General features: G+C 38.1%; 1 protein-coding gene across 1 annotated transcript; it reads left to right on the top strand.

Moving 5' to 3' along the window:
• Positions 1-5,909: 5,909 nt before the first annotated feature.
• On the top strand, positions 5,910-42,669 carry PRRC1 (proline rich coiled-coil 1). Its single transcript, XM_036734849.1, has 10 exons — positions 5,910-6,274; positions 6,709-6,792; positions 15,983-16,101; positions 19,775-20,191; positions 21,967-22,127; positions 25,150-25,252; positions 32,978-33,141; positions 35,748-35,851; positions 37,834-37,936; positions 41,184-42,669. The coding sequence occupies exons 3-10, from the start codon at positions 16,002-16,004 to the stop codon at positions 41,391-41,393; spliced, it is 1,362 nt and encodes a 453-aa protein (XP_036590744.1). The 5' UTR covers positions 5,910-6,274; positions 6,709-6,792; positions 15,983-16,001; the 3' UTR covers positions 41,394-42,669.
• The last annotated feature ends 18,279 nt before the right edge of the window (positions 42,670-60,948 follow it).

Genomic DNA, 60,948 nt, shown 5'->3' with positions numbered 1-60,948 from the left:
GTAATGGTTTTACATCTAGCAAGTTTCTTGAGTGCAAGAAACAGAAAGATAATACAGAACAAAGAACACACAAAATACGAAACTTGTCTCTGTATATTTCTCAATTTAGAGAACAAAGGTGCTGCACTGCAATTTTATCAGCCCTCCCACTTCTTCCTTTCTGAAGTTTCCAAATTGGTGAACTAACTCATTTGATACATGCTATCATTCTTGGAGACAGGGATCTAAGAAGGCTGAGCTAATCAGCCACTTTCACCAAAATTGTTGCTTTTATTTTCTTATAGGGTCCCACTGCCAATAACCAACACAGAATACAAACAGACAGGATAGTAGCAATTTATTTATTTGCTCGGAGTAAGATACACTTTATCTGTAAATGATGGATATGTGTGCCTGATAATTCAGAAGATGACATATATTCTCCCTTCTAAAGCTACGTAAGCCAGAGAGATAACAAAAGAGATGTGGTTCTTACAGAGAAGATTGGTAAGAGCGGGTAGATCAACCCAGGCAGGAAAATGTAATTATTACAGCAAAACAAAGGCTTTATCATTTGTTATAGAGTAAAGAATGTATCCTTGTTATGCTTACATAGCCATTTACCCTAGACCAAAGTAAACAGTACGCTTTTTATCAGTCAGTCAATGTGGTTGTTGTTCAGTCTCTTGCAGTTGTGTCTGATTCTTTGTGACAACATTTGAAGTTTTCTTGGCAAAGATACTGGAGTGGTTGGTCATTTCCTTCTCTAACCCATTTTACAGATGAGGAAACTGAGGCAAAGAGGGATAAGTGACACAGTGTCTGAGGCCAGATTTAAACCCAGGAAGATGAGTCTCCCTGACTCTAAGCAGGGTACTCTATTGACTGCACCCCCTAGCTGTCAGTCAATAAGTATTTGTTGTGTTTTACTATGTGTTTGCTTTATCAGATAGGATAAAGAAGAGGGGACAACTTCCCTGAACTATCAAAGGAGGAAGAGAGGGAGGTATGAAAGGGGATAGCTTTCTTCCTATTGTTTTGTTTAATATTTAACAAAAAGGTAAATTAAGGCAGTCTTCAAGTAAAGTAATGATCTATTTGCAGGAGAACTACCCACTAATAAAGCAGATCTCTTGACCCTTCCAATAGTCAAAAGACCCCAAATTGAGGGTGCAATACATTTTTATAAGCCTAGAACAAAGATCAGAATAGAAACAATCTAATTGGTCAGCATCACAGAGATGAAAGATCACTGTTGGCTGCATCAAAGAAAGTGGCCATAACCCACATATGCCATGAGCACCACTTCTCATTATGTCTAAGGATAAAATAGACATTTTTGAATATAAAAAAATTAAAAAGTTTTTGCAATCAATGCAACATTAAAATTAGAAGTGCAATAGTTAAATGGAAAATTTCTTGCAGCATTTCTCCGATAAAAGTCTGATATCCAAGATAGATTAGTGAACTACGTATATAAGAACAAGAGCCATTATTTGCCAATGGTTATCTATCAAAGGATATGAGCAGGCAATCTCAAAAGAAGAACTTGCTATCACTAAACATACTTTTTAAAAAGCTCCAAATCACTAATAATAATAATAATAATAATACTTTACATTTATCAGATTATCCAAGATGACAAAAAAAGGAAAAATGACAATTGTTGGGAGCTGTGGATAATGATAGACACACTAATATACTGTTAGAGTTATCAAGCACTCCAACCATTCTGGAATTCAATTTGGAACTATATACACATAATGAGTTTCTGGCATACACACAACATGTATTAGTATTAGACAGTATCTTTCCAAGTAGAAGAGCTTAAGATCCTGATTCTGGAAGAGCTGTGATGATGTGTAAAGGAAGTACCTGGGAGAGACTGTGGTATGTGCATAAACATTCTGTAACTGGCTCTGGTCTGTTAACCACATGGTGAAAGAGAGGTTGAAGTATTCAAAAGGTCCTAGTCATCTTCTGTCATCTCTCTTTTTCCCTAGTCCTTTTAGTTGATCGGTTCATAGTTGAACTCCTTTGCTTATTTCAACAGATGAGAGACCATGTTATAAGGGAAAAAAGGTCTTAGAACCTTCTCTGGATGGTTACATCTCCAGGGGCAGATCTAACAGCCTGGCTCTCAGAGAGAGGGCTAGAATGTATAAGCTACACATAAAAAGTCACTAAAGTATGCATACTTTTTGACCCAGTGATACCACTACAAAACATGTATTCCAAAGAGATTTTTTGAAAAAGAGAGAAAGGCCCCATACATACCAAAATATTAATAGTAGCACCTTTGGTTGCAGTAAGGAGCTGGTAACAAAGTGTGTGCATATGTCATCTGAGGATTGTTTGAGCAAATTGAAGGATATAAATATAATGGAATATTATTGTGCCATAAGAAATTATGTAAGGCACAGATTCAGACAAACCTAGGAATACTTGTTTGAACTGATGCATAGTGAGGTGAACAGAATCCAAAGAACTATTTATATCATTACAATACTGTAAAGGAAAACAACTTTTAAAGACTTATGAACTCTTATCATTGCAATGTGCATGCTTGGCATCTATTGACAGAGAAATGATGGACTACAGGTACAGAATGTTTTCAGACATGGCCAACAAGTAAATTTGTTTTTCTTGAATATGCTACCTTGTTTTAAGGAAGGAGGGTTCTTTAAGGGTAGGGTTCTGTGGAGAATTGGGTGTGAGATAGCATCAATCAAGCATTTAAAGAAAAGTCACAGAAAAGATCCATAGGTTAAGAAGACAACACAGTTAAGGGAGGCAGATTAGGAGGTTGTGATCTACACAGTGTAGATACATACTTTTACATACTTAAAACAAGCTGAATGCAATGACTTTACATAAAATTGTCTTTTTCTGTTTTTCTTTGCACAATCCTGCTTTTAACACAAATGATCAATCAGTGCTAGAGTGTTTAAACAGTTCTTTCACTATATCTTATTTTACTAATCACATTCTAATACCTTTGTTTTAGACTTTTTTTTTCACAGGGGCAAGGCAGAGCAATTGGGGTTAAGTGACTTGCCCAAGGTCACACAGCTAATAAGTGTGTCAAGTGTCTGAGGCTGGATTTGAACTCAGGTCCTCCTGACTCCAGGGCCAGTGCTATACTCACTGCGCCACCTAGCTGCCCCCTCTAATACCTTTAATAGAAGCAATTATCAAGGCAGTTTAAGAGCAGTCAAGAAGTTAAAAAATAAATAAAAGCATGAAAATTATTTGAGGTCTTAGGAGCGGCCCCAGCAAAATCTCAGAAAGAACCTTTATATTTATCTAGACCAAAGGGCTGACAGCTGGGTCCCAGATCAATCTTCCTGGTGGCAAAGTTAACCTTAACTGCCCTACTATAACTTCCTTGCTTGCAATAATACTGCAGGTGTATATATGGAAAACTGGAGGGTATGTATTAATTCACATCTTATGCTTTTAAATAATGTATTATTGAATTAGTGGAGTATCTGGGAATTGTTCACATCTATTTTATACCTTTGATTCTGTCATTCAGTCTAAGAGGCTAATCACCCAACAAAAGAATTGCTGCCTGTAGCATATATAGCTTATAGTTACATTAGTTGAAGTTGGCAGGTGTAAAACACCCCTTTTGTGGGCCTGCAGAGGAGGTTGGGTCAAACAACCTACTCAATTTGGAAGGCATGAAATGCTCCTAGTAACTGGATGAAATCTGGTGACAAAATATATTGGAATTGTTTGAAAGAATTAGACATTTCCCTGGGACTAATTAGAAAAAGAGATTGCAGCAACTACTTTGACATTTAAGTTGTTGGAGTGCTTTGAGGTACCAGACCCTTGCCTGTTACCCCACTGCCGCCTGGGGTTGGGGAAGATAGCACACAGAGTGCCACCATACTCTTCTCAGCACCCTTCTCTCCATGGACCATGTCACTGGAAATACTACATCAATAACAAACAATATGTTCAGCTGGGAAATGAGAGAAGATAAACATAGTACTCTGAGGAAAGGCAGCTTCAGAGAACTTTCTTCCATGCAGAGAGAAATGAAACCTCAGGACTCCATGAAGACTTTCATGGCCCAGCAGAGAATTTCATAAAGACTCCAGGAATGGCAAAAAAGACTTTCATTAGACCAAGAGCTGTGAGTCGCCTCTTTGCTGCTCTTTGCTCTCTAAGTTTGAGCCCACCTTTCCCCAAACTTTGTATGTACTTGTGGTACTGGAGTGGGCCCCACAGAACAGGAAAGAGGGGCCCCTAGGCCTAGCCGAACCACTCGGGCTTTTCTTAGAACAGATCGCAACAGAACAGTTCTCAGAACAGCTGACGACCCCAACCACAGCTCTCACCCCAACCAATTCCCTCAGAACTCCAGAGGTCAAGGATCATAAACAGCTTTCTGCCCCCCAACCTCTCCAAGAAGCTTGTGGTTAAGGGATTCTCCCCAGTGTAGCGCAAACGCAGTAACAGCACCACCTGCCCAGTAGTTACCTATGTGAGGGCAGGACGTTCATTAACATCTTATGAGTATTTTAGAAAGGGATTCTCAAGAGCACCAGTCAGGTCTTTGTCTGATATCCTTTCGGCTGTATCCCTCTGGGCACTCGCTAGCTGAAAACTCAGATACCTTCCTTATCCCCTCCTAGAGGTGTAGGCCTACCCAGTCACTTCCCTTTCTAATGACAATATATAAGCCCTCTGTGCTCTCTCACACCTATAACCCCTGTTGTGCTTGCGGATTGCTTTCTGCGACAATAAAGCTGTCTTTCAAATCTGAGTCCTGCTAAATACTTTACCTGATACTGGAACCCTAAGAGCTCTCCCACTGTAGTACTGTATCCCAGACTTTTATTTTTACCCTACATATTAGTAAATACTCCTTTTAAAAAGCTGATTGACTCATTCATAGCAACTGATAATAGATATTGGGGTAAAGTAATTAATTGCCCTTTAGGTTCTGAATCTGCCAAAGAGGGAGCTGAAAAGGGATGGAAAGAAATTAGTGCCTACATTTGTATATGGAAGTATTTATGTTTGTTGGTGTTTGTTTCAGAATTACAAAAATTCTTTGTTAATTAAAATCTGGACTGATGGATATCCTATGGTTAGGGAGAAGTGTGAAACGTTGAAATGAAGGCAATGTCACATAGGACACTCCACCTCTTCACTCCAAGCATTTTCACTGGCTCTCCTTAATGCCTGAAACACTCTCCCTCCTCAGCTCTGACTTAGCTTTCTTGAAGTCCACTTTCAAGAAGCTTTTGCCAGTCCTTAATCTTAGTGCTTTTTTTCTGAGATGACTCCCAGTGTATCCTGTATCTTCATGTACATAGTTATTTGCCTGTTGTCTCACCAGTTAGACTATATCCCTAGTCCCTGGCACGTACTAGGTGCTTAAATGCTAATTGACTGACGGTTTTAGATAGTCAAATGGATACGGTCCCTGAAGTCAAGAGGTAGCTAGGTGGCAGAGAATAGAGAGTTAGGACAAACCGAGTTCAGATCCTGCCTCAGACACTTGCTAGCAGTGTGACCCTGGGCAAGTCACTTGCCCCTGTTTGCCTCAATTTCCTTATCTGTAAAATGGATTGGAGAAGGAAATGGCAAACCAATCCAGTATCTGCCAAGAAAACCCAAAATGGGGTCACAACGGGTCAGACAAAACTGAACAGCCACAACCCGGAGTCAAAAGAACTCGAATACCGGTGGCGTCAGATCTGTAACAGGAGGGGATTCTTTATAGCTCGTATTTGCGATCCAAATTCAAGTTGCTTCTGAGGGAGACTGGGGAAGAAGGTGCCTTTTGTGGGGATCTCTGGCCGGGCTGCATTCACAGATGCACTGTGGTCTGAATACGTGGCTTTAGGCTGGATAAATGAATCAAAGGCCTTTTCCTGCTCACAGCCATTCGCTTGCAGCTCTTGGTGCCCCCGGTCTCCTTCACGCTGGCGGGGCGACGCTGCCGCAGCTCAGGGGACCCGGCTCCGTCGGGGGCGGAGCGGAAGCGGCTCAGCCCCGGCCGTGCCACGTCCCGCCGCCCAGAGCTCGGCTGCCCCGGCTGCTTGGAGCCACCCGGCCCGGGGGAGGCGCGGGCTGGAGTAGGACGGAGGAAGGGCCGGGAGGCTGACGTGGCAGGCCGCGCGTCACTGCCGCCGGCCATTTTGGACGCGGAGGAGGCTGCTCTGGGCGCCAACTCCGGACGGGGGCAGCCTGGGCGATCGGCTGGGCCCGCGGCTCTGCCCACCGACCCTCCTCCCGTCCCCTCCCCCGGCCCGCGCCACCTCGACCTCAGGTGAGCCCCGTGGGGCTGACGGCACCCCAACTCCCCCAGGCCCCCCGGGCGGGGCGGGTCTGGGGACCCCGGGCTCGGGGGGCTCATCCCGGGGGTGACCGGCCCGGGGTGGGGGCATCACTGCGGGGCCCGGAGCGGGGGAGCTTGGGAAGGGTTCGCAGGTGCAGCCTCGGTGGACCCGAAGTTAATTAATGAGTGACTTGGGGGAGGCAGGGAGGCCGGGAGCCGGCCTGGAGACGTGGCAGGGCGGGCAGGTGGGCGGCCCCGAGCCCCGGCCACCTGGCTCTGGGGAGCGAAGCTATGGGGCTGGTTCGGTGAGACCCGAAGAAGGGTCATTAGAGCGGCGCCCCCCGCCCCAACCCCTCGGACTCCGACCTGCGGGAGGTCCACCTTCCTCCTGCGGGTGCCCACCTCCTTCCTCCTCCCCCCTGCAGGTGACCCCCTTGCTGCCCCTCACGCCTTCTGGAGGAGACCAGATCGAAGCCGACCTAAGTGACCTGACCCACGTCACTGAGCTTGTGAGTACCAGAGCGGGGACAGGGATCAATGAGCAGCATTTATGTAGTATTTCCTCCTAGGTATTCGAGTACAATCCATCTAATTAGAAGAGATCATTGATGTCTCAGGTCACCCTCAAGACTTAGGTTTTATGTGTTCTGGCATGATATTGCTACACTTTGGGTAACCCTGGGTCTTCCAGGATTTGAGGTCAGTTTTCTATCCCACATGCCCCATAGCTTTTTCTTTACTCTTTTTTTCAATTCACCCTAAGAAATTAAAGGACAGGCCATTTTTATCCTATTGGAGATAAGGATTAATAGGTCCTGGAGCATTCTTGGATATGAGACCTTTAAGATTTAAAAAAAAAAACTTTTTGTATAGGCCTTCTTAGTTTATTGAATCAATAATAAATTGATAAATAAGCTTTAATTAAGAGGTTCTGTGAGTCGGGCACTATTCAAAGTAAGAATACAAAAGCAAAAATGAAATAATAGTCCTTGCCATACAAAACAAAAGAAAAGTTGTGATTGGAGAGGGAGTACTAGCAGCAGAAGTAATAGGGAAAGGGTTTATGTAGAACACTGGTGCTGAAATACTGAATCTCATTGAGTAGGGGTCAGTCACCTTTGCAGCTGAAGAGACTATGTCAGTAGTTCAGGCCTGTGTGCATGAGGGCTTGAACTAGAGTGGTAGCTGTGTGAATGGACAGAAAGGGAGGTATTTGAGAGATGTGAAGGTAGAAATGACAAGATTTCACAATGGATTGGTTATGTGTAGTGAGAGTGAGGAGTGGAGATGCTGCCAAGATGACCTTGGTAACTGGGAGGGTGGGGCACTTTACTAATAAAGAAGTTAAGAAATGAGGGTTTGGGTAGAAAAGTGAATTTGAGAATCATATGGGGCACTGAGGCTGAGATATCCAAAAGGCAATTGGTGATGAAGAACTGTAGTTTGGGAGAGAAAACTGGACTAGATACATAGATATGGAATGATCTACATAGAGATTAAAGTTGAACTTATGGGACCTGCTAAGATTTTTCAAAAAATTTATTTTAGTTTACAACATTTAGTTCCACAAGCTTTTGAGTTCCAAATTTTCTCCCCCTCCTTTCCTTCCCCACACGTGGTAAGATTAACGAGCAAGATATAGGGAGAAAAAAGAAGAGGTTTGGGGGATACTCGTGATCAATGGGCATGACACAAATGAAGAAACCAAAGGAGACTAAGGATGAGCAGTGAGAGTAAGCAGTGTCATGGAAGCAGAGAAAGGAGAGAGTGCCCAGGAGATGATGAAAAAGGATGCAGAGAGGTCCTGAAGAATGAATGCTGAGAAAAGGTGATTAGATTTTGAAATTGAGGTCATTGGTAACTTTTTGGAGATGGCAGTTTTAGTTGAATGATGCCCAAAAGAGAAGAGATCGTAATAGATGCTGTCTCTGAGAATATAGGAAGGGATTGGCCACATCATCGTTAGTGAGGGGAGTAAAGGTGGAAGGAATGGGAGATGATATAAAGAGGTTTTGAGATAACAAAGTTGAAGAGGGAGGTCAGAGGTGAATGGTTTTTATTTTCTCAGTAAAGGATGAGGCTTAGCTGAGAGAGTGACGAGAGGAGGTTGGAGGAGAGAAGTTTTGGAACTGAATGGGATGGAGAAGCAATTAAGCAGTAGTGAAGTGACCGCCTTCTTGCCACGAGGGTACAGTTGAGATTAGGTCACATAAATTTATAGTGGACCCAGCAGCATCGTTGCTGCTTTCCTCTAGGTTTGTTTCAGCAACATGTGAGTAGGGGAGGCACGTGGTGGAAGTAATTCATTGTTGGAGTTTAACAAGGATTGAGCAACACTAGGACCAGGGCAGGGGATCAAGAATAGAGGATAGTGTGGAGTAGATACTGTTAACTAAAAGGTCTAGACTGGAAAGAGAAGAGAACGAAGCCAGAGCAGGGTAGGTGTAGGAACATGCTGAGGGATGGACTGTTGTCAAAGTGAGGATGAAAAATAGGTTTAGATGGAAGAAACATAAGGAAAAGAAAGAATGATCTGGATTTGGGGTCAGAAGACTTTGATGTTAGGCCTAACTCAACTTAGCAGGTCTGTCACCTTGCACTCCCTGAACCCTAGTTTCATTATCTATATTAGAAGAGTAATAATACTTAGGCCACCTGTCTCAAATTGTTGCTGTAAGGATCAAATGAGATAATTATATATAAAGTGTTTTGTGACCCTGGAAGTGCTATATAGTGTAAACTGCTACTCTTATTCAGTACCTTACAGAAATCCATGATTTTACCCCCATGCATGCATAATTCACCAATGCAAATTATAGACCCTTTGCTCTCTATTAGATGATAGGCTTCACTATTTACTTTGGCTAAAGTTCACTGGTGACCAGTCTTGTGATGAGCTTGCCTGGTCTTAGTATATTCCTTGGCTGATGCATAGTGGTGTTAATGAGATTAAAGATCTTCCCCTACCATTCAATAGGGCTTTTACTTACATCCTTTACTTACTTGGTGTGAAGCCCCAGGCCCACACCCTTTCACTAACTAGGCTGAGGCCCCAGGCCCACACCCTTTTGCTAGTTAGGTCTCTAGAGGTACGAAGCTCTCAGGGCCCTAAGGAGAGGTGCTAAGACCAGAGCCAATTGTATGTGTACTGAGTTCCAGCCAATCAGATGTGCTTGAATTCAGCCAGTCAGAGACCTGAGTTCTAGCCAATCAGATGCTGGCTAGAACTGTGTATATAAGGAGAGCCCAGAGTGTGAGAAAATCAGAATGGAGAAGCAGACATTGGGAGAGCAGACACTGAGAGACATCAAGAGAGACTGCAGGGTGGAGAGTGCAGACCAGAGAATTGTGGAGCTCAAAGAGCTGAGAATTTACAGCATCAAGAGATTAGAAAACTGAGAATCCAAAGAATCCAGGAGACCGCAAGGACTCCGAGAACTCCAAGGGCTTTCAGAACTTGGGAAGAGGGTGCAGGCAAGCAGAGAATTAGGATTCATGAGTGACTGTTTATGAGAAGGCCCTAGCAGGGGGGAAGATTACAGGATGACTTGGTTCCTTGCTGTAATACTGTGTTATAATTTCCTTGTTGCTACATTGAGGTGGGCTTACTGGTTCTGGAATGTAATTACTGCTATATCGAATTGGAGTTGTTGGTCTTAGGATTTGATACTCTGGTGTCTAAATAAATATTATATTTCCTCTGCCTTCTGCTTAGAGAGTTTTTCATACTTTGCGATTCCAAACCGTACAGGCATGTTCATGGTCATCTGGAGGTCATGAGTATCACCTTACTGATACATGCACATGCCGTCAAGATAGTTTGTACCTAAAGCCTTTGTAGCTTGGTCTAGGATCTACCCAGATTTTTTGAACTATTGCTGTGTCCTTTTAGAACCTAGGTTCACCCTCACCCTGAGATCATTCAAAGAGGTAAAAACTTAGCAGAGCACTGTGGTTTAATCCTGTTGAAGTGCCCCTAAATATCCTTAGGGATATAAGGAAGAAGATTAAGTATGCATTTAATTAATTGAAATTGGCTTATAAACAAAAAAAGAACTTAAGTATTTCAATGAGTATTGTCTTTCAAAGTAGTTAATGTCAAAGGCATTGTAGTTATTTTGGTAATAACATTCTTGTTCAAGACTTTTTTGTAGCTGTTGTTTTGAAATTGCTTTCAGTGTCAGTTTATGATCCATGGGAGAAAATGAACCTCATTACTTTGTAGTTCCATTTTGATTTTGACTCCAAATAATACCATGCAGGTTGAGCATCCGCCTTATTTACCAGACTGAACTCTAAGGAGTTTTTGGTTGTTTTCAGGAAACATCTGATCAGTCAATAAGCATTTGTTCAGTGCTTGCCACCAGCTAAACACTGAAGCACAAAAGTAAAATCATTTCCGTCTTCAAGGAACTTACATTCTATTCGGGGGAGTTACTGTTTGCACTTATAAATATATATTTATTTATATATTTATGTATGCATCTTTATATATACAAACATAAGGTGTTTTTTAGGAGATTAACCAACTAGTAGCTAGGGGGAACAGGAAAGTCAGGATGTAGAATGGTATTTGAGAAGGAAAACTGGGACTTTCTGGGGAACAGGAATACATTCCAAGTAAAGGGCCCAGCCTGAGCAAGAGACAGGCGGTTGGGATATCATGTGTGAGGAACAGAGGGCCAGTTTGACTGGAATGTAGAATGCATGAAGGGGAGTGATATGTAATAAAGTTCAAAAGTAGGTTATAGCCAGGTTGTGGAGGCCTTTAAATGTCAAAAAGGAGGCATTTGTGTTTGATTCTAGAAGTCATAGGAAGCCATTGTGCTTTTATTGAGGATGGGGGAATAAACATGGTCAGACCCTTGTGCTTTAGAAGTACCACTTTGGCAGCTTTGTAAAAGATGGCTTGGAAGGAGGAGAGATTCAATTAGAAAGCTGTTGATATAGTTCAAATGAAAAACGCTGAGGACATGATGACCCTGTTTATGTAGAGGAGGGGAGGGAATGAGAAAGATGTAGAGAGCCAATTGACAAAACATTAAAATTGATTTGGATTTGTAAGCTAAGGGACAGCGAGATGTTAAAGATAAGCTTGAGAACTTTGATGATGGAAGGGTAGTGTTATCCTTAACAGGAATAAGGAAGTTCAGGAAAAAGGATGTTTTAGAGGAAAATAATCTTAAGAGGCAGAGATGAGAAAGCTCAATAGATATAAAAATCCAAATAAGAAGAATTTATTAAGCACCTAATATGTGCCAAGCACTATGGTCAGTGCTGAGGATACAAACTTTTAGGAGTGGCCATGACTGTGGCTGTTTTTCTGGTAGTTTGTTTGATGTTGGAATGAATGCCTCATAGGTCATTCAGCAGTTAAGGAAGGGAGGTTTACTTAGCCTTATCATAGAAAGACTATTCCACAAGGATACTTCAGCACTTAGCTTGGGTAGACCCAGCCTCCTTTGCCTCCCTATGGAAACTGGTCACTTGTCTGGGTGGTGAGCCTGGGTGTGTTGACTAGCTTGGTCTGAATAAGTCTGCAAAGGTGCGTAGGCCTTTCTATTTCTTAGGTGACCAGAAAGCCACCTCATTGGGTAATATAAAGAGTTTGGACTTTTAGGTTTATTGCAGATTCATCAATGATACCGTGAATAAAATAGGGTCTCATCCCTAGAGTAATTGTTTGGCATAAAAATCATCTTAACAGTCACTGTACAGCTGCACTTCAGACTTAGCATTATTTTCTGAAAAGCTTGGTGTTTTATAGAGCTTGTAATGCTGATGAAGGGCCGGGCGGGGCCTGGGCGGGGCAGGGGTGGGGTGGTGAAATTTACTTATAACTCATTTTACAACACCTCAAGTGAGGCAGGTGATGTAAATGTTATCATCCCCATTTTACAGATGAGGAACAGGCCCGAGGAGCAGAATGATTTTGCCTGAGGTTACAGAAGTAGGGTGGCAGATTTGGTATATGAATCCATGTGTTCTGACTCCAAGTCTAGGTTTTTGTATTGAATCATGTTTTCAGTATCACTGATGAAAAGGCAAGAGAATTATTTTAATAGCTCATGGAGGTAACACAAATAGTGTTACATTTGTTTAATAATAATAATAGCATATATGTAACACTTCAAAGTTTGCAGAACACTTTACATATGGTAACTCATTTGAACCTAACAACCCTTTTTTCATATCTTATTTCGTTTTATCCTGATATCTCTGAAAGAGGAAGGCACCCCTATTTTATATACTAGGAATCTAAAACATACACAGTAAGTTAGGAGAATTGGACTAGAACTAAGGTCTCCAAATTCTTTTGCTGCACTGCGTCATCTCCATTTCCACACATTGTTGAATATTATGTTATAAAGACTGATAGTTAAGCACTATTTTCTTCCAGCTCTTATATTTTACTGTTCTGTTATGATTACCTTCTGTTAATGCATAATAAAAAGTTATGACTATTTTAATCTCTTAAGAATCATTTATACATCAGATCTCAGATTATTAAATTTCTAAATTAGCAATTAAAATTTTGAATTAGTAAGCAGCTTCATTTTATGGTTTATACTCATTGGTAGCAATTTTACAGTGTTTTATATTAGCAGGGTCTTTATTTTAAAAAGTAATTGTACTTTTATCTTTGTTGCCCCCTTTTCTTTTAAATATTTTATTGATTCTCTTTTTCTTTTTTAACATCAATTTAATTTCCCACTGATTTTCTCCCTACCTCCTTAACTCTTCCTTGTAACAAGTGATAAGCAAAACAGATCAACACGTTGGTCATATGTGAACATGTATGCCTTATTTTTCACCGCTAGTCCACCATCTATTGCCAAAGGCCCAGGGCATGCTTTACTATTAGTCTTCTGAGCTCCTTATGAGTCACTGCATCCATCAATGTTTGAAGACTTTCAGTTTTCCTTTAGTTACTGTGATATTGTAGATTATAGAGAGTACTCAATTTAAGTAAATTCTCATTGTGCAAATTCAGGGGCAGGGGTAGAGGGCCGCACACCGGGGGTCCTACACTTCAGGTGCTGAAGCCATTCTGGCTTGGGGCAGGGGAGAGGACCTGGAGAGGCTCTAGCTTGTGGGCACATGGGGGCGAATTTCCAGGCCTTGAAGGTGCTCAGTGAGTGGAGGGGTAAGCTCTGCTGACCTGTCTACAGTCTACTTACGTTAAGCAAGAACTGGCTGTATTTCCTCAGTTCTCCTTAATTCACTGTGCCAGTCCATATATCTTTCCAACTTTCCTTGAATTCTCCATATTCTTAATTTCTTAAAATTAATAATATTCCATTACATTCATATAACACAGATTGTTTAGCTATTCCTCAGTTGATAAGCATCCCTTTATTTTCTAGTTCTTTGATAAAATAAAAGATACTGCTATAAATATTTTTGTCATGGACATGCTACGTACCCTCTGACCCCTCTGAATGCCTCGGTTACCTCAAGTCACCTCAATGAGGATAATATTAGAACCTACCTCATAGGGTCGTTGTTAGGATCAAATGAGATGATATTTGTAAAGTATACTTAGCATAGTACCTGGCATATAGTAGGCACTTAATAATGCTTGTTCCCTTCTCTCTCCCCTCAAATAATAATTTCCTCCAGTAACTGAAGTCTTTGGGTTTCTTAAGCACAATGCTACTGTATGTGCTTCTGTATGTTTTATACCTAATCTCTTCTACAGATTGACCTCTCCTTTTTTTTAACCAGTACCAAATCATTTCAATTTTTTCAATTTTTCATACTTTGTAGGAAATTTTGTAATCGGGTACTGATAGATTCCTTTTTTCTCATCACTACCCTTGAGATTGTTGAACTTTTATTTTTTCATATGAACGTCATCTTTATTTCTGGCTTTATAAAATATTCCTTGGGGAGTTTGGTATAGCACCAATTGTATAAATTAGGAAGTATAGTCAGTTTGATTATGTTAGTTCAGCCTACTCATGAGCCTTTACTTCTACAAAGAGTGGAAGTAAAAAGTAAAGGAAAGGGTTCTTTAAAAAGGATATAGTAAAAGAAAGTTACTAAAATAAGATGTGGAAGGTAGGTAAGGTTTTTAACTACTCTTTTTTTTTTTAAATAGTATTTTTAGGTAGGATATTTTAAAGATTTTTTTGACTACTCCTTTTTTTTTGTAAACAGTATTTTATTTTTTCCAATTACATGTAAAGATAGTTTTCAATATTCATTTTTTAATAAGATTTTGAGTTCCAAATTTTTCTCCCCCTTTCCCTCTCTCCCTTTTCCCCAAGATGGCAAGCAGCCTGATATAGGAGGTTATATACGTGCAATCATGTTAAACATATTTTCACATTAGTCATTTAACTACTCTCTTACATGAGGACAGAAAAAGGAGGAGCAAAAGGGGAAAGAAATAGATATTTTCTCCATTTTATTTATTTAGTTAACATTTCAAGAAAATATAAAGAACTGAGATGATTGGATGGGCAAAGGGAAATGGGGAGGTAGAAGGGAAAGAGCCTGTGGAAATATATGCTCAGTAAAGTAGGGTATGTATGTATATACATATATGAAATAGAAGAAGGAAAACCTAAGCCTAATCATTTTATTTTTAAAGCTTTTATTGATATTTTGCTTAGAAATAAAGCTAATGTAAAAACAAAGTATATGAAAAATAAATAAAATCATTTTAATAGCTCAGCAGGTTGGCCTAATATGGAATTGTAAGGGGAATACGTATAAATTACTTTTTTCCCCTTAGACTTGCAATTTTGTGCTAATTTCTTTTTTAAAGTTTGTACAGATTTTGTTGCTTATCAGTTAAGATTACAACCTTACTTTGTACGTTCCTGTTGTACACCATAATAGAGTGTGTCGTTTTTGAAGTTAGGTACTGGTTTGGTTTGCTTTTTCCTTGGTATCTATATGCTTAGCACATATGTGCTTATAAATATTGAATTAAATTGAATTGATTATATTATCTCTGATATACTTTCTTACAAACAATGATGCAGAGCCATTGATTGATCTATTTTAGAAAGTCTGTGCTTGTCATGTTTGTTTTGGAAAAGAGTTAATAAACATCCTGTTTTTTTGCTATATAAATGGTCTGTCGGGGTTTTAGAAAAAGTGTTTTCAAAAAACACTGCAATTTTTCCTAACAAATATTTAATTATCTTCATCGGTCTAACTATTGGTATTGAACAGATTAAAAAGGCAATTCTAGCAATTTGAATATGCTTGCTCAGTAAGAAAGTATATCATTTAGTTATTTTTAAGTTATTGCTATATAATATTAAACTGTATTTTTTAAAAAGAAGATTCTTATTCTCCTTCAACTTCCATCATACTTCTGATTTTGTAAGTGTGACCTATGAGGTAAATGGGTTGCTGACTACAATTTGTAGTGTAGAGTATTGTGAGATTGAGTGACTTGATCCTGGTCACCTTAACTGTCAGAAGTTGGACTTGAATCCAGGTCTTCCTGGTTCCCAGATCAACTGTCTACATAAACACTACCTCTCATATTCATTGATAACAGAGCAATATGAGTGCTGTGAAGACCATGCTTTTCACATTAAAAGTCTTTGGGACTTTCTACCTTAAATTTTTTTTTAACACTTTTTCAAAAGAGTTGTAAAAATTTAAAATAAGTATTGTTCTTTAGTTGACTATGCTAACTGTGATTTAAAAATAGCACTTTTTCCATGTTTACAGTATATGACCTCCAAGCAAAATGATGGAAGAGAGTGGAATAGAGACAACGCCCCCTGGAACTCCTCCCCCAGCTGCTGCTGGAGCAGTAATCACAACATCGACCACACCTTCCCCTCTAGGTATATGTGGTTGCTCAGCAACTAATTTATTGAGGATTTTTTTGAATCTTAGCAAATGAAAATAATGTTGGATTTTTTCAAATTAGTAAAAATGAATGTTTCAAAAGCTACTTTTCTAAAATTTTGATATTTGTGAGAGAAGGAAGAATTTAAAATAATTAAGTGTCTTTTTGTTCAGTTGACTGTGCTAACTCTAATTTGAAATAGTGCTGGCAAGTTTTCTTTTCCATTTAATTCCAAAGAAAGAAAATGTAACTTGTGAATAGAATTGTAGGTTGGGCCAAGGGCGTATAACTCACCAATTTTGTCAGTAGGTATTTATATTGCTTAAAATGAGGGAGAAATTATCCCTATGCTTAAAACTGAAAATTAAATAGGAAAACCATAGAAAATACAAATAGGATATAAAATCCTATTATAAAGCACTTCATTCACTCATATATTCTATTGATTTTGTTTTTGATATTGTTTGTCAATTTGTATTTGGTATCGCATATCAATCTATGGTACTTGTATGCGAAGCAATTACATTTTGTCTTTTTGTAACAATAACAAAACACATTTATTGAATGACTTCTATATTTTAGACACTGCGCTAAGTACTGGTCATGCAAAGAAAGGCAAAACTCTCAAGTAGCTCACAATATAATGCAGAAGACAACATGCAAACAAGATACATGAGATACATTGGAGAAAATTGCAGCACAGAGGCAGCAGCATTAAAGGGAATCAGAAAAGACTTCTTGTAGATGTTGGGCTTTTAGTTAGAACTTGAAGGAAGCTGGGAGGCAGACACAGGAGAGAGAGAGAATTCCAGGCTTGAGAAATAACCAGTGAAAATGCATAGTCAGGCTGTGGAAGATCTTTTTCAGTCAGTCAGCTAGCATTTTTTAAGTGCCTCCTATATTCCAGGCACTATGCTAAATTGTGAGGATATAGAGAAAGGCAAAAAACAGTCCTGGCATTCAAGCAAGTCATAGTCTGATGGGGCTGACAATATAGAAACAACTATGTACAAATTTTCAGGATAAATTGGAAATCATTAACAAAAAGAAGATACCAGCATCAAGGGAGACAGAGAAAGGCTTCCCATAGAAGGTGTTATCTGAGACTTGAAAAAAGGCAGGGAAGGTAGGAGGAAGTAATGAAACAGGAAAGCATTCTAGGCATGGAGGACAGTCAGTGAAAATGTTTGGAATAGAGAAATGAAGTATCTTGTTCAGAGAATGGTAAAGAAGCTGGTGTCACTGGATCACAGAGTATGTATAGGGACACAAGGTAACAAAACTAGACATATAGGAACAAGCCAGGTTCTGAAGGGCTTTCAAACCCAAGCAGAGGATGTTACATTTGATCCAGAAGATAATAAGGGAACACTGGAATTTATTGACTAGGGAGGTAATATGGTCAGACCTGCATTTTAGGAAGATCATTTTGACAGGTGAGTAGAGAATGAACTGTAGTGGAGAGAGACTTGAAGTAGGCAGGCACTTATCATAATTTAGGCATGAGGAAATGAGTTCCTGCACCAGATTGATTGCAGTGTCAGAAGAGAGAAGGGAGTTTATCTGAGAGATGCTGTAAAGGTAGGATCTCTAGAACTTGACTGATTCAATATAGGATGTGAGAGAGTGAGGAATTGAAGATGATACTTAGATTGTGATTCTAGGTAACAAGGAGGATAGTGGTATCCTTTATAGTAATAGGGAAGTTCAGAAGAAGGGAGAGTTTGTGGAGAATAAAATGAATCCAGTTTGGGACATACTGAGTTTAAGATGTATATGAGACATCCATTTTGAAGTGCCTCATAGGCAGCTGGAGATGCAAGATGGGCAGGCAAGAGAGAGTTTTTGTTGTTCAGTCATTTCAGTAGTATGCAACTCTTTGTGACCCTATTTGGGGTTTTCTTGGCAAAGATACTGGAGTGGTTTGTATTTTCCTTCTCCAGCTCATTTTACAGATGATGAACTGAGGCAAACAGGGTTAAGTGATTTGCCCACAGTCACACAACTAGTAAATGCCTGAGGCTGGCTGTGCCTGACTCCAGGTCTGGTGTTCTAGCAGCTGTACCACCTAGCTGCCCTAAGAGAGAGTTAGAGCTGGATAAATAAATGAGAGTCATCTGCATAGAAATGATAATTGAACTTATGGGATTTAATGAGATCATCAAGTGAAATAGTACATAGTAGAGGAGAAGAGGACCCAGGACAGATCCTTGTGGAAAATTTGTGGTTAGTGGGTGTGATTTGGTTAAGGATCCAGCAAAGGGCAGAAAAAGTGAAGGAGCAGTCAGACAAATAGGAAGGAACCAGGACAGAGCAATTTTTTGAAAATATAGATAGAAGAATATGTCAAGGAGAAAAGGATGATTGATAGTGTCAAAACCTGCAGAGAAGTAAAAAAGAATGAAGATTGAGAGATGGCCATTAAGTTTAGCAATTAAGATATTAGTTGTTTTGGAAAGAGCAGTTTCAGAAACCAGACTGTAGATGAATAAGAGAGTGAGAGGAAAGGAAGTGGATGCATCAGTTATAGATGGGCTTCTCAAAGAACTTAGCCACGAAAGGGAGGAGAAATATAGGAGGATGGTAGGATGGATGAAGCAAATGAGGGGTTTTTGTTTGTTTTTTGAGGATGTGGGAGACATGAGTGTGTTTATAGGGAGCAGGGAAGCAGCCAGTAAGACAGATTGAAAATTAATGAGAGGGTGGGAATGATAGAAGAAAGGATTAAATAGGATCACCTAAGGGTTATTGTTTTATGTGAGATAGGAGTGAGAGAAAAGATAGTGGGGGAAAGCATCTGAGTTGTGAGATGAGGCAGAGGGGAAAAAGGGAGTTCCTGAGTGGCCTCAATTTTTTCAGTGAAATTTGAGGTAAGGTTCTCAATTGAGAGGACGAAAGATGTAGTTTGAGGAGGGATGAAAAGGTTTGGGAAAGGCACTGTGATAAGTTGAATGGTGAATTGATTAAGGGGTCATAAAAGGATAAACTTATTGCAATGAGTGCCCAATTGAGATTATATAACAAATTTGTACCCAATCAGTACTCCATCATGGTTTTCTCCAGCTCAGTTCAGTGGGTAAATAGGATTGCACACAATGGCTGGTGGAATTAATCCAACATTGAGACAAGGGGGCAAGGGTCTTGAAAAAAAGACAGTAGAATTGAACTAATTTACCAAGGGGTCCAGGTGGGGCAGGAAGGAGAATGTAGCTAGAGTAATAACCTAGAAGGAAGTGAGCAGTGGAGAGATGGAAGTCATCTGTATCCAAGTGTATTAATAGTGTTCTAAATATTTTCTGGCAGTCTTCTGATTAGAGTTTTTGAATTGAGAACAGTCAGGAAAAAATGAGAAGAACTGAAAAAATAGCATAAAACCATTAAAACAAACACCTCTCCAACTCACAATCACCATGGAAACCCCTTTTTATTAACTAATATGGTTCAATTTACTTTCTGTTATTGGATTTTTTTTGTTGTTGTTTAAAGTGATTGTTGAAACTCATTTGAGCCAAATTTCACTTAGTTTAATAAACATACTAGGGATTTTTCACTAATGATTGTTTGAGGAATATTTTGATAAACTTGACCATTAAAAGAAAAGAACTATAAAATGGTAAGGAAGTTTTTATGAGAGATTGTCAGTAATATTTTGATTTTTTTTCTTCCAGCTTCTTCCAGGTCATTTTCTTCAACTAATACACCCTCAATGCAATCCTTACCACCACAAACATTCTCTACACCTCTGCCATCACTTGCTCCCATGAAGAGTTCAGCTTCTTTGCCTTTTGCATCGTCTTCTCCGGTTTCTGCTATCTCATCTTCTGTTTCTGTTGCCCCACTTCCTGTTTCTTCTGTCCCACTTCCTGTTTCCCCATCAGCTGCTACAGCCTTCACTAGTAATGCTCCTCCCCCTTTTCCATATTTCCCATCAAGCACTGCTCCAAGCACTGTTATTTCCCCTCCTCCTACGGGTCCTCCTATATCAGGATTTTCTGTTGATTCGGTCTATGACATCACGAGGGGTCATGCAGGAAGAACTCCCCAGACGCCTTTGATGCCATCATTTTCTGCACCTGCTGTTACAGGTAACTCTTTTCAGCAAGAATTTTCCTAAAGTATATTCCTCAGTACTTTGGTTCCAGTAGCACATGCCCTTATGTGCAGTTGCTGATGAAGTTAAATGAAAGTCTTAGTCATGAAATATACTTTTGAATTGCATTTTGAAAACTTATAGTAGCCTTAAAAATTTGGCTCAGAATTTTAAAATACACTTCTATTCTTGGCATCGTAGGAAAACTTATATGGATAAATTGAAGAAGTTTCTAAAAGTTCAGCTGAATAACTAACTACAGGGCCTATCAAGTTTTGTGGTTCAAAGGAGTAGATGTTTAACCGGCTCTCTAAAAAGGAAAGATTTTGCATGCCAGTAGTGCTTTCCCTGCTTCAAATTTACTTGCTCTCCTGGAGAATGGTTTGGGGAACAAATAAAACTCTATTATTCTTGGACAGTCAGCGTTTTCAACTTCCTGCTGCTTACCATTTCCATTGGGAAGAACTAGCTATGTATATTGATGTGATTTGTATTTTCTTATCTCTATTTTAGCAGGCTCTAGCTAGCATGTTTTTCTTGCAATAGTTTATCATAAGGCATAAATATTATAGTTGCACCTATCTAAATATAAATCTTAAATTTGAACTAGATGGTATATCTCTGCTAAAGTCCTCCTTTAGTATCTCATTTTGGCACTGAGTTAACCTTGGGCTCTTAAAGACAGTTCAGCAGAGTCCTAGCCCAGATTAGACTTCAGTAAAGGCCTTGCTATGGACTCTATATTGTTTTTTTGAGAGTCAGCTTGTTTTCCAAGGACCAGATAAATTCAGAGACCACCTTTATTTATTACTAGACTGGTCATAGGGTAATGACCTTCTTTGATACAATAAGTCTTGAAGAGCATTTACTGAAATATAGAAGAGTTGAACTCCGCATCAGTGGAGGGAGTGCTCACATTGATTGAAGCAAGTATCATTACACAGTACTTATATTCATTCTTATATATTGTGTTATGTGTATATACATTATTTTTATATGTGTAAGGGACTAGTGCTCAGGATTTCAATAGTATACGTAAATAAGCTATATATAAATATAAGCTATATAATATAGAAACTATATATAAATAAGTATAGATGATCAAGCTCAGTTTAAAGCTATTTAGATGAGTTGCATATACAGATACTGTCCATGCATTGCAGATGAGTAATAAAAGAAGAAGGCTTCCCTTTAGAGTTTAGGTTGTAATTAAATAAAAAGTAAAGTGAATTGTTGTTCACAAGAACAAACTCCCAAATCTGAAATTTGGCAGAGAAAGAGTGGAAAAAAGGGGGTAATTTCCTCTCCAAATCTTTGTGAGGTTACATTATTTGGAATTCAGACAAGAGCTTAAGGACATTTACCTGATTAGCCTTGTGTAGGCAGTAGGTAGTCTCCAAGAGAAGGGCAATTTGAGGTGTATATCAGCAGTTAAGTATCTAATTTAGGAAATGTAAAACAAAAGCTTTGGATGAACCTGAAACAAGAATTGTGTGGGATCTGAGTATTCCTTACAACTTTTTGGCTTCCCTAGGACCTCTCTGCGGTCAGCCTGACCTCTACAGTAAGGTTTTGGTTTAGATAATTTTCTAGTCATATAAGGCTAGGTTCAGATAATATCCCACAGAATATTACCAAAATTTTTGTTTGGGTACCTAGAATTTAAAACTGAGACTATTAATGTTATTAAAGATGTATAATAGCTGAATTACTAATCTCAGATCTCACAGAAAAAGCAAATGTATGTAAATTTAAAATGTATTTGTTTAGGTATATTGCCACCTCCTATTTCTCAACAAGCCAATTTGACACCTGTGCCACAGGGAACTGGAAGTGGCTCAGCTATCACTTTCCCAGAGGAGCATGAAGACCCTAGACTGGCAAGGGTTCAGAATGAATCATCTGCTGGTGGTATCTGGGGGTTTATCAAGGTAAAGTTTGTGTTTTTGTCTTCCATGAAGGGGAGAACAAAGCAAGGAAGAAGGGCTTTTGTTTCACTGAAATAGAATTAGGATAGATGAAAAAAATTTTTTTTAAATAAGCTCAAACTTTAAAAATTCAAATTGAATAAAAATTCATTAAAATGCTTATTATTGACAATCTGAATATATTTTACATTTAAGATATATTTAGGTTTAGTGATCACTACAGAAAAATTATAATATCTTTTAAGAGTATTTTATTAATGGGCAAGTGGATTGTGGATTAATCTATTGTTTCCAATTTATTGAAGTTTCCTGAGGATCTGCTATGGATTTGTAAACAAAGAAGTAATAATCCCTCTCCCCAGGTGGAATCAGTACTAAGCCAATCTAAAAGAGATTTTTATTAAAGAGTAAAAAAAAAAATTATTGCTTTCAGATCTTTGATTTGTTTATATGGAAATGTGTTAGCAAGTGTACGTGACACATGACACAAAATCGGTCCCTCTATAGTACATTGTTTTAAGATGTTAAAAGATGATTTCTCTAAAGTTCTATAATCCTACTAGTGAATGAATATGGGTAGGGCAGAATAAACATAAAGAGACCACAAATGAAAGAGAAACTTTTGAAGCAGGGTGTTTTAGGAGAAACATAAGGTAATAGCAGACAATATTGTGTAATAGAGGCAGTATTAGTAGATAGAAGACTGACAGGAAAACCTGAGTTTCAGTCCTGCCTCTTCCGCAGACTGACTTTGTGACCGTTGATGAGTCGGTGTCCCATGTGGCTCTCTAAGACGGTAAGTTACGGGTGAGTTGGTCATTTGCTTTGGTGCAGTATTGGGAGTTTTTACACAGGAGCTCCTTATGCCAATAAAAACCATTGATCCAGACTTTAGAAAAGAATGTAAAGAAACTAGTTCTGTGATACATCTTTTTATCATATAGCCACATGTGCCAATTCCTCCCTCTGGATGCTGAATTATTAAGGAAATGCAGGCACAGGATAATGCTAGGCTCTACTCGTGTATTCAGTACCAGCTCATAGGATGAATATTAATCTCTTTGTCTGGAGCTGTCATCATATGACCAGAGACTGTGGATGCTATTTTGTGTGGATCTAAATCAAACGGTATACCAACACCAGCAAGAAGTTTGAGGCCATGTTCAGCGAAGGAAATAACGTTCTTATTGTCAGATGCACACACATTAACATTAATGATGATGAGATAGGTGCTATTATTATTTCCAATTTTTTTCAAGTACATATAAAATATTTTTAGCATTTTAAAAAATTTTTGAGTTCCAAATTCCCTCCTCTCTCTCCACTACCCCCCTCCCCAGCCCCCACTGAGAAGGCAAGCAGTTTGATATAGGACATACATATGTAGTCATGCAGAACTTATTTCCATATTACTCATGTTGTGAAAGAAAACAGACCCAAAAAAACCCCAAGAAAAAGAAAGTAAAAAAAAAGTATTCTTCGTTCTGCATTCAGCCTCCGTTGGCTTTTTTTTTGGAGCTTGATAGTGTTTTTGATCATGAGGCCTTTGCTGAGAATAGCTAATCCGTTCACAGTGGATCATCTTACTGTATTGGTAGATGCTATTTTACAAAAGAGGAAACTAAGACTGACAGGATTAAGTGACTTGCCTGGGGTCACATAGCTGAGGCTGAATTCGAACTCAGATCTTCTTGACTTCAAGTTTAGCAATCTATCTGCTGTGTAACCTAAATGCCTGTATATGTGTATATGGCTGATATATATGTGGCATATATCTGAGAGAGAATACATGGCATATTTTTAAAATTCTGACAAATTTAACAAAGACCAAATAACATTAGTATTTCCATGTGAATAATAGAAAAGACAATAGTACATGAAACTGAGAATCTCCATAGGTTTATTTTCTTTTTACCTATAAAATGAATTTTACATGGAATTCTCACATCTGTCTTTCTCGTCTATGATTTTTTTCATGTCTTCCCCCTCTTCTGTGCATTAAAAATGTTTCAGTGACCTTCTCTCTCTTTTTTGGGGGGAGGGGAATACTGTATCCCTAAATTCCCTCTGTCCCCCAAATTGAAAAAATTAAAGAAGAAAAACAAAACCCTCATGACAAACATGTAGGCAGGCAAAACAAAATACTACTTTACGTCTGAAAATGTACGTCTTATCCTGCATCTTGAATCCATTACCTTTTTAGAAGATGGATAGTGTGCTTCTTCATTCCTCTGGAATCGTGGTTGGTCATTGCATTATACACAATTCTTAAGTCTTTCAAAACTGTTCAAGTTCTTTTGTTATATATAATTTTTTTTCTGGTTCTGTACACTTTATTCTGCATAAATTCATAAAAATCTTTCCAAGTTTTGCTGAAACTCTAGCTTTCATCATTTCTTACAGTACAATAATATTCCATTACATTCTTATTCCATAATTTGGTCAACTGTTTTGCCTTACTTTACAGTTCTTTGCTATGACTAAAAGAACTTTTATGGGCCCCTTTTCTCTTCTTTGATTTCTTTAGGGTTATAGTTGGCCTGGTTTTTAATTGGAGAATGTACTTCCTTGTGAAAAAGGGCAATTTCTGAACCTAGTTTAAAGTATAATTTTTATATTTAGATGTAAACTCAGAATGGATAAGAAAATAAAACAGACTTAACAATATCTGCATAATTTCTCTCATATAAAAGCTGTCAGTCTGAAAGTAGGTTCTCTTATCTGAAGTACAAAAGTATTTCAATATTCATGAAAAATCCTATCTTTAATTTTAAAGATATTGTTTTTGCAAAGGTAAGTTTGACTTTAACCTACTTTCATGGGTATGGAATCTTGAAGGTTTTTGCAGTAAATAAAAAAGTGTAACAAGAAGGTGGTGCTCACCTTAAGGACTGAAAGGGTGGTTCAGATTTATTATTGGAATGACCGTTTGTACGTTAACTCCTGTGACAAGAAAACCTTTGTAAAAGATCATATATTTAATGTAAATGTAACTTGCATTTCCTTGTTTATTTCTGTGATGCAGGGTGTGGCTGGAAATCCTATGGTGAAATCCGTGCTTGATAAAACTAAACACTCAGTAGAAAGCATGATTACTACACTGGACCCAGGCATGGCTCCGTATATCAGTACGTACCTGAATCAAACTGCGAACTGCTAGCTTTGATGCCTTGTAAAATTTAAATGGATCACATACTATCTTGTAATCAAATAATTGTGTGGAAGTGTATACCTGCAGTGAGAGTTAAACCATTAGTTAAAGTTTTTATTGTAAAATAGACATTTATTATAAAAAATATTTTAATTGCATATTTTACTGTGAAATTACTTTTATTCAATATATATTTTTGAAGTAAGGGTTTTATAGAGTGTATTTTATTTGGAGAGGCATCATGGTAAAGTTAATTGGATTTGGAATTGGAAAAATTTGTGTTCAAATACTGCCTCTCATACTAGCTCTTTCACATTAGGCAAAGAACTTGGCCTCTTAGTCAACTAACTGGGCTTATTGGAAGAAAGAAGTCCAAGTTTCAGGTGTTTAGTCATCAGACTAAATCTACATTTCAAAATGTAGAATTAGAAAAATATTTAGATAACTCTTTCAAAAATGATTGTCAGACAGAAACAAGTTTAATATGAGGTGCTGGGTCTAATATACCCTTGTTGAAAGGAAATCCTCAAAGGAAATCCTAGAAAGTGGTAGAATTACCTCATGGTATAGTGTTTTACATTAACCTATAACTTGGAATAGATTGATCACAGTTACATAACATAATGTTAAGTTGTAACTGTATGGGATGGGGTAAAATTATTGCAACAAGATTCATACAGTAGTCATTTTGTGAGAATAAGTTAAATGCAATCTTATGTTAAAAAATTTTAGTATCTTCTGATATCTAATGTCATATGCTAGAATTTTCACGTAGGCTGTTTTGTTTTGGTTATCCCATAACATAGGAATAATATGGCAGCAGTTTTTTTTTTCCTTTCTTGGAAATTGCACTCTTATTTCTGTTGTTACTTGTTAAAAGTTGAGAAAGATTTGTTACAGGAGAGTACCCTTTATGGCATTATCGTGATTAGTTTGAGGGCAATTGAGGATAAGCATAAATGGTGTTAATGCTTGTAGTGACTTTGGTAGCAGTTATTTAAAATAGAGGGAAAATCCTTTGGCAACAGAATGAGACCTGGTTATAGTATAATACATTAATTGTGGTCTATTGGAACTGACTTTCTGCAGACAATACAGAAGAATCCAGTATGTTTAGAGTCAGACAGATGAGGGACTTACGTGACATTCTTCTTTCATGAGGTTGGATATTACCAGTCTTTAAACTTTTTTTCTATCCTCTCAGTCAGAGTAATTTAAACATGCATTGAGTCTTTGTTCCATGTGAATTCTTATGGTAAAGCAAAAGCACATAACTCCACAGTTGTACAAGAAATAGGTATTACATACTTAGGAGCATGAGAATGTTCAAAAACAAGCTCAGAAGGGCTCGAAGCAGGTCATTTGATAAAGTTCAGTCTCAATAAAAATTTTAGCTATTTGTAATAGTTCCATTCTTTTTTCTTGCCTCTGCAGTCTCTGTGTAATATGGAGAGTGAAAATACTATTGGATCTTCAGAGCTTTGTAAATTTTCTTTACAATGTGTCATATGAAATGAATGCCTCTGTCACTATTAATTGGCAGAGTCATATCAAAAAAGGAATAAATTCCTTTAAAAGTATTTTAGCAACTGGGACATCATTCACTTTCTTATAGTGGTATGCTTAATTCTATCCTATATATAAAGAATTTGAAATATATATTCAAAATAGTATGATTTTGGTATTTAACTAATGTGTATATTTACACAAGGTTCCCACGATGGGATGAACTGCTTGCTTTACCCTTTCAGGGTTCTGAAAGTATTATGTGTCTGACAAATAGCATAGCTTAAGCAGAACTATTGAGCTACAGAAAGAAATTTGTATTAACTAATGTCTTCTAAATCTTTAAAAAATGTCTTCCAACTCTTTTCAGTCATTCCCCCTTTTGTGCTTTTCCATAGTTCAAATAAATAAAATGTGGCTCTGAGGGGAAGATAGGGCAAAAGTTTTGAAATCAATGTAAATCCTTGGAGTTATATAAACCTGTTTATTGACTAAAATTTATTGACCATTTTTTGATGGTTTGATTGCCTTACTTTGGCTTTGATGAGCACAAGGATTAAGTTTTGATACATGCTGTGATTAAGAAAAGTCTGATTTTTTTTTTAACAAGAAAATTATTCCATCCCATTATTCTCATCACTGGATTTGTAATGCAATTGAACATTATAATCCTTTGAAAGAGAAATACACCAGAAAAAAAAAACATTGTTTTATTAGGTCTAAAAGTTTGTTTTATGGGTCTAAAAGTTATATATGTATATATCAACTTGTGCATTGAAATTTCGGGTCATTTAAGAGATAAAATAGCAATTCAAACATCCACCTAGAACTGCCTTAAAATTTGCTCAGTATTCTAGCTGAGGAGTGCTAATATACTCATATTTTATAAGTTTAATAAATTTATCAGCGTAAACCTTTTTTTCAGAAATAAATGATAGGCAATAGATTAATATTTATAATTGGAAGAGATTTCACTTCACACAGCAAATTCTAAAGCAAAGTTAAGTATCCTTCAAGTTAAAATTAATGCAAGTATGGAAATTTTTTTATATTTGTAGCATAGCATATGATTGAACGTCCATCTTTATTTTCCATGAAGTTTATACAAAAGTCTTCCTAAAGCTTTGAGCTAAATTTCTCTTTCTTACTAAATTTCTAACTCCTTTCTCTCAAATATACTATAGCCTCTTTTGTTACACATTAAACTGAAAAATAATTATTACAAATGAACAATTTTTAAATTGCATCGTGGGGTTTTGCACAGAAAATGATGGGGAAGTTAATTTTTTTAACAGGCTATAACATCTAAGGATATACCAAATTTGTCATAATTCACATTTTAAATTATAAATGATGCTAGCAGAGATTATATCTAGTTGCTGATATGGAATCTTAACATAGACCCTTTATGGGTTGCTTATAAAATGGTGTAGGTCAGGCTAAAAAACTTTAAAAATATTATCTCCAATTGCTATTGATTTTTCTTGGTATAATAGTAATAATTAGGGATACAGTGAAGTTACTGTTCATACATAAAATTATCAGTATTTTACTTTAAGACTTTTGATTGATCTTTAATTGACCTGGGTATTATTTAAAACTTCAAAATTTAGCCTCTCTTAGAAATTTCCTCATGTTTATGTCAGTCACAAGTTTTGGAACCTTGGAACTCAAGTGGGCTTTTCAAAGGAGTAATTTTATCAAAACCAAAGCTACTTTGTATTGGTCACTGTTTAAAAAGATCATCCTACATGAGATAATTCCATTCTCCCTAAACTGCTTTACTTCATTAGGTAGGCATGTATACTAGGTTGGGGTGCTTTTTCTAGGACCAATACCTTAGAAACTCTGGCCCCCATCATAATTCTCAATTCACATAGATTTACAGAAGGGTTAGGGAGTTACTTATATTGCTTCAGGCAACCTGACAAAGAAGGTCGCAGTGTTCAGTGCCCAGAAAGAAAAGTGAAGCAGAGGCAGCCAGGTTGCACAGAAGATAGAGGACTCCTGATCTGGAGTCAGGAAGACCTGAGTTCAAATCTGGCCTTAGATCCTATTAGCTATGTGACCCTGGTGAAGTCACCTAACTGCTGTCTGCCTCAGTTTCCTCATGTGCAAAATAGAGATAATAATAGCACCTACCTCTCAGGGTTGTTGTGAAGATGAAATGTGATACCTGTAAAGCATTTGGCAAACCTTCAATCACTGTATTATTATCATCGTTATCATCTTCATCTTTAACCTAGAAATACTTAGTTTTAGATCGGGGTGGGGAACCTACAGCCTTGAGTCCACACATGGCCCTCTAGGTCCTCAGGTGCAGCCCTATCCAGATTTGTTCTGTAAAACTTGGACTCAGTCAGAAGGCTCCACCTTAGGACCTAGAAGGCCACATGTGGTCTTGAGGCTGCAGGTTCCCCACCTCTGTTCCAGACTCTCATAAAATTTAAGAGAATTGGGAGAAGAAAAAAATTTTCCCAATACTTCCTTGCGTTCTACATTCAGATTAGTCATAAGCTCTATTAAAAACAATGGTTTATTGGAAAATACAAAATTAAAAACAAATTCAGACAGCTGTTTAGAGGACAGGTGTCCAGCAGAGATTGTACTTAATGACCAAGTATCCCAGTCTTAAGGAGTCTGGGTCTTTATAAAACTTTTGTTGAAATCCTCATCAGTCCTAGAAATTAATTTGCACTGTATAGTTTTACATTAAAGTGCAACTTAGGAGCAGTGTTTTTCAAACAGAGAAAGAGAGTATATCAAAGTTATGTTTTGTGATGTTAAATCATAATAGTCCATATCATAAAGCTTCAAAGAATTCTAGGATAAGACAGAGATATTGCAATGTATAATTCAAACAATAATAGTTTTATGAAAATGCTAAATGCTATTGATAGACATTTTTCCTGAAATCTTAATAGTGCATGCCAGACAGAAGACATAAAGTACTATATAAATGCCAGATATTGTTTGGATCAGAACTGTGATTTCATTGCTATAGGGAAATTCCATATAGAGGAAACTCCCTCTATGGATGCAGATTGACACCTACTCTGCAACTTACAGCCTTAGTTACTTGGAGCACTGAGAAGTTAACTTACTTGCTCCATGTCACCACCCAATGAGACGTGTGTGAAAGGTAGGACTTGAACCCTGACTTCAAGACTATCTACTACACTATGCTAATAAGAGTAGATGCTACATGCAAAAGTTAACATGAACCCAAAATGATTTAAAAATTGTATATTGACTCATTTACCTTTGGATATTGATGTTAGCTCAATTTAACCAACTATTGACAAATATCATTAGTACAATTTTGATAGCCTAGGCTTTCCTTCAAAAAGTGCTCTACCAGCCATTTTTAAACTCACGTCCTCGCATATTTATACACAGTAACGTTATTTGCCAAGAGAGCTACTGAGGCATTCTTGTTTTAGTCATAGTACTAGCAAATTTATAGAGCTGGTCCTGTTAAGGTGAAAGTGCTCTAAAATTGAATGTAGCTTGGAGATGTCTAACAAACTGGATTTTTACATGACCATAAAGAAATACTGTTTTCTTGAGGTATTGGGTATTATGTTATTCCAGGATCTCTCAGGGCAAGGCTAAGGACCTGCAAATTTTCAGTTCTCCCATGGTGGTCTGATCCAGGCTGAAATCTAATTGCTGAGCTCTACAATTGTCTGAGCTCTACAAGTTCCTGACATGGTTTGGGTCTGAACAAGAGCATACTGCTTCTGTACTCCCCCAAATGGCAGGCTGGAAGGCAGATTCCCCTTTGGTCTGGGGTTCCTTCCCTGATTAATCCTCTGAAAGCTGGGCTAAATGCTCGACATGAAACCCTGCTTAGCATTTGGAGTCTGAGCCATGCTACTGCTGTTGCTGTTGGCTTCTAAATTTCCTCCTTTCTTGGAGCACTGCCCAGGGTCTCCTTACTTGGATAGCCACAACCATTCATGGCGCCTTCTCAGTCTGTCCTGGATCTATGACTGGGAGTGGATAGTAGGTGACAAAGCTGCCAGTTGGCAACTTTGCAGTGCCCCAGAATGAGACTTGAAATCTAATGGGGGAAGACAACGTACAAAAGACAACATACAGGAAAGAGGAGAGGAGAAGTTACAGAGCTGGAAACATAATGGAGAGACATGCAGCTGAATAGGACATGAAGAGGTGGCTGATCCCTCCTTAAATGGTAGTCATCAGAGGAGAGGTCTCTGTCCTCCGGTCTGAGGGAGAGAGGGGCCCTAGGGACTGATGAGTTGTGAACTTCAGGGCTTATGGGATCTTGCAAGATGAAGAGGTTCCTGGTGTCTGATGGAGAAGTCCAAAAATGTGCAGCCAGGTAGGAAATGGCCTTCTCTGTATTAGCACCCCCTTTTTTCATTTTACTAGTTTACTGGTTTCTGGCTCATTGTTGTTTTTGGAATCCAACAGTGGTAGCCAAAAAAAGCTCCAAAGTCTCCTAAATAAAAACTAAGCTTATCACCAAGTTGGTCACAGAGTGATACTTTTTTTGACTGACTGGTGGTGGTAGTAATATGAGTAGAGGAAGATGTATGAGAATTCTTATAAAAGTAAAAATGACGAGGTTGGTAATTGATTGGATATATGGGGTGAGTAAGAGTAAGGAGTTAAAGATGATGACAAGGTTTTGAAGCTATGGTAATGAAATCTGAGATGCAGCTCATAATCCATCCATTCCTGCTTATCCTATCTGACCTGCTTTTCCTACTCAGTTAGAACAAGGTGCTGAGGGATAGGTCCCATACTCAGTAATAGAGCCCTAGTTTACGGAACCTGTCCTTCAGGAGGTGCCTATTAGTGCTACCAGGTGACTTAGAAGGCAGAGGGTGACCAGGGTAGGTTGCAGAGGGGGAGGGGGCTGGAATTTTCCCACTGATATCTGCATACTTGCTACTTTCAGTGTCCAGGTAATGGGCCCAGCTCAGAAGAGGAGTTGGGAGCTTATACAACACAAATAATTATAAAAGAGCAAAATGCAAGGCAGTTTGGGAGGGAAGGCACTAGCATTTGAAAGATCAGGAAAGGTTTCATGGGGAAGGTGGTACTTAAAACTGCACCTAGAAGGAAGAGAAGGATTCTGTGGAGCAGAGGTAATGAGGGAGTACATTCTAGGCATGATGGAAAGGTTAGTGAAAAAACACTGAAATGCAAGGTGGAGTATTATGTATGAGGAACAGAGAGAAGGCCATTTTGCTGGGATCACAGAGTATGGAAGGGAGAGTAATGTTCAGTAAGGCTGGAAAGATAGTCTGGGCCCATTTTATAGAGGATCTTAAAAGCTAGACACAAGGCTTTATGTTTTATACCAAAATCAATGTGTAGTCACTGGAGTTGGTTGAGTAAAGGAATGTTAATATAAACGTTAATGTAATATAAATAAAAGTAAAGGAAGTTAAATCTAACTTAAGGAAAATCACTAGCATCAGTATAATTGATGAAAGACTTGAGTCAGGGAGACCAATTAGGCTGTTGGTGATAATCTAGGAGAGAGCTGCTAAAGGCCTGAATTAAGGTAGTAGCTATGTGAATAGAGAAGAGATGTCAGTTTAGAAATGGAAACACAAGACTTGGCAACTGAATGTATATTGGGATGAATGAGAATGATTGAAGAATTAATGCTGCAGAAATACCAAAATTTGAAAGGGGAGAGTTTTGGTTGGGGAAGGGAGTGCAGAGTTAAAGGAGTTCATAGTTGTGGATATGTGAAATATGAGGTGCTTCTGCCAGTTTGAAATGTTCCAATAGGTCATTGGTCATACAGGACTAAAGCAAGCAAGAGATTGGGGTGCAATATGTAGATCTGGGATCCATGGTTGGGAAGACAGAGAGGAAGATGAGAGCCTACGACAGAACTTTGGGGAATACCAACAGTAGGGGCTATGATATAATTGAAGAGCCAGCAAAAGAGATGAAGAAAGAGCCATGAACAAAGTAAGAAGAGAACTAGGAGAGGGAGCTTACCATTTCAAGCATGTAATATGTTTCATTTCTGTTTTTGCAAAACTCACTTGTCTCATTGAGAGGATGCCAGAAATGGAAGCCAAGAATTTCTTGGACAGAAATGATATGTGATCTAAAGAATAGAAACATGATTATGTTTATAGCAAAACTTTGGCTTTGATTTCAGTTTTTACCTGGATCTTTTTTTTTTTTTGGTTTCTGGTAGAATCTGCAGGTGAACTAGATATTGTGGTAACCTCAAATAAAGAGGTAAAAATTGCTGCTGTCCGAGATGCCTTCCAGGAAGTCTTTGGTTTAGCTGTAGTTACAGGAGAAGCTGGCCAGTCTAACATTGCACCACAACCAGTGGGCTATGCAGCTGGATTAAAAGTGAGTGAGTATGTGTTGTTTTCTTCTAGTAATTCTACTAATTCTAATTCCAGTGTATGGAATCTTCAAGTTACTGATTTTTTTCCTTCTTTACACTTTTTTTTTTTTTTTGCTCCTTTAATCAAATTAAAGTTGTAAGTCTGCTTTGGGAAAGAAGTTTAAGTTACATATTAAATGTCTGTAAGGTATATTTAGTAAATATTCTTATTTTGGTGATTCCATTGGATTTACATGCTTTCATATAAGATATGACTTTAAAATTTAACATTTTTAACATTGGCAATCTTAGGAATACATTGTGGAGGGAGTTAAAAATCAAAGATGAGTCAACAGTAAGAAATGTTGGTAATACTTTTGGGTACGATGATAATAGTAGGTCATAGAGAAGTGGACATTTTGAAAGATTATGACACTGTATTGTCTCAATCAACAAAGGGGCAACAAAAATTAAACAAGACAGAAGATTCAGTTCTACAAACATTCATGAAATGTCTTTTGTGTACAAAGCACTGTGCCTGTTGGGGGGGATCCAAAGTTTAGAATGAGAGTTGGGTCTTGTACTGGAATTTAGATAGATAAGATAATTCACAGTAATATATCAAAAGTATGCTAGAAAGCTGAATAATAAAGTCCTACCTGAGGTTTGAAGCAGATTTGAAGGTGAAAGTCTTATGGCAGGGGAGTGGAGGGTAGATGTAGCTACAATGCTTCATGCAAGCAGTAGCATTTTACTTGAGCTTTAAATGATGAATGGGAGTAAAATAGAAATATTTTAGGTAAAGAGAAGAGTGTGAACAAAGATACAGAAGTAGAAAATAAAGTTGACGGTGTCTGCTTTGGCTGGCACGTGGAAAGCGTATGAAGCAAGACAGGAAAGGTAAGATAACACTGGGTTGTACATTCGCTTGAATGCCAGACAAAAGTGTTTAAAGAGTTTCAGTTTTATTTCACAGGCAATAGGAAACCACTTAGGACTTAAATTTTTTTTCTCTAATGATATGTTATTTTTTTCTCCCAATTGCATGTAAAAATAATTTTTAACATTTGCTATTTTTTTTTATTTTGATTTTCATATTTTTTCCCTTTCTCTCCTCCCCCATCTCTGAGATGGTAAGCACTGTGATATAGGTTATACATGTGCAGTCATGTAAAACATTTCCATATTAGTCATGATGTGAAAGAAAACACAGACCAAAAAAAGAAAAAATAATAAAGTGAAAAATATTGTTATTTACAGTTGATCATTGTACAATATTGCTGTTACTGTGTACATGTTCTAGTTCTGGTCATTTCACTTTGCATCAGCTCATGTATATCTTGCCAGGTTTTTCTGAAATCGTCCTGCTTGTCATTTTTTTTTGTTTTTGTTTTTTTTGCAGGGCAGTTGGGGTGACTTCCCCAAGGTCACACAGCTAGTACATGTGTCAGGGGTCTGAGGCCGGATTTGAACTCAGGTCCTCCTGACTCCAGGGCCAGTGCTCTACTCACTGAGCCACCTAGCTGCCCCCATGCTCTTTTTTCATGATTCTCTTACATCACTTTCTTTTCCCAATTTTTCTTCCACCTCTCTTATTTGATTTTGTAAATCCTTTTTGAGCTCTTCCGTGAATTCTTTTGGGTCCTCTGCTCCCCTTCCCTTGTTCGTATAGTATTCTCACCCATCTCAATTATGAGAAATAGCAGTTCCATCCCCTTTTTACTTCTTTCTACACTAGTGTGTTCTTTTTACCCACACTCTCCCTTCCCCCCTTTAAACACTCACAAATGAACATAACCAACCCCCAGGAATCCTTAATAGATTTTGAAGACATTAAAGGTCTGCAAATACACTATTTCTTTTCCTATTTGAATATTACCAGCATATCATTATTTAGCGCCTTCCATTTGCTCAATTAAATTTAGTTTCTCTGGGTTTTTCTCTTTGTATTTCAAAGTTCCTACTCAGCTCTGGTCTTTGTTCAGAAATAATCAGATGTCCTCTATTCCGTAAAGGATCTCTTATTTCCTCTGAGATTATACTCACCTTCTCTGGGATTAGGATCTGTGAATCCATTTTAGAAGGTGTGTCTCATAGATCTTAAAGTTGATTTCAGTAGCCATAGATCATTTTGGTTTGCTAGGATTTTCAGTAGGGAAGGGTGCACAACTAGTGCCATTCTCTTTCTTCTTTAAGAGATTTGTTCATCTATAATTAATATGCATATTAATAACCAAATTATTCTTGGTTGTTGGCTCCTGTCTTTTGCCTTTTGCAATCTTGTATTCTCAGATCTCTTACCGTGTATAGTTGTAGTTGCCGGGTCTTGGATGATCCTGATGGTGGTTCCTTCATATTTGAACTGATACTTTCTTCATGCTTTCAGTATTTTTTCTTCGATGTGGGAGCTCTGAATTCTGTCTATTCTATTCCTTGGACTTTTCCTTTTAGGAGACGATTAGTAGATTCTTTGCTGTTTTGTGGAGCTCTGGGGGAAAGAAGATACTCCAGTTGGATTTCTTGATCATTATTTAGTTTTTTTCCAGGTAACGCATGGTTTGCCTCTGTTCAGGCAGCCACTTAAATGAAGTAAAAGATATTCTCTAACTCTTGGCACTGTTGTTTTTAGGGGGCCCAAGAGCGGATAGACAACTTACGTCGAACTGGTGTGATTCATGAAAAACAACCTGCTGTGTCTGTAGAAAACTTCATTGCTGAATTGCTCCCTGACAAGTAAGAGGCTTATTGCGCTGTATCTAGGTAAAAGTAGATTGTATATTAGAGCTAGATGGCATATATCGAATATATCCAAGCTTTGGATAGTATTGTAGAGATTAAAGCAAAATACTTGTGAGTGTCAGTGTTCAAGGTTGCCTTTGTACCATTTCCATGATGAAATTACTAGTTTTTGAGTCTTAAAGGCAAAAATTGGAGTCAAGTAAGTCTATTTCCAATTTTCATATATACCAGTGGTTATTAAAATAGTTGAATTTAATAAAGTGAGAAGCACAAGTTTATTTTGTCTTAAAGTACATTAGTTAATATTTGTATTGTGGTTTAACCATTTTATTTAAAGTGGTGGGCTGGTTTGGAAATAATTACTAGAAAAAATTCATAATTATTCTTAATAGTGGGGTGCCACCAAAGGTTTCCAACCCCAGATATTTGAAAAGATATATATTTGTGGTGCTTTATAGTTTACCAGATGCTTTTGTATCTGTTACTCTAAATTTGAATTGCTAACTGAGCTAAACGATTTAGTAGAAAATGCTAGTTTTGTTAGATACTTTCATGCATCTGTTATTCTTAGTGAGGGATTCCCTAATCTTTGGCAAGAAGCTACTTTTTCTTTTCCCAAATACTTAAGTTGAATGAGAAAATCTCTTGAGTGAAAGAGAAAAGAGAATGGTGCTAAGTGCAACTCTCTCGAGAATCCCAGCAAACCCCAATGACCTTTGGCTGTTGTAGTAGTTTTGAAGATCTACCAGATACATCTTCTAAAATGCACTGATCAGGTATGACTTGAATGAAAAACTGTGAGAATACCCAGCTCACCCTTTTGTGGAGGTGGAAGGGCCACAGGTGTTACACATTATGTGTTTTCAGACTTTTTCATTGTCTTGATCAGTTGTGATTATAGCCTCTATACGTTGGTCTAAATGTGAACCAAAAGGTGATTATTTCTTTGAAAAGAAAAATATATGGATGTTGAAAGATATTTGTATAATATTACTCTATAAAGTATTTCTTTTAAACTTTTTCATATCTTTCAATTCACCTACAAGGTATTCCTTTTATCATCAGTTTTTAACTTTATTGATTTTTTTTTAAATCAGGAGTAGAATCATAGTCAACCTTTAGGTTTTGTACAAGCCATTTTGGGGAAGTAGTATGATATTTTATATCGATATAGATCTAAGTAAAGATAATATAGTTGCACTGTGGATTCAGTACCTAGTCTGTGATCAAGAATGATTTCATAAATTATTTATCTGAGGAAACCTGCTTGGCCTTTTTATTGTAAATTAGTGGATTTTCTTCCCATCCTTCAACTTAGTAATCTCTAGAAATACTTATCCTTTTCTGATCTCTGTCAATAATCTTTAGGTTCTCTTTGAAAGAATTGATATAGATTGATATAGTTGTTATCACTATAGTCAACATTTTTCTTGGAAAAAGAAAATGGTCTGTCTCTATTTCAAGAGAATGAAAGGAAATATTCTTTGGTTTTATGCCATTTTTAAGCAAATGCATGTTAAAAGAGACTATGTAATCACAAAAGGAGCTGAGCTAGTCACGTAGAGACTGAAGGATAAGCAGTAGACAGCCTACTTGCATCTTAGGTAACCTTGCAATGTTGAGATCTATTCTAGAGGAAGACCCCCAGCATATTTGGTGGATCGAAAGTTTTAGAAAGCCAAGATTTACACAGTTAAGGCATGGATAGATTATAACTTTTATACTGGTAGGCACCCTAATGGCTGAAATCAGATCTATTTAACTTTTGAACAATGCATAATTAGATTTTAAATAATGTAGTTATTATTTTTATTGGTTTTCTTGAGATTAGGTAAGAAATACTCATTAATTTTAATTGTTGCTTTATCTTCCTTGTATCAACATCTAATCAGTTTCTTTTTGTTTCAACTAATAATAACTTTGATTTCTTAATCTGCTTTTAAAATGTATGATTCAGAACATATATTGTATTGTAGGTGGTTTGACATTGGCTGTTTGATAATTGAAGATCCTGTCCATGGCATTCATCTAGAAACATTTACACAAGCTACACCAGTGCCTTTGGAATATGTACAGCAGGTACTTTTAAAAAATGAAGTGTTCCATTTTTTAAATGAAATAGTAACTACTTTTTATCTCAAATTGCTTTTAATACAAGAATTGAAGTGTAGATTTGGATCTCTCATTGAAGTCCTTTCCCCCTTTTATACTTTCTCCATTTTTTACACTTCTCACATTGGCCATATTTTATCCTTTTTCCTATTTTTATTTCCTTTGTTTATTTTCTTCACTTGATTTTCTTTTATGGTTCCTTCAAAATGCCTTACTCATTTCTTGTTAATCTATTCTAAATGATTGCTTAGCAAGTAAAGATGATAGGCTAGGAATTGTCACTTTGTCTCAGGTCGTCTTACTGAAAAGTGGGAATAATAGTGCCAGTATGCTATATCTCATAGCCTGGTGGAATAGTAAGTGTATAGTTGTTTTTAGTAGGTAAAAAGGTAATATGTTTCTGGCTCCTTCCTTCTGTCTCCCAGTTCACTAGCATATTACTTGTATTTTTGGTAGAATTTCTGTTTAAGTGGAAGAATTAATTATATTTGAGTCTTTGAAATATATTGAATCTCTCATTTGTGCTTTAGACCTTGTAATTTCTATTAAAAGGTAAAATTAAAGACTTTTTTCAAAGATGTTGATATTAAAGAACATAGGAGGACGTTAACTTATATGTTCTCTTACAGAATCAGATCTCAAACTGTAGGTTATTTGAGTTCTGTTCCTTATTTGAGTGGATAAGTGTATCATCTGAAAATTTCCAAAGAAATTTAAAATTGAAATGGATATTATACTTAATAAACTTTAATTACAATTGAGTCAGTTTTTCTAAAAAAAATTTGTCATTTTCTCATGTCTTTCAAGATGTTTTTGATGTCTTTTATTTTTATTTCGCCTTCATTTCCAAATGTATTCCTCCCCCTTTCTCTTCCCAGGCAACCATCTCAGTTAGTAAAGAATAAAAGAGAAAGAGGGGCTAAAAGCAGTTCAGGAACCTAGGCTTCTGCTGTTACTAACATTGTGCAGTATTCTACACCTATAATGCATGTTTGCAATGAAAGGAGAGAAAAACATTTTTCTCAATATATCTCTGGAGCTAAGTTTGGTCATTATAATTACAGAAAATTTGGTTTCTTTCGTTGCTATTCTTTCCATTTACATTGTAGGCATTATGTTATCTTAGTTCAAACTTATTTCACTCTGCATTCAGAAAACTCTTCCCCATACATTTCTGATTCTTCATATTCACCGTTTCTTATGGTGCAGTAATATCCCAACATATTCATGTTACTACAGTTTTTTAACCATTCCTGCACTTGATGGAAAACTCTTTTGTTTCCAGTTCTTTACTAACACAAAAGTTCTACTATTAATATTTTGGTACAAATGGGGTCTTTCCTTATATCTTTGACTTCCTTGGGGCATATGCCTAGCAATGGAATCTCTGGGTCATTTTAATTTTTTTTAGCATAATTTCAAATTGCTTTCCAGAATGATTAGACCCGTTCACCTCTACCAGTAGACCCCCTTATGTTAACTAGTTCCACATTTTTTTCTTACCTGCCATTCTCCTTGGAATAGAGTAAATCCTCAGAGTTTTGACATTCATGTCTCTTTTTAAAAATTTTTGACAGCTTTTTTTTCTATCAACTTTTTTAGCAAATATATCCCCTCTCCTTTGCCCCACATAAAGCCAACTGGAACATCAGCCAAGTATGATATGATCTCATGTAGTTTCCACTCCCATAGTCTCCCACCTCTGCAAAGAAGGGAGATATATTTTCTTATCTCTTCAGGACCTACCTTGGTCATTACATACATAGCTTTTAGTTTCTGTGGAGTTTTGTTCTTGTCATTCTTCACATTTATATCATAGTCGTTGTATAGATTGTTTCCTGTTTTGCCTATTTTACTTTGTTTCAGTTCATACAGTTCTTCCCACACTTCTCTGAATTCTTCATATAGCTAATTTTTGACAAGGGCAGTTGTATTCTGCTATATCCGTGTACCAATACCATATGATGAGCATCTCTCTTTTCCAAAAAATTTACAAAAAATGCTGCTATGAATATTTCAGTAGAGATAGGACTTCTCTGTCTTTTCCCTCTTTGGGGGTAAATGCTTAGCACTGGAAATTCTGGGTCAAAAAAGATGGATACTTCAGTCTCTTTTGACTAGACTAATTCATGGTTCTCATATGCCCTTCTTTCCACAGTTGTGCCAGCATTGGCTGTGCCTATCTTTGCCTGGTGTGAGGTGAATCTTTGACGTTGATTTGATTGTTGATTGAATTTCTTTTATTTTTAGTAGTTTGGAGCAGTCTTTCATATAGATGATAATAAATAGTTCACCATTCTTTTGAGAACTGTTTATTCATATCTTTTGACTGCATTTACACTGTGGCCTTTTGGTCTGTGTATATAAAATTGCTATCATAAAGATTCCGTATTTGTCTTAGCACTTGTGCTTTTAAAATCCATAGATCTGACATTGTCTTTTGGCCACCTTGGTCTTATTATTTTTCTGATTCTGAAAAGTATCAACATTTTAAAGCAAACACAATAATTATTCTGTCCTGTTGTACATCTGAATGTATCCTTTGTACCCTGAAAGAGAAAATGTGCTGTTATCTTTTTGTGATCCGACATTGGCTCTCACAGTCCCATACTCCTGTGTATGAGTGTGGTGGTGGACAATGTCGACAGCCAACAGAGTCTAGTATGCATGATGTGCCTAAAATATATGATATCTTTGGGCTGTGTTTTGTTTTATCCATTTAAATCCATGACTCCAAATGACAAGATAACAACTCTTTGAAATGGCCCAAGGTACTTCCCATGGCAATATCATATTACCTTTGTATAATGAGTAGATGTTAGACTATTTATAATAATGTTAAAATTGACTTTAAAAAAGTGAATACTACTAAGGCAAACTTAATAATAGAGCTTGAACTTTTAGACTCTCACTCCAATGTCCTTTCTATGATCAGATCATAGCACTTTTCTATAGGAGCTCTTAAATTTGAGATAATTTATATTTGTACAGTAAAATGAGCTTAGCATTACTTCTCGGTTTAAAATAAGAGGTTCTTCTGTTTTGTTTCTTGCATAGTCTTACAAGTTCATTTCATAGATAATGTGGCAATCTATCTTGAAGATTTGCATTAATCATTTTTGACTATGTAACTGAAATAGATCCACCTACTTGTATATTATGAGCACCTTTTAAGTTAATTTTATTAGTAACAGCTAATCTTTTTACTCCACAGGCTCAAAATCTCACTCCCCAGGACTATAATTTAAAATGGTCAGGCCTTTTGGTAACTGTGGGTGAAGTGCTTGAGAAGAACTTGGTACATGTCAACCGGACTGATTGGCATGTTGCTTTCACTGGCATGTCTCGGCGACAAATGATCTACAGTGCTGCCAAAGCTATAGCAGGCATGTATAAACAACATTTGCCACCCAGGACCGCTTGAGAGAAGATTGTCTGCAATACAGAGACTTTTTCTATAGCTTAATATCAAAGAAGAGATCATATCTTCCGATTGAACGGTTTCAAAGACTTCTGCAGGTTTTCTAATTTACCTGATATTCCAAGTAGAAAAACTACAAATGTAATTTTGTTACATAATAATCTTAACTTCAAATATCAATAGTTCTCAGAAATGAGCATCTACAGCATTTATAACATATGTTTGATAGCACTAAGTTTGTAAAAGGAGAATTTATTTGCTGAGACATTTACTGTACTTGTTTTAAATTGGGTGATTTTTTTTTTCTAAAGAGGGCCAGTTGATAAATAGTGCTATAAAGTCCCTCCCAGCTCTAAATCTATGTGTCTGAGCTTACTATTACCTGTTGGGTTGCTTATTTCTCATTTCACTTCAGAATGAATCCCTTTCCCCATAGTTTTTAAAAATCTGATTTGTGTATAATCTCAGGACTGATGCTCAATAACTCCACATTAGAGTACCATAAGACACATGGAAATGACATTTTCATAAACATTTGATAAAACATCAGATTTTTTTGTGCTGAGAGCGATTCACGTAGCCATGTGTAACGTAGCTTTGCAAAGAAAAATCCCACTTTATTTCAGTGTATATCATACCTTGGCACATCATAAATTGTTCCTTGAACATCAAGATACTCTTTGATTTTTCAAGTCTTTGTTTTCTCTGTATCTGAAAACAGTTGCTTCCCTTTAATTCAGAAGCATTTCTAGAATCATCTCGCACAACACTATAGGTGACCATTCTGTTGCTTCCTGTGCAAATATATGGCAATCATTTTTGCACTCTATTTCTTTTCTTCCACTTACACCTTCCATTCTGCAATAAAGTATTTGATGAGCAGGGAATATTTTACTGTTATAGGATTGGTGTTTGTGTTTAAAAAAAATTATAGTACTTTTGGGTTTTGCTTTAAAACACTACCTTTTCAACTCATGCCATTCTGCCTTTACTTTTTTAGATACTTTCAGAGGATCCTTTTTATACTATATGCAATTTGTTAGTCCATTATATTTGTACACGTTGGTAATTTATCCTTTTCCTAAATAATCTATTTTGCCATTGTGGGCCAACAATAAACCAAAATTAAATAAATGAATTTTTATGAAATAAGTTCACTGCATATTTGTGCATATAAAGTATGTGAAAGCAATTTCTCATATGCTACGATTTAACTTTTATGAAATACTTCTTACTTTTGGCTGATGTTAGAAAAATAAATCATGGCAGTTCTACCCAACTTAATGAAGTTCTTGCCCAGCACAATCTTGGAGTATAATTTTAATTTTTATTTAACTAGGCACTAAGATTTGAGTAATCAAATCTCGTCTCTGCCACATTTTACCTGAGAAGTAAGAATTGAGCATTATAGATTAATGTTTTTAGAGCAATCTTATATTTAGCCCTGAAATATTATTTCCAAATACAATTTATTTTGAACCTTTGCAGTTTTTATCTCATGAAAAGCAGTGAGTGCAAAATTGGAGGTGAACATTACTCATCTACGAATCTGTTAGGGATCTCATAAAAATGGTGTAAGAAAACAGGGCAAGACATTACCGGTTAAGATAGCCTGGTAAAAAGGAGTAAAACAGGCTAGATATCACAAAAGCACTCCAGCAAAGATAAAAAGGAAAAAAAAGCACCAGATTGAATTTTGCTTAGGAAAAAAATCTATCAAAAAGCTACAGTGCCTTCATCCAGCCTTGGACAGTACAGGGGAACATTCAGGAGCCTGCAGGTACTAAAGAAGGGGTCATCTTGAAAAATTGGGGCAAGCATAGAGCTCAGAATTCTTCACTATGAACTAAAAATACTCTGACACCTGGAGCAACATTGTGTTCCAGAGAGCAGGAAGATGTGAGTGCTCCAAAAAGGAAACTCTGGAACAACTAGGGCGCTCAGGTTTCAGATGTGGTGGGAATGAGAGCCAACAAATCTCAAGACAGATCTGTCTCTTCAAACTCTGAGAGTTTGCAAGACCTCAGCCACCTGAAGGCTTTGAAGAATGCAACACTCCACAGCAGGAGGTTACAGGCAGACCTGAAATTTGCCAGCACTCTGAGCTGCACAGACACCAATGGAAGTGAAGGAAAGTATCCAGAACCTAAAATGATATGAATTAGAACCAAAGAAAGCCATGCAATGCTATGTGAGAGAGTAAGTGGATCCTGGTCCTGACACAAGGTCCCACTTCAGAAAGTAGAGCTAAAAATAGAGTAAACAATAAAAGATACCAATTACTGGTGTTGAAATGTTATGTATCCAGGGACATTGAAGACACAAACAGAGAAGAATAGAACAACTCGTAGCAATTACAAATAGAATCTCAGATTTTTTTTAAGTATGGCCATAAGAACTTATTTCTTGGAGTGAAGCAAGAGATAAAAAATTAAGAATGAAATGAGAATTCTCAGTAAAGAATAGAAAAGAAAATAAATAACTTAGTACAGGAGGTACCAAGCCTTTTCCAAATAGCAGTCTCCCTGAAAATAATCAAACAGAAAATAATGTTTCCATGAGAGAAGAAGAAATAATTGAACAAAATTGAAAAAATAGAAACTGTGAAGTACATACTATCAGAAACATCTGACTTATAAAAGAGTTCAAAGAAAAAGAACTTAAGAATTTAAGGGATGGAGCAGGAGTTAGACTTACATTCTATGCTTCAAGAAATCATAAAAGAAGACTGCTTAGATCTATTGGAACCAGAGTCCAAAATGAAAGTGTAATCCATTGGTCACCTCCAGAAAACAAACAAATCCAGAGCTTCTGAGTCATTTTTCAAAATACTGCAAAGTGGCCAGAAAGAAAGTTAAAGCACTAAAGATCGCATAAGACCTGGCATCTACCATTAGGAGAGGAGATCTTGGCATATAATATTCCAAAAGATTAAAAACTTACAACCAAGAATAACTTACCCAAAAGAAGTGAGAGGAATTAAACATTTAAGGAAATGAAGGATTTTATTCCAGGTACTTTTGGTATTCTTGTGGATAAGCCTTTTTTTTTTTCTCTGAAGTACTACTTGAATTTGTGGTGCAACTCTATTTGTGTGTATTTTGGGGACTTCTCATTTTATAGTATTTTTTTCAACATTTTCTTCTTTTTCCTCATAACTTTAGCCTCATTTTCTGTATTGGAACTTTGTGTTTGGATTAGACTCCACTCTCTACTCTTGGATGGAGTGATTAGATTCTGTCTAGTCTGCTTCTGCTCTCTTGACCCTTCCCTCCTTAGTTTAATTTCCTTCAGGTTTTCACATTTTCCTCTTCACAGTCCTGAACTAGGAACTGGCTCTGTCTTTTGCTGCGGCTCTGACAGACCCCAAGTGTATGTTACTGATTGTACTAGTAGAAATTCATTGGGGAGGAGTGGTTGGTGTGACCTCACCATTGACAGCCAAAGCTTACTCATGTGTCTGCAGTTATTATGACTACAGCTGGCACATCTTCCATCACAGTCTCCTCACTTAGCCCTGTGTGACACTTTACGTGGCTGATGGCTCTAAGTTTAAAAGGCTTAGTCTGGAAGGGAAAAGGCTATCAAAGGGTGTGGTTGAGCTTACTGCCCATAAGTAATACCAAATGACTGCCATACTGTTGAGCTTTTTATTGCCTTCAGGTTGCTACAGAATTGCTGAATTTTTACTGCTTATGGGATGCTCTTCTGGATTCTTCTCTCCTAGTGCATGTGGAAGTGATAAAAAATAAAAAGATAACCTTTATTCTTTTTTTTAAATTTTGAAACGTGTCTTTTTAAAGGGTGTTCTTTTAATGCCCATTTATTAAAGTATACTTCAGTTGAATTACATGATCCATGAGGGCTTATTGCTTTTTAAAACCTCACATATGAGTGGTTAGACTAAGCCTAACTTAGGCCTGGTCTACAATATTTAACATAGCTATCAAAAGGGCTGCCAAGCCCTTTTCAGGATTGTTTTCCACCTTTGGTGTGCACCTGATTCACCCAACTCTTACCTGTGGTTCCAAGAAGCTGTGGCATCCACAGTAGCCACACCTGCGTAAACTATTTCAGCGGACAGTGGGGGTAACTGAGAAGTCTTAAACCCTTCAATGAGTTATGGGGGGTGTCTACTCTAAGCATGTGAAGACTTTCTCCAGTGGAATGAGCAGATGAGAATAATTTGTTCCAAAGGCCATGAAAGCAGTTGAAGTGGGCACTGTGGAGGGCATAGAGCTTGGTTAAACATCAAAGATGCCAACATCATTTACTGCATTCTGGGCTGTCACCAGACGTCTTTACTTTTATCCTACCATTAAACTCTGATGACTCTGAGAGAGAGTGAGGCTCATGACTTCTTGCAGCTCTGCCTCACTTAAATCCAATTTATGTGTGAATCAAAGACATCACCCATACCATTTTACCATTTTACCTGTCTCATAGTCCTGTGGTGACAGGCAAGTGATGAAGCAGCACATGCAGATACACTGGGAGATGTATTCACAACCCGGCACTCAGGCAACCCAGCCCATATGGTCATCTTCTCACTGGACTGAAACAACAGTAGAATTTGGCTGCCCCCTGGGTGTCTGAGCAACCTTTTTGAAGAACCACACTGCTCACTTCCTGGCATAAGGAAGGGGCTAGAAAAGATGCCCTAAAAGTTGTTTGCTTCACCCAACCCTGACCTGCTTACTGGAGCAATCAGGCATCACACCCTGCAGTTAAAACACAAAACACACAAAAAAAAATACAAAAACTTTTGCAAAGATGATCCTATCACCATTGGTACAAGGAATGGGCACACATTTATGGATAATATGAAATCCAATAGATGTAAAAGACAACAGCTCTTGTGAGAGAATCAGCAGCTATCACATCCAAATAGCAGCCCTGAGTGAAACAAGGCTGGCAAATGAAGGCCAGCTCACCTAAGTCAGAGCTGGATACATGTTCTTCTGGAGTGGCCACAGTGAAAGGGAGCACCACCAAGCTAGAGTAGGTTTTGTGATCAAAACTAATCTAGTTAACAAGCTTGTATGCCTACCAAAAGGAATAAATGACAGGTTCATGATAATGGGGTCTGGATAGAGAAGGTTAGCTCAACCTTCAGAGACTGAGTTCTTGAAATGAAGATAAAAGAAAAGAGGAAATCTGAATCTCCCCAGATCATTGGTTATTAATCATTTCTCTCATTCCCTTATTTGATTCTATTCAGAAGCAGAGCCTCCTTGATGAACCACTAACTGATATGATAAACACTTCATCAAGAGTTTATAACTGTGGGGCTTATGAGAGGAGATAATGTGAGGGGAAAAGGGAGAGTTGGACAGGTGCTTTGACAAAATTAAAGGGGGCAATCCCCTTTAGTAACATTTTGATAAAATCAAAGAGGGCAATCCCCTTCAATAAGTAGGCCTTACAGACAAAAGGTTTAAAGGGAAAAAGTAAACAGCAGTAGAGTTGTACATTTCATAGGTGTGTCTCCCTAGACATGTTTCCATCTATTCCTCTGGAAACATCTGATGCAGTTCTTGAGACACCTCTCCACTCCAAATATTCATGTGGATTATTTGTGCCCTACCTGTAGTGGAGCCTTCCAAGTCATACTGATCTTATCAGTCATAGTCAGACACACTGTAACTTGACTCCAACATAGTGATGTCATTTTGGTCTTCTTCAAGAATGAAGGACAACAACTAATCAACCAACTGACAAATTGTCTTTTCATGATTTTCTTCCTTTTCTTTCATTTCTTTACCTAATTTCTCCTCTCCCACTCTTAGTTGATTTTGAAAATTATCCCCATGTCACAGATCTCTCTTCCTGACTTCCTGTGTTTTTTTGGAATGGAAAAATGTCTTACTCTGCCACTCCAGAAATCTATTTGAGTTATTATTTTAAAGCTGTTTGGAGAAAAATGTTGGGAGCGCTCAGAGGAGCATTTTCTCTACTCCACCATCTTGGCTTTGGCCCTGGAAGTCCAGTCTCACTACTTTCAAAGATGCAGGCAGCCAATTAAAGGAGGCTATCCTCACGCATGCAGTGGGAGATACAGAAGGCTCCATGCTAGGCAAACAGAGCATGCTTGCAGGCCCCTCAAAGCTATCTTTAAGTTCAAACTGTGCATGCCCAGAGAAAATGGGATAATGCATTTTCCCCTGTTTAGAGTTTATTGTTCTCAGCAAACAGGCAGGGATACATTTTTTTTCCTTTTCTTTTTTCACAGTTCTTGTCCCAAATTCAGAACAGGTCTCTATGATGCCTGAAGAGGCACAAGCATGTTCTTTCACTTGCTTCCCCAATACTGTACAGTCAAGTCTCAAAATAGCCAATGTTACATTATCATATGCCATTCAATACATAGAGATGAAAATCACAGTTACTTCCAAATACGAAATTTTGTAGAGTCATAGAACAAGAAACATTTCACAAAGCTCCTCAAATTAGCCAACAAAATAAAAAACATTGTACAGTTTACCAAATGTTTCTGCTTGTTTAGTGTCAGCCTTAAAGAACCTTACTCAACCCACAAGCAGAAGAAAGATGAAAGAAAACTAGTTTCCATCTCAAACAGAAATTTAGTCTTCACTGAGCTTTCCAAGCTACATGACACTCTCCCAATATGGGTTTAGGATCTGGAGTCAATTTCACTTCATTCCTTTCTCAAATAAGAAAACTGTCCCAGGTGGAAACTTTTTCAACGATTCCCTCATTGCATAAGAACATCCAACTGGGATCTGCACAAAAAGCGTCCCTTTCTACACAGGCCACACTAACTCATCTAGCACGGGTGATCGTCATAGAGGTCCAGGCAATTTCCTCCAGCTGCTTTATCCCCAAGGGTACCTGAAATTGTGCCATGGATCTTTGCTAGGCTAGGCTAAACTGCTAGGCTAAACCAAATGGAATTGCAAACTCACCCAACAGGATAAAAAAAAAAAAAGTGGTTTTTTATTAGAGAAGTAGCAAACAATATCAGCTAGTTGTGGATCTTTTTTTAGGTACAGGCATTTTAACCCTAAAAAGTTGTAGAGCATTTTGTTTTCATAAAAGGCAAGTAATCTAGGTCTATTTAAATGCAAAAATATTAACATTTCTTCTAGACAGTAGCAATCTAGTGATTCCAAATTTCTCACAACAGACTTAGCATCAGCACTTATGCAGTATTCAATAATATAGAATATATCAGTATACTGATGTTTATACAGAATTCAATAATACAAAAAGTGTCAGTACTTAAACAGTCAAGCATTTAACAAGTAGAAATTATGCCATTGAAACTGACTTGTGAGGAAATACTCCCTGGGGGCAAAATCAAAATCATATTTACCAAAAACATTTGCCAACTTTCTCTAGGATCTTATAGTCTCTAGGTGGAGATTTCTCCAGAGGTCCCAAATTTTATCTCAGGCAAGGCCCCACACATACCATAGGAGCTTTCTCACCCCAACTTGAGCTAGTATGGTAAAATCCTGTAGCATTGTTCCTGTTGGAATTATATGCATGTACTGGAAATGATACATGTTGACCCTACTGAACCTTTTGTTCTGGTCCCAAAGTTCCCAATATGTTCAACAGTGTGTGATTAAAACATTTATAAGTGTCCTTAAGAATGGTAAAGAATAGTACTAGATTTTTTTTGGTACCTGCCCAGGCAAACATTTCCCTCAGTAGCTTCCCTTAAAGTCTCCACCTCAGTCAGAGTGCATCCTGGCAGGAAATCTATATACTGAGAAATTCTTTTCCCATAACACTTTTGCAACAGTAGATGCCTTTTGGTTTCTGGTTAGGTATGTTTGTGCATGCTTGATGAAACTGTCAGTTGCCTCTGAGATAAAACACATATTTTTTGGGATAGAAAGTTAATACAGATACGTTCAAAAGGCTTGCTGGTACTTATGTGTTTCAAGTATGTAGAACAAATTGGTAATGTTGCTCTCTATACACATCTGGCACGTGTTTCACATTTCTTGGTGACATCTGCAGACATCTTAGGCTAGTAAAGTTGGTTTCTTACCAGCTCTGAGGCCCTTTCTTGATACACATATCCAAAGTCATCGTACAAGGCATTCATGGCTATTAAGTGACATGCTTTGGGTAGTATCAGCTGCTTCCTGGTTCTATTTATGGGATAAATCACAATCTTATACAGTACTCCAGTGTATAGCTCCAACTTCTGCCGTTGCCCCAACAGTAATGTGCCTTCTTGCTGTCTGGAACATCATGCAGGTAGGATTATTACACTGCTTTTGGGCTTGTATTGTTTCTCTTAGTCTTTCATCAGATATCTGTTTTCACTATGAGGCATTTGCAGAAAATTGTGGCAAGAAGATGGGCTCAAAATCACGAGATTTACATATGTACTTGCATGCTGTCTGGTAGAAATGCTGTACTTTCAGCTATGTTTCCCCAAGTTATAGTCCAGTACCCTGAATGTCACAGCTTGCTTTCACACCTTCTTCTGGCATCACCACAGTTCTAATATTCTATGGCATTCTGCACAAAGTGTCTGCACACATATTATAGGTCTTGCCAGACTTAGGGCACACGGTGTGGCTACCCATCTCTGGCAAGCTTGGTACTACTGATCAAGATATGTCAATAGATTGCTATTACTCCACACTTGGAGTTTTGCTCCATATATATTGTCTTTGAACTTCTCAGTAATGGTCCCTTTAAAGTCAAGAACTCAAGCTTATGAAGAGGGTAGCAACTCACTATCAGACCTCTTCCATTGAATGCAATTGACCTCTGGTGACCATCACTCTCTTGGTATAGGACGGTTCCCAAACCTTCCAGGTTGGCATCTGTGTGGAGAAAAAAAGGTTTATTTGGATCTGAATAAGCCAAAATCAGTACATGGATAAGGCAATTGATTAAATCCTTGAGGGCTTTTCCATATTTGTCCATTTTTCTCTAAAAATTTGGTAGGATTTCAGACAATTTTGCCTTTCTTGGCTCTGCATTTCTGCAATTACACGTGCATGAGTGAGGTCATTTAATGGTTCAGCAATAACAGCATAGTTTTAACAAGTTTGCAATGGTAACCACTAAATCCCAGAAAAGTTCTTATAACTTAAAGATTTTGTGCGAGTGGCCATTTGAGAAGCGCTTCTATCTTCTCTGGATCAGTGCTTACACCTTATTGGGAAACAGTGTGACTCACATACCTAATAAAAGCTCTGCAAAATTTGTCCATTAACAGCTTCAGACCAGCTTCCGCCAGCCAATTTAACACTTTCCTCAATTTCTCCTCATGTTCCTCCAGTGTCTTACTACAGATAATGATGGCATCAAAGTACACTAAGACTTCCAGACACTTCATGTCCCCAAATGCTTTTTCTATCAGTCTTTTGAAAGTGGCTGGCACCCCTGAGAGGCTTTGGGGCATTCTCTCAAAACTGGTAATATCCAGGTGAACGGATAAAAATGGTATTTTCCTTGTCTTCTTCAGACATAGGAATCTGATAGTATCCACTATGCAAGTACAGAATTGGAAACCACTGGATGTCTAGCAGACAATCTAGGACATCTTGCACCCATCTCATAGTGTACTGGTCCACTTTAGTCCTTTTGTGGGGATTAAAATTGTCCAACCTACAATAAAATAGACTGAGGCAGAGCTCTGACTCAATGGGACTTTATTCAAGGGTCCATGGTCTCCTCTAATGAAGTGGACCTCAGATTTTCCTCACAATATGAGATGCCCCCTTCTTCCAGGACCTTGTTTTTATACAGTTTCCAAATATACAAAAGAGGCATGGCGAAATACAGAATCTCATTGGTTGGTAGACCATCCTCTTAGGGGCTAACAATGACATATCAGCGGAGGGATCAGAAGTTGGGCAAAACGTGGGTCATCTCCACTGACTATGGTCAGAAGATGGTTACTTGCTCATGTTGGACAAGAGAGAGAGGTCTAGAGGTACAAAAATAAATTGGGGGAACTTTCCAAAGCACCAAAGCATCCAACCCATGCTGGGTTTGGACATGGAATTTGAGAAAAACAGGATGGAGATACTTTTGTCAGCATTCTTGTGATTGTACAAGTGAGCCTCATAACTTGGTAAACAAGTAGGGAGCATTACATTAAAGTATGAAGTCCACTCTAAGAACCTATCTATTCCTATATGATTTATGTAGAATATCAAACTGATTAATATTGATTGAAATAGAGTAGGGGTCCAAATGAATTATTTCTCACACTTTTGTTCAAAGTTCATTAATCAATACACATCCATATCTTTCAAATCTTTCCTCTGATCTCAGTGACAAGAAGACCACATGACCACTTGCAAGAGATGCTATTGTAGGGATTCATGCATCAGGAAAGAAGTTAGTCTAATCAGGGGTGGGGAATGTGTGGCCTCAAGGCCACATGTGGCTCTCTAGGTCCTCAAGTGCAGCCCTTTGACTGAATTCAAACTTCACAGAACAAATCACGTTAATAAAAGGATTTATTCTGTGATGTTTGGATTCAGTCAAAGGGCTACACCTAGAGGGCCACATATGGTCTCAAGGCTGCAGGTTCCCCACTCCTAGGTAGAGGAACAAGCTATGAAATTGGAGAGGGCTTTCTGGCAATAAGGAAGTGAAAGTATCTTATCAGCCCCCAGAGAAGACGGTGGCAACCCTTTAAAGGTTTCTCATGAGGCAAAAATTTGTACTTTCTCCATCTCTACCCACCCCCACACCATGGGATCTCCTGTATAGCGTGTTGGGAGGGAGTCCCAGCTAGTGGACCAGGAGATACTAAGTGATTGATTGTATGGGGCAATTCTTTCTGACCTGGGATGAGGATTGGTGACTGTGCAGGAAGTATCTTTGCTGTAGCCCTGATGTTTCTGGTTGTGTTCCTGAACTGGACAGCTTTGGCATCACGCACCGCAAAGACTTGATCATATAGACCTGGAACTTCATCCTTCCTAGGTTTCTCCCAGAACTGGTCATTCCTTAGGGCATTAACTGGAAAATGATTGCTAAATTGTTTTGGCTTTGCTCTTTCTGTTTTAAGTTTTTCTCTTCCTCCTTTAGCGTTGCATGTATTAGGCTTCTTGAATACTGGTGGTCAGAATAACAGTAACAGCCCTAGAGTCATTCCAGTGGTGGAAGACCTCACCATCAATGAGTGGAGTATGGTAGGAGCGATAACGTAACCCTTCGGCCATGAAAGTTAGGATAATATTTCCACGAAGGGTATTAAGACCTTCCTTGAGACTTGGTTGGCTCAGAGGACTAGAGGCTCAGATTGTTGACATTACTTCCTCTTCACCTGAGTACAAAGCAGCCATGAGAACTTCTAGGGCTGTTCTCATACTTGGCTGATGGATTGTGATACATAGCTCAGGCAAGGAAGTTTCAATGAGCTGAATCAATTTGAGGAATACTCAATGACTATCTTTATTAAATATCCTCCTTCTGGTAAAGCTAAGCAAATCTTTTTGTTAACTGGTGAATAACTTGTGAGTGTCTCATTTTGTTTTAATATCAAACCTATACTACTGAGGGACTGGCCTGAATAAGTTTCAAACCAGAACACTGTCAAGCTAATTAACTCTTCATTATGAACAGAAGCTACAACATAACTTTATGATTCTTATGAAGACGATAATACCTTGAGCATTCTCGATAACCATTTGTTGAATTGGGAACTTTCCACACCTTCACCTTGTTTAGGGTGGTGGAATGTCCTCCGCTAAAAACAAACTATAACTTGGAACTCAAAATTTGAAAAAAAAAAAAAAAAAAGGAATGTTAAAATTGCTTTTACATGCAATTGGGAAAAATAAAATATTAAATTAAGATAAAAAGTAAACTATGTTATTAAAAAGGATTTATCAAAGCTGCAGTCTGCACATCTGATATTTCAGAGGCCACCTTTGTTATTATTGCCGTTCAGTAGTTTTTCAGTCATATCTGAATCCTTCTGACCCCATTTGGGGTTTTCTTGGCAAAGATACTGGAGCTGTTTGCCATGTCCTTTTAGAGCTCATTTTACAGATTAGGAAATTGAAGAGAACAGGGTTAAGGAACTTGCCCAGGGTCACACAGCTGGTAAGTGTCTGAGACCAGATCTGACCTCAGGGAGGTGAGTCTTCCTGAGTCCAGGCCTAGCATTCTATCCACTGTGCCACCTAGCAGCCCTTGAGGACACCTGTAGTGGCATGAATTTGTATCAGAGAGCTATGTAGTTGCCAGTGTCATTCAGAGTCAATAAGATCCCACAAAGTTATCCTAAGAATGACTCAGGAATTATCAGATAACTTTCCAGTTCTACAAACCACCAGAAACTCCATGAACTAGAGAGAGAAGTATATAAGGAGTCATAGATAACTGTTTTGAAGTCTTGATTGCTAAAGATATGGTCCCATAAGATATCAGAAGGAGCTTAATCCCATCCTCCCAAACTCCCACTTAAAGGGAATTAACAGAGAATAGTTTAGTTCTTTCCCGTACAAAATATTTCAGGTATTTGTGCTCAAATCCTAGTTTATACACTCACATTCTTGTCCACCTCAAATTCAGACAGTTATTCTGCCATGGGAAGTGAAGATAGATGGTCCAGACAATTTATTTTGTTGTGTCCTTGGTTAACAAGGTTGTCATGGAAATTTAGGTTTGTATGAATTCAGATGAATGATATCAGCAACATTAAGGTGGATCAAAATGGCTTATTGATACAGACAAACACAGCATAGGAAAGTATGGACAGGTGGATGTAATTCAGGCAAGGATAGAGTTCCATGTACCCGCCTTTATTCTCACTTTCTCATGGAGTGGGATATAGGGTGGTTTCCTACATAAGCAGTGGGATATGAGTTCCAGTTGAAGGCAGAGTGCTATAGGAGACCCACATTTACCCTGGTACAAAATATGGCTTTCAAACAAAGGGCCTGTCATGGCAGCTGTCATGTTGAAAGAGGGGCAATGGTATCAAAGAACATGAACCAGTAACAAAAGACCTTCTCAGAATAAAGCAGGCAAATTATAACCACGCCACATCAGCAAGCTTGTGGGAGAGTTTTAGCAGCTGGCTCCAACCAGAACTGAATGCAGTTAAGACTTAAGTGTTATTTAACAGGAGCTAAGCCTGGCAGAATGGCACTATAGGCTTTGCTGGCTATTCAGAAGGTAGTCCCAAAGCACTAGGTATTAGATGTCACTTGGGTCCATTAACAGGGGCTATACCCTATACACTTTAGCAAATTAGATAAATCAAGAAAAAAAAACCCTGTTCTACTCTATCTCCATCCTATAACCTGACTTCATATTGACGGCTTCAATTATTAAGTCTCAATAAAATTTGAAAGTAATAAAAGCCCCTCATCTGGGCTTTGCTTAAATTAAACATAATATATAGTATGTTCTGGTAACACCCTCTCAGAGGCAAGCAGGGTACATTTCTCCCTCAGGATTCTCAGGTACCCCAAGGGTTTTGTGTGTTTTTTCTCTATTGTCATAGGCTTGTGTCTTGAGCAACTATTTCCTCCATTTTGGGGGCCCCATCCCCGGTTACATTTAGGTACCATTTAAAAAGGAAATATTTGCTACAAATACATAGCAAGAACAAATATACAAACATTTCCCCCAACCCTTCTGGGGCTTTTGCCCCTGCTCCTGCCTTCACCCCCCATTTACTTTGCTCTGAAGGGAGGAGGACTTGAGTTCTAAACTTAGCTCATTTCATACATAGTAGTGGTCCCATGGTCCCACCAAGTTCCATCTCTAAAGATGACATCACTGCTGAATGAGTCCTTTTATTGGGCTAAAGTCCAGAAAGTCACTCCCGAAGATTGCTTGTAACTCCTCAAGGCATCAATATTAGTCTGGCTGCAACACCCAGCCTGAATTCTGACTCCCAGATTCCTGTAACTCACACCCCTGACCCAGAATAGTTTCCACCCTCTGCACCTAGATGTGAAAAGAACAAACAGGCTAAGGAAGTCCCATTTCTTGAAGTATCTTATGATCTTAGAAGGGAAGAGAGTGCTGAGGTGTTTCCCCTCACAGTTTAGTCTCTACCAGACAACAGAGCACAGCTGTGGACAATGAGGTAGAGAAAGTAACCACAGCTGACAGGCCTTTTTGAATGCCTCCAAAATTGATGATAGGGTCTCCCCTTCACCATGTGGTTATGCAAACCAAAACCATTTATGAAATGTCCACGCATCCTCCAGAATCTCATGATTCTCCCAGAAGCAGCTCCTTAGGAACCTCTACATCTTCCACATCTTCCACATTAAAACACCATCTTAAAGAGGTCTGGGCATGTGACGCATTCCCGTTACAAAAGGAAGACTAGATGACTACCCCAAACCGAATACCACTTCATCTTAAGCCTTGTGTGTTCTTCGGAGGATGTTGTTCTATCAAGCCTCAGTAGTTAGGTATGTTGCACCTGGCTAGAATATCTTAAATAGGGTTAACTTTGGCCAAGTATCCTACACATGCTGTTAGCCTACATAATGCCATTAAGACAACTCACACTTTAATTGTAGGTTGTATTGCACAAAATAGATGTTTTTTGAACCGGTGTAACTGAAATTGATAAACATGTACCACATTAATTTTTTTGGAACGAGGAGAATAATGCCATCTCTGAAGGCCAGCTTGGCAAACCAAGGAAGTTCCAGTTGAAGGCACACAGCAGCGCATCAGTATAAAGATATACAACTATATCAATAATCCACGTTAAGGTCATTGAAAACTGATTTTGGTCAGTCCTTGATACCAAGCGCAATTTCTGAATTGTTTGGCAAAATATTGAACTACTTGAGCTACCTACCTGAAAACGTATACAAATAGTCCTTGAACTAGAGGATTTCTCTAAAATGAGGTATATTGAATGTAGACCTTTGAGAGAAACTTCAAGGTATTTGGAGTGTGCTTAAGACTCCTTTGAGAAAATATATGCTTAGCTTTGATGGCTCTCAGATTACAAAGCATTTCTTCCTTTACCTATGACACTAGGGATTGACCCACGCTTTTTCACCTGAATGAGAGCTACATCCTGACTCAGACCTCATTGTCACCCTGGTTCTTGGGGTAATAAAAAAGGTCTAGTTGGGTGGGTGAGAATAAAGTTTCCTCTCTGCTGAAATTTCAGAGTTGATGCAGTTACACCCATAACAACTATCAGAAAGATTTGTTCGCACAATGAAACAATTCAATCTGGTGAGGATCTTGAGATGAACCCTTGCCTTGGCTATGACATATGTAATGTTATCCATTTTCAAGATGCCTCTCTCACTACCTGAAACTTCTGCCTTTCCTAGGTAAAGATGTTAGTCAGCCACCACCTTTCTGAGTTTCTCAAGGAGGCTTTTCAAATTAGACCCCCACCATCTGGCCAAGCCCTAATAGACTTTGCTTCTACATTTCTCACGATGTCACTTCAGTAAAATCTTTTGCTTTGAGCTAATTGTGATTTCTGGCTAACTACCAAAAGTCAAATATGTTGTCAAGGGTGTATGTACTATAGTTTTAGGAGTATGGACCCACAAAATACCTGGAACCCATGGCAGCCATCCCATAGGAAACCTGTCCTGTGATTGTAGGGGTTGCCCAAGGGGTACTATGCACACACACACACACACACACACACACAAATATGTATCTCTCTCGATACACACACATACACACATATATGTGTATAGATCTCTATATCTATCTGTCTCTCCATCTCTGTCTCCATCTCTGTCTATTATCTATCTCTATCTCTTGGGCATATGGAGGCCTATGTCCCCTATCACATGTGTATGTGGTGGTGGTGGGGGGTGGGGCAGTTAGCCTCCTTTGATTGGCTGCCTTTGTATTCAAAACCAGCCATGCTGAGATGTTTGCTTCCTTTTTTGACTATTCTTCCTTTTCCAGCCACTCTCTGCTGTGCTCTTTTCAGCAGCTCTATATTTTCTTTGTCCAGAGGCTGCCACAAACTGAATCAGGGAGAGAGGAAGGGTTTTCCTGTCCCTGCTTTTCCTCTTTTACCCTGCCTCCAAGAAATGAGCCTGGGGGTTCCTCTTCTGTTTGTCCTTCTCCATTTCATGCCAGAGGTGATCCCCACAGGACCTAGGAGTTTGAGCCAGCTACATGTCAAATTCAAGAAATATACTGCTGAGATGGGTCAATTAAGTCTCCCAATGGCTCCTCACCAGACTTGGCTGCTTCTGCCACTGGCTCTGGGTCCTCAGATGACTTTGATGGATCTCTTTGTATTACCGGATGCTTGGGTGCTCCCATGTCAGGATATTCATTCAACATCAGGAAATAAGAAACACAAAAATGGTGGTAACAAGCATTCACAGCTATGTGAGAACTTTCACAAAGGCTCACCAAACCTCCATGGACCCAGGAAGGGCATATTGTACATGCTCCAGGTACTGGACCCTCATTGGCCAGTCTCTCATTTTATTCTTTCTCCACCACCATCCCTCCAGGAAAAATTTTCTATTCTCAGCAAATTGATAGAATGCTTTTAAAATATGATGTCCATATGTCCAATTCAAACTAGTTCTCTGGAGTTCCATAGAGGCTCTTCTCTGGAGAGAGGGAAGACAGCAGGAGCAGCCAAATCTAGGGAGGAAGCAGGACAGACTTGGGTAACCAGTTTGACCCATCCTAAAAGCAGATTGACCTGTTATATGAGACACTATACCCTACAAGGTGCTAGCCCAGTTGAGACAAGAGCAACTTGTTTATCAGCAATATAGCACTAAATAGGGAACTTGGTGGGAAGTCCTGCAAGGAAAAAAAGTATTTCCCATGAGTTCATAAAGTACCTCTTGGTCTACATATTTCTTACATATGTGCCTCAGTACCTTTTTGCCTCAAGTTTGAGCCCACTTTCCCCAGACACTGAATGTGTACTGGTCAAGAATGTGCTCCCAACTTGTCAAATGCCCTTGTGTTATACAGTAAATATTCCTTTGTAAAAACTAATTGACATCACTTGGTTAATAAATATTAAGGGAGCTTTCCCCTCCCCCCCATCTCCTCTGTTCTACTGGCCCCTCTTCAGCTTTGCCCCTCCCTCCCCAGGATGTACACTTGCACCAAGTTCATCTCTACCCTTGCCCTTGTGAGGAGCAGCTCTCAGCTGCTGAGTAGACCGTTATCTGCAGTGGTGCTAAAAAGGCCAGAGGTGGAGACAGATGAGACAGATGAGAACCTCGGCATTTTGGCAGCATCAGGTCCCTTGACCTCACTTGTCCCCAGATGTGAATTCTAAACTAGCACCGTCTCAAGGGACATTGACACAGCAGCCCAGTTCATCAGGACTGGGGCTACAACTTTGGGAGTGGTTGGCTCTGGAGCTGGGATTGGGCCTGTGTTTGGAAGTCTCAAAATTGGTTATGACAGGAACTCCTCCATGAAGCTGCAGCTCTTTTTCCACGACATCTTGGGCTTTGTCCTGTGTAAGACCATGGAGCTCTTTTGCCTGATGGTGGCCTTCCTCATCATCTTCACCATGGGATGGAGCCATTTCTATCCCGCAATGTTTCTGAATGTTCCTCCTCATCCTCCTGGTCCTTCCATATCTCTACCAACCTGTGTGCACCTCCCCCTCCATCTTACCAGGCAGCCCTGGGGAAAGCCATGGGCTCAGGGTGTGACAGAGGGAAGACAAATAAATACTGTGTTAATAAGCTATTAAAAATAAAAATAAATATTAAGGGGAATATACTGCATAGGAGGTCATGAACGACAATTCTTCAGCCCCTCAGGGTTACTTTAGAATCCTGAGGTAAGAAAAAGTAAGTCTCTCTCTGGGAAGCCAATCTACCAATGTGGGCAGGAGCTGAGAGAGAACCCTGAGAAGATGCTATGCATTTAAAAAATTGTCCCTATATGTTTTTTCCTCTCAGCTAGAACTGAATACAGTTTTTTTTTATTTTTAATCACAAAAAATGACCAAAAACCTCGTCTTAAAGATGAATCAGTGTTCATATTCCTATTGAACTGTCAAAATAAAATACTGAAATATATTAATGTCTAAGTTATTGTTTAATCATTTTAGAATGGATGAGTATAAGTAGATGTATCCCCAAGGCAATATTCACAACGGTTGCTATTGTTATGAGTATGCCAGTGTAGTTCTGAATCGCAAAACATAACAGACTCTCCATATAGAAAACAGAAGCAAAACATTTATTCAGACACCAGAAAACCAAATCCCAAAACCAGTAAGTCCAATCCATCCAAGCAAAAAAGAAGTTAAAACACATTATCCCTACAGAGAGCAACTCCATTCCATAGCCTTCCAGCCGCTGCTGGGGCCTTCCCACAAACACACTCACAGCCCAGCTAGCTTGCCCCCTCTCTCTCCCTCAGCTCTAACTGCTCCCTGCTCCACCCTTTCCTATTCCACTCATTCAGCAAGCTCCTCCCACCACATGTGACATAAGTAAGTCACGTGGGCCTATTAATGGATGGGAAAGATCTTCAAATTTACATTAACATTACAGTGGACTTTTTTTCCTTTCTGTTCATTTGACTCTACTATATCTAATTTTGTATGCTTTGCTATGTATGTTCCCTCCATACATCCCTTTCTCATTTCCAGGTAGACAGCCTCCTGAATATATCTAGGCTAAAGTGTACTTGCACTTCAGTAGCCTGCATTAGATGAGTAATATGGATACTGGATTTTGAAGACACACATCAGGAGAACAAATCACTTTTTCCTTTCTTCCCTTTATGAGGCAGCTTTCCTTTATGAACCTCTACATAAAGGCATTTTCCAGATCAGGTATGTGGGTGACTTAAAATGCATTTTAATGAGGTTTGGAACAGGTCAAAACACTAACTTTGGCTATGATCTAAACAGGATTGGGTTCAAGCATTCTAATAAAGTTTATCACAATGAAAGGTAATAACAATATAAAGTTATAAAAGGTTATTACAATGAAGTTTTCCCCACAATTCCCCTCTTTTGGGCTTCTAAAGCCCAACATTCTCTAGCAAGAAATAGCTTAAAATGTATAATTTCACAGCATTCTGACTAAAAAAAGAGTTAATTTTCTAATGATACCATTGCATCCCACCCTGGGTATCATTTTTCAAATTAACAGTATTTCTTATATAATAATTTTTCCAAAGTCATAATAAAAGAAAAAACAGAAGCCAATAATGGCATAAATAACACTGTGGATTTTAAAAATATAACACAAAACTTATCACCAGTTAAATAACATCAGTTCAAATAAATGCATTTCTAAATCATATAGAAAATCACTTCATCCATCTATCAATTTGGCACTCTAGATCAATCACATTAAAAAAGAAGTATAGGCAGCTTTTGCCTTATGTAAAAATTTGCATTATGCAAATTCGATTTTACATAAAGAATTCTGAAAAGAAATCTGCATTCCAAACAACAAAAATCCATGTCAACTTTACTGTACAGTTACTGTGCTCTTTTTCTTTGCTATTGCCCCTTGGCTTAGTGCTCAATGGCCTTCTACCCACCCACCACCACCAAAATAATCCAAAATACTCCTAAAAAAAAATCCTCCAAGTAAAAGCAGAAGAAGTGATGAATGGAGAGACCACC

This window comes from Trichosurus vulpecula, chromosome 1 (assembly GCF_011100635.1).
Source record: "Trichosurus vulpecula isolate mTriVul1 chromosome 1, mTriVul1.pri, whole genome shotgun sequence".
In the NCBI taxonomy this organism is placed as follows: Eukaryota; Metazoa; Chordata; class Mammalia; order Diprotodontia; family Phalangeridae; genus Trichosurus; species Trichosurus vulpecula.
This window is presented reverse-complemented; position numbering and strand designations above follow the sequence as displayed.

Bases quoted from the DNA above. Each gene is read 5' to 3' on its own strand.
- PRRC1 (XM_036734849.1), top strand. From the start codon at position 16,002: ATGATGGAAGAGAGTGGAATAGAGACAACGCCCCCTGGAACTCCTCCC. The intron at 16,102-19,774 runs GTATATGTGGTT...TTTTTCTTCCAG, and splicing joins GACCACACCTTCCCCTCTAG to CTTCTTCCAGGTCATTTTCT. The intron at 22,128-25,149 runs GTAAAGTTTGTG...TCTGTGATGCAG, and splicing joins GTATCTGGGGGTTTATCAAG to GGTGTGGCTGGAAATCCTAT.